Raw genomic sequence first — 72,089 nt, forward strand, 5'->3', positions numbered from 1 at the left:
ACTGCTTTTCAAAGCCGCTTCTCATTGGTGGTTCTGGCCACAGGATTTAAAAGTCAATAATATTAAATACAAAACCAAGAGTAATATTGCCATTTTACATCTTTCGACTAGAACTGCTTAGTAAACATACCCCTATGAGTTCATCTACAGAAGTACAATTAAGCATGTGCTATAAAAAGGATTTTCAGTGGCTTTCCGACTTCTAAAACTTCCAAGGCCTGATTTTGTGCTCCCACATATTAAAACTATTGTTCACATTTTCCATTTGCCAGCAGGCATAATTTGTAGTGTGTGCATTATCGGTGCTCTAAATGGCAGGAATGACACACTGCATGCTATGGTCAGACAGAAAGAGCATGTGAACAACAGAACCTAGGCACTAAGCACCTGGACGTAAGTTTAGATGGATCCAGGAAACGTAATCAAACTGCATTTATATCTTCTGAACTTCGAGAATTAAATCACATCCTTTTTCTAGACCATGATATTACACAAAGTGATTTCAGAATAACAGCAGAAAAGAAACAAGAACAGAGGTTTTTCTTTTATTAATGAGACATAGAAACACTATTTATATTTTTATAAAACTTTCACTTTGTTCAACAGATCCTGAGTAAGTTTGTATAAACATCTAAAACTGTATGAATATTCCAATACACCTGCTCACATAAAACCAGATTTAAAAATAAAGTCTAATTCATTATTACCTTTTTGCTTAAGACTTTGGTAATGAAAGATTATAAAATCAGTCCATTGCACAACACTCCACTTTTGGTAGAAGACAATGCCCCAATTTTCTAATCGATGTCAGTTATAGCATTTACAAGAGAGAAGATAGATTCCATAGGAAAGTTATGCATGTTAGACGTTAGGAATTCCCTCTGTTAGCACAAGGCACTGATCACTATAGTTTTGTACACGCCGAAAGCATGAAACTCGCCTAACCCTGGAAAGGTGACCTGTGAGGAGACACTGTTGGCTGCCTAGTGTGACATCACATAGAATTAAGGCACATTGTAGAATTAGAAATAAGAGTAAAAAAAAAAAAAAAAAAGAATAAAATGTAACAAACTATAAAACATAAGCATGTTAAAATGCTCATTTTAAATTATACATTCATTCAATATGAAAATATGTTCAGCCAATTGAAGCCTACAATACTTCCTTAGATCGATACAGTACTTTGTACATTCAAACACACTTATATACAAAATAAAAACAAAATCAATTATAAAACACTATGGCACTCAAGTTGAGGAGTTCAAGTCCATTTCACCACTTGATGTAATTGGGGAGTCTAACTTCAGCGCTTCCCGCGCCTTGATCCTTACACATTTTGGGCAATCACTATTCTTAAAACATTGCTTGTGATAGCATGCTTTGCAGTCTGGTTTAATATAAGAAAACATAGTATTAGAAATGAAAGGTAATTAAGAATCCAAAATACATAAGAGGTAAAACAAGCAAAGCAAAACCCTTTTTATTTGATAAAATAACGACTTTAGAGAACCATTTTAGTTATTTATATAGCACACACATATTACGTGACACTTTACAGAAAATATTTAGTTATTCACATCAGTCCCCGCCCCAGTGAAGTTTAAACCTAGTCTGTATGTCTGTCCATGTGGTAGGGAATATAGAGCATATTTTTCAATTGCTAGGGGCCAATAAACATACCAGTATACACTGAAGTGCCAAAAGTTATGGGATACATGCTTAGTATCGTGTAGGACACCCTCTAGCCCAGCAAAGTGCAGCAACTTGATGTGGCATTGATTCCACAAGTGGGCGGAAGACATCTGGAGAGATCTTGACCTATGCCATCTGGATAGCTTCCCATAGCTCCTTGATATTTGTAGGTGCAGGATCGTGGCTGCAAATGGACCTCTCCACCATGTCCCATAAATGCTCAATTGGGTTCATATTGGGCAAACGTGGTGGCCACACCATTCATCTGAACTCTCCAGAATGTTCCTCGAACTAATTCTGGACAACTTGGGACAGATGACAGTGCATTATCCTGCTGCAATATTCTTTGTGGGGGTACATGAAGTCCATGAAGAGCTGCAAGTGGTCATCAAGCAATGCAACGTAGTAGTTACCAGTCAATGACATGTTCAAGCGGACCCAACCCATGCCAAGTGAACACACTCCACACCATAATGAAACCAATCACCCCGCACGGTGACATGTTGAAAACTGGGATCCACTTTGGAAAGGGAATGTATTATCCATTGGGCACCCACTATCATGCCCAGTTTGAACTCTGATAATAAATGTTGCCTTGCCATGAGCAGCCTAGCCGTGTGTTCAAACTGATTCACGAAATGTCAGATTATAACTGATGCAGATCTTGTCATTTCCAGGACGACACAGTACAGTGACGCCACCTACCATTAACTTTTCATCCTGCTATCCCATGACTTTTGACACTTCGGTGTATATTTGGATACTACATGCATATAAGGTCCTACATTGAATTGAACTCAAGAACACAATGCTGTGATCACCATGATACCCCTTGTTTTTAGCTCAACTTTTCACATTCCACTAAAATCATTGGCAAGGGCATAGTATCCCGTTACAGAAATCATCTTTGGTCACTTTGCAGCGATTTAGTAGCTGAATGTAAAACTTATTACAGCAACTGTATGTATTTTTCTGAGGAAGTTGTGGGGTCAGTGATGTTTATGGAATAGGTTAAAGTAAACTAACAAAGTTCTGCTCTCAATTGGTGTGTGGTCAATCACACATTTGGTTAGCACTACTATGCTATAAAAAGGTGATGCGATAACCATTCCACTAACCACTGCACTCAGTGAAATGGAAAAAGAAAAAACAAAACAACACTTGTTCTATTTTTAATACATACCTTCACACCTCCTACATATATCTGTCTGGAATGGAAAGATCACGTCGGCACTCTGGCAAAATTCACATATAAAGCCCTTGGCTTGGCATAACTACAAAACAAAATAATAAATGGGCTGACTAATTATTTTGTACTTACTAACTTTAAAATGCCAAAATCCTGCTACCTATATTAGGTAAAAAGGAAGACCAACGTCTGACCACTATACATTTAAAAAATAAAAGTGTAATTTGACTCTACCAAAAACATTATATATCATTTATATATATATTTTAATATATACACATGCATAATATACATATTACACATATATATCTATACACACACACATACACATACAATTTATTACACATACATAGATAAATAAATAAATGCAAGCATTGCAGACATAATACTGAATCTTAGTTTAATGGTATAAAACGTGGAGCAGGTCAAGCAAGTGTCCGCAGGTCTATAAAATGACTACCTCACGCAGACCCATTTGTGCAATCACTATTACCAATAGGCAGCTATTTCAGCCTGGCAAAACCTCAAAACAGATTTGCATGTGGTCTGCAGCCGACCGGAATGTACAATTCCCATTGTAGGCTGGCCAATATCTTTCAACCCGATCTCAACATTCCATACATATTCACCATTAAAAAGTCCATCAGATCTATGATTTGGGGGCCTATGTATTAATAATCTTGGCCCCGCTGCAACTATTACACAGCCCAACAAGAAAAAAAAAAAAAAAAGTGTTAAGTTGCCAAGAATATTTGAATGAATTTAGGGAATTTTGGGGTTGCTGAATTCAAAAATGAAATTTATATTCAAACTGGCTCTAGTTCTTGAGATAATGAGACACGCAAATGTTCTAGGTGTTCACTCTGCGTTCAAGAATATTCCCCCTCCATATATAAGTGATCGGCCAGCCAACCAGTAGTCTGTTGACCATTGTCTACTGTATTGTTCTTGTTTCTTCTCCGTGTATGTCAAAAATTTGAGCCAATCTAGCAAAACTGATGTCATTATCGAATTCAGCGCCACAAAGTTACCCCCAACTCACTCCAATATGATTGGCAATAAAATAAGTGTTGATCAGTGTTATCACTCCGTATCCCAACGGGCATTTTCTTCATCTTGAATGAAAATATCCCCGCTATGCACTATAACTGTAAAGGCACACAACCACTAAAAGACCTCAAAAACGACTGCACGATTAAGACATTTTAATCGTGCAGTCATTTGTCAGTCCGATGTGCCTACACTGAACGAGCAGTCGTTCAGTGAAGGCACATCAATCATCTGCAAACATGTACCTGATGTTATCGTCAGGTTGGACAACATATTTGTACGAAGATAGAGATGTCTAAACGACCAGCGGGAGCGCGCATCGCTGGCCATTTATGACTTTTTTTTTTAAACTATCTGTGAACGATTTTCAAACGATTATTGAACGATAACGATATATAGTTATCGCTCAATTTAATCATCTAGTGGATGTTTGCCTCTACTCGCAGGAACAGCGGCAGTGCTAACTGTCGACCCTGCAAGTTACTTTCCCAGCAAATTTGAGGTGTAAATCCAGGGAAATCAGACACTGCATGTGCACAGTGGGCCTGACTCAGGTCTGGACGGTATTGCACAGCCAGAAGGAAGCGGGTGTGCAGTACTGGCCAGCAAATATAAAAATACTGCAGGGTGCGTCTGAAGGAGGCAGACGCCACCACCGATAACAGGCGGAGCAAGAGCAGCTTTTTCTCCGCAATATGACCCTATAGTTCCATCTGTCCAATTAGCACTATGCTAGAGGTTTACCACAAGATACATCAGGACGTCTGTCTCAGGTCTCCCCACATTGATGGATTCAGTGTAGACTGTCTAAAGAATAAGGGGTTTAGAACGCCGGCAACCCTACTGGCCATGATTTTAGGATATTTGTGGTCTTTGAATCTATGTAGGTGACATTTGGAATGCATGTGGACCGCAATACCGGAAGCCCGAAAGTGGAAGTAGTGAAACGCGAGGCACCAGTGAATTACATCACACACAGCGCTGCCAGCGGCCTCGAGTGTCGTGGACCAGCAGTAGAGGTCCCTCTGCCTGATACCTCAGCACCCCGGATCGCTAGATGTGCACAGTAGACATGATTTCTAAGCGTCCATGAGACATTCTACAAATGTCGGCAGCAGCTTTTCAAATCCTCCCCCTATATGTTAGGGGTAGAGGTGAGGGCAAGATTCACCACACTGGACATCGATTATTCAGTTGGTTGGTAATGTACTGTTTATCAAATCATCTTAAAGTCTTGCTGACTGTCCACCAAATACTAACCTATTCATACTAACTGGCTGCGACTGCCTACTAACAATATCTGCTTACTGACTGACTATAAATTATAACATCTAACACTGTGCTTCGCTATATTTGACTTTTTTGAACTACTGGTGATGTGATAACCGATGTGCTCTGACCCAGAATAATTGAGAAGAAGTTCACTTTCTAATATTTTTATAGAGCCGGATCCGTGCTTGTTCTATTTGATGATAATAATATTTTTAGTAATTATTATCCATCTGTGTACTATAGATTGATTGATCTAGGTTTTAATGTGATTATGTGCAATAAATTCTAAATATTTTTCAAATCAGCAGCCATCGGACAGCGCTCCCATTTTTTTCTTTGGTATGTGCACAGTGGGCCTGACTCAGGTCTGGACGGTGTTGCACAGCCAGAAGGAAGCGGGTGTGCAGTACTGGCCAGCAAATATAAAAATACTGCAGGGTGCGTCTGAAGGAGGCAGACGCCACCACCGATAACAGGCGGAGCAAGAGCAGCTTTTTCTCCGCAATATGGCCCTATAGTTCCATCTGTCCAATTAGCACTATGCTAGGAGGTTTACCACAAGATACATCAGGACGTCTGTCTCAGGTCTCCCCACATTGATGGATTCAGTGTAGACTGTCAAAAGAATAAGGGGTTTAGAACGCCGGCAACCCTACTGGCCATGATTTTAGGATATTTGTGGTCTTTGAGTCTATGTAGTAGGAGTAAGATTTCCAAAATTCTATGAGAAAAAAAAATACCTCACATTCCTCCACATGTGCTACACAGTGGGCCAGAAGCTCACGGAGATCTGGCAAGAGGGTCCTCTGCTTGACATCATAAAGGTCACTTAAGGTGAAGAGATGCAGCTCTTCTGTCAGATGAGGGGGCACTTCTTCAAAGGCCTTTACAACACTTGTGTGAAAGAAAAAAAAAAAAAAAAAAAGGATGATTTTAGGTGCTTTGTACAGGATTACACAATTGTGTCTACAGCACATGGACAGAAACCAATACAGTACAGAAACTCTGTCCTAGGGACTAATCTAGCTTGAGTTCCTTGTTTTTTCCCCCCATTTCAAGACACAGAAAGTAAATAAAGAAGCAAAACACACCACAACCCACTAAATAGAATACAGAGATTTAGATCTAGGCCAAGATCTCTGGAGAGCTATCCAGAACAGAGCAATCCTCACCATACTCTAATGCTTTCCCAAAATTGTTCACCAGCTCTAAACCAGACACATTTATATCTAACAAGTGCCACTCTGTGACAAACCCTACATACATAATCTCTCCAGATGTTTAAACTCAGCAGGATTTTTAGTTTAATTGGCTTCATCACTTCTGATTCTTGCACTTTGTTTTAGCTTTAAACCTCTCTAAGCTGTTCTATTACCTGGGGGGACTGGGGATTTCCTAAGGTGCCCTCTTCCTACCCTAAATGCAGCCATTTTACTCAGGCCTCTGCCAGCTCATTTAGTTACCAGAGAGCAGGAGGAAGCTCTAGATTGCGGCTAGTGATGGGTCTCTCCTGCTCACACCCCTCCGCCTCCAGGACTGGGAGAAATGGAGGCACTTTAGAAAAACTATTATTCTAGGCAGTACCACCACCTTGGTTGACAAAGAGAAATGCTTCTCTGTATTTTAGGTGTTCATAAGGAGAACACATCTTTTTAAGATAGTTGGCCATTAATGTTTATAAATTTGACAATCCCTATTTTCTATGATGAGCACCAAGCAATGATTACTACTGTGCATTAAATGGTTTCTTTAGATTGTATATACAGTTCTACAATAACCAGAATACTTCTCTTCTTTACAAAACGCTATTTGGTAACAACCATTAATCAGGTCTCTAACATTTTTACCCAAATCCATTCATTTCTAAAGAATGAAAAAATATAGGTATAAAATTTGAATTTATTAATCAACTGAACAAACCAAAAATCTATAGAGTAGCTGTTCTCAGCACAGACGTGGACCTTACCTGTCTGCAAAACGGCACAAATTCAGCATCTTCTTTATGTAAATCAGCTGCTGTTGCACCTCCTACACAAGAATAATGCCCACATAGTAAGTATAGTCACACACAGTCTATGTGATTTATTTACATAGGGATTTGATTAAAATTCAATGCATTACAAAAGTACCTATACACCAGGTTAACCTTTAGTATTCTAGATATTGCTCCCCTGCTTTACCAATGTCCCTGCTTGTGAAAGTAAGACTTATCAAGTACAGAAAAACATTTTCCTTGTTTACACATAAAGGGCCCAGAAGCAGTCCAACTGCAGGAACAATAACAGACATGTCCAACTTTATTCTGAAAGCCAGTCTACTGGGGTCATGGACTAACTTGCCACTAAGGGGGTGTCCAAAAATCAGTCCATATCCGGCTGGGTCACATGCAACAAACATTGGGGCTGGAAGAAGACTGCATACACAGATAGAGCTCTCCTCTTCCCACTGCATTTCCCACCAGTCTCAAAAACAATAAGAATTGTTTGAGAATTAGGCATTGGCGTCTGTTTGGAACTATACCAGTGGTCGGGGAACAGGGGTAAAGTACCCCACATGTGGTAAAAATTTAATTCCTGGGGGTAATGGACGGACAGCCGTCTGGGCATACATATGAATCATTCTATAATATAGACTGATACATATGCATGCCCGGCTGTACCGCAGGGAGGCTCCAAGCCGGATGCCTGCTGAGATGTTATTACCAGGGGGTGCCTGGCTCCTTCCCTGCAGCGCCACATTAGCCAGAGGCTGGAGTTCTCTTCTGAACTGCAGCTTCCACCTCTCTCCATGCACACTATGGGAGAAAAGTCATGACGTCTCTCTCATAGTTCCGAGAAGCAGACGGGCAGACAGGACGGCGGCGGATGCAGGAGCGGGGATTAAGGTAAGTGGGTTTTTTTTTTGTACAAGCGGCACCACAGGGGCATTATATGGGGAAACTACTACAGGGGCATTATATGGGGGCACTACTATATGATTTCTTTCAAATCAAGGGGGTAACGTGTAGGAGCAGCTTTATTTTAACAATCTAATGGAAAACGGACTGTTTAAAAAACAAAAAAGAATTAAAAACAAAAATACAAAGCTTACTTGGACTCTGGCCAGGTCTTTCACTTTGTTGTACAGTGCTGGGTTCTCGCTTTGCACATTGAATCTGTGGCTGTCCCATATTTTGTCTACAACACTTTTAGAAAAGTTGCTGACATAATATTTACTGAATTTCCACTCTGAGAGAATGCGGCCTGGAATGAAGCTCTCTGAGTAACTGTGACAGCAATCGCAGAAATACTTCCCCAAGTAATCACAATATCGCAGTCTATTGGTGTACCCTGAAAACATAACAAGTCACATAGCCTCAATCCATAATAGTCACGTTTTCATAAGTAAAACATTTTACAAAACAAAAATAAAAAATTCCCAGTCAACTTAATAATAGTATAGGGCCCGATTCAGTGATGGCTGGAATTGCAGTGCCGCACACAAGCCAGCTTTGCAATTCCGTCCATCTTAATGCAAATGCATAAAGAGAGGTCATATACCTCCTTGCTGCATTTGTGAGCACCAACGTAACCATCATTGCTCCTTTGTTCTGGCTGCTGGAGCTTCCCGCAGTCTGACCAGTTGCTGATCACTTCAGAGGTCAGGAATCTGCATCCGCCAACGCAGACCCTGGCCTCGTACCTCCCGGAAAACTGGGACGATGCCCCTGTTTCCAGGAACGGTAACCATCCATGCCCCAGCATTGTTACTGATGCTGGTTTTTGATTAAAAAAAAAAAAAACTTTCAGATGGGAAAACTTATACAATATACCCAGAAAAAAAATTAAATTTCTGATTCATTGAGCATTTGTAGAGGTGAAAATAAATCAAAACAAAAAACAAACACGTCATATGGCCTTTAGGTATTCTGTACAAAACCTAATTACCCGCATGTTTGCTCTTAATAAACACAAGAACAATATTCAGGCTGATGTCAACACTATTCATTGGTATTCGTTGGATTATTTCCAGCTGTCACCAGACAAAAACATATAAACCACTATTCAAACATGAATATAACTGCTTCGTTCAACTACAGTGGATTGACTAAAGGCAGAGTGTCACGTTTCATAATAATAATATTATATTATTATATTCTAGTTTTAAAGCAGCAATTCCATGAAACAATGAGATTTTTTTGTCATAAAATTAGTGGCAAGCTACAAGTAGCATCTTAGTAAACACCATTTTTCTTGGTTTATTTCAGGCTGCTATTAATGATTAAAGTTCTATGGTTCTGTAATGTGAATACCAAAGCAGCAGTCACGTGACACATGCTATAGTGAGCAGTCGCATTGGAACACTCCTCTGAGCTCTTTATGCCCTGTAAAATACTACCCTCTGACATGACATGCGGAGAGCTGGGTCCTTGAGATTTTGGAAAGGAGATTACTTGCAGGCAGGCCTCTTCTACATAAGAATTGTGTAAGGTCTGTTCAGTATCCTCAATCCAGGCGCGCGTGAAAGTCTAGGAGTGCGCCCCAATGGCTCCCACTACGAGGGAGACGGGGCAGTTTTGGAAGAGGATGACTGGCTGCCAGGAACAAGATAAGTGTGGGAGCCAGGGAGGAAGGGCGGGTGCTACAGGACAGAGTGGCGGGGCAGGACAATGCGGAGACTGAAGTGACTTGGCATATGCCAGGTACAATAACCTAGTAATATATAGTCTAAAAATAAATTTGCGATTGCTGATATAATAGTCAATCCTTTCATACATGAATTATGATAACCTAATGCAGGGATTTAAAAAAAAAAAAATCTGTATTAGTCGTCCTGGCTTATAAAAGTAAACATTTTTTTTTTGTAAACTGTAATACTAAAAGAAGGTATACACATCCACTCGAGTGGACAATAGTCATCTTCAACATAAAAAAAATTGCCTCAATATTGTGGAAGAGTATTTTTTTTTTGCATTAAAAGTTTTTATTGAGATAATCAAAAGCTATAACAAAGGGTGCAAAATGTGGTAGAGTATTTTTACCATGGTTTTTTTTTTTGCAAAAAAGTAAGGTAAAAATAAAAAATTCTGGTATGGTTACAATTTCTTATCATGTTGCTTATTTTAAGTTGAAAACCTACATTTTTTAAGCTTATTTATGGATATATTTGTCCTTAAATAAAAATGCCCTCAGTGTTTAAGAAATAATTGAAAATATTTGTGTGTTAGTTTGCATCATACCAGAAAGCTAGCCTTTTTCACTTTTGTGCACTGAATTCACCGATTTTATTGCACAACGTTCACTGATGTGGACGTATAAAATTAAAGTATGGATCTTTGCATTGCACGATGTCCACTGAAGTGGACGTATGATTTTACATCAACTGTGAAAAAAAAATGTATGGAGTATTTGATCAAAACATCTACCATATAATGTTCTTAAATTGTACTATCCATGAATTGTTTTTTTTTTTTTTTCAAAACCTGCTGTGCTATCTTTGAGTAAAAACATTTTACAGAAATCCCTGAAGTGTACTGGTTTTGTAGGAATTAAGAGCTTCATTACTTCTAGGATCCTGGCAGTTCGTTACTGCAGTCAGAGTATAACCCTGCACACACAGAATAGTAGAATAGTGTTCATCTTCTGATGTTAATTACCAAGATGTACAATAACAATCTTATTGATGTGAATTGGACTTTTTTATTTCTTTAACAGCATATCTGCATTGTGGGGCCACAAACCAATGTATTGGGCCAGGTGCACAATACAGGTTGCAGCATCGCAAGTGGCCCATTTCAAAGGGTCTTTATCATGTTAACAATATATATGGGGTCTTATGTGATGCATGGTTTGCCTCTCTTTTCCAACAATCCCATATTGCTTTCTTGTATACTTCCTCCATGTCACCCAATACAAAAGAGACATAGCTGTGGTCAATACCCATCCCAGTGCAAGAGTCAAATCATGCACCGGGGAAAACAGTGGGGAGACAGTGACAACAGTTCTGCCTGGAATCATGCAAATGGGACTGCAGAGGTTTGTGGTACCCAACAAACAGTGCAGAGTGAACAAAGCAGGTGAATGAGACATATGTATTATGACATTTATATAGAGATTTATTTCTATTTACTTACTTAGCTCAACCTTTGTTCCACAGCCAGCACATAAATAGTTTTGTGACGCTACAACTACATCTCTCCTGAAAAATATAAAGTAAAAAGTTTTTAAAATCCCATGCTTGCCTACACAATATATATGTTTAATAAACAAACAGGTGGATAATACTAATAATATGAAAAGCAAACTTGACCTGATAAGTACTTTTGGTACATCACCCCAAGGGACAAAAAAAAAAAAAAATTATATTTGTGAGAGCCATCGTTCTTGAGGATCTGCAGTCTACACAGACCAGTATGTGGTCTGATGTGCTAGCCTGAACAGCATTCTACAAGGATAGTGTGTCAGGCTTGTTCGTTGTGTGTATTGTAGAGGTCACTGTGCCTAGTAATAATCCTGAGTATCACAGATTACTCTATTATACCTGGCTATGGTGTCACTGTCTGCTGACTATGGGCAGAGGGAGTCCTCACGCATAGACATGGTTTGAGTAATCAATTGAGGCTTGTGAAAGTGCCTTGATCTAGTACCATGGAGCAAAATCAGGGCTCGACAAATCCCGGTTGCCGAAGCAACCAAGATTTTAGTCCTGGCAACTAAGTTTTACAAAAGCCAAGTATAGTACACATAGGTGGTTACATGAGGGGAACTGTGTACCCATGTAGACAGGGGGGGCGGACGGGGGGACTGAGTTTGCTGCAGGGCTATATGGTAGATGTTCTCTGCCAGAGGCTTCAGGACCTGGTGGAGTTCGCCAGCTGCAGGATGGTGCCACGACCCGGCCAATGGGGTTAACTTTGATGGGGAGTCCATGCAGACAGAGTCTAACAGGGAGTAGCAGGAAGAGGACTCCAACTTTGAACGGAAGTGGCTGATACCCCTCCTAGCTCCCACAGCGTGGGGCCTTTCTGGAGGAGGGGTTTACATGGACTATCTACCACCCCCACCTTTGTACTGAGGCCTGCCATCCAGCTAACCCAAAGAGTAATCTCCATATATGTAGAGAAGCCCTGCAATAGTTACTTCATAAAGGAGATGTCTGAAATGTGCTAGACCAAGGATAGGCAGTGTGGCACTCCAGCTGATGTGGAACTACACTTCCCAGCAGCCAAATTGTTGCAAGACATGCTAGTATGTGTAGTTCTAGAAAAACAGCCAGAGGGCCGCACACTGCCTACCCCTGTAGCTAGTCAGTGCTAGATAGATAAACCATTGTTAGTGCTGTTTTAGATGTGGGTGCTTTATTAATTCAGGGAACAGATATGTGTTGTGTGTAGGGTTGTGAAAATGGGCTTCACTGAATTTCAGTTCTACTGTGGCATAATGTACCAATTAATTTGGGTCCTACTGTGGCATAATATTTGGCCCTACTGTGTGGCATTATATTAACTTGGGCCCTACTGTGTCGCATAATATGCATTGGGGCAGATATGGACATGTGGTAGAATTGGATGACCACTGAAAGGGTATGTGTGGTAATCTACACAAGTTTTCATATATTTTGGCCACGGACAATGATTTGGCTCCTACACTTTTAAGATGGCTCCTAGAATTTAGAAACATTCATCGAGCCCTGGAGTAAGACATTAGCTCATGGGGAGGTTTAAATATCTTAACAATATACTACTTTTTAGTAGTTTATAATTGGTGTGAAGGCGTGTGCATATGTATGTAAGAAAATGCAGGTTTTCTTTTTTTTAACTATTAAAACTGAAATATACAAAGATACACTTCATGATTAAATATGTAAATATAGTAGCAATCAATCCTAAATGAATGTTCAGAATTGTACCTTCTTCACCAGTATGTCAGGCACACTGACTAGGCATTTCAACCTCATGACCCACAAACAATTCACATATCTTGCTTTCCTGACAAGACATGACTTCAGCAAAGTCAATATAAGACAGGACAAAAATGTGCCAAATTTGCAGGATGTGTATGTATAGCTACATCACATCATCCTATCTTTTCAACAGTTTAAAAACAATGCCATAAAAATGGTACCATAACACAAATTCAAAGTGCAAAGTGCACCAAACTAAACAGCTGTGTGTGAAAGTTCTTTCCTATGGCTTATCAATGTTTGTACAAAGAATAAATTTAGGAAATCAGAAATATTTTGATAAAAGTTCTTATAATGTGGTTTCTGTGTTCAGCTATGGTGGCCAGTTCTACCCAATATTTACTCATGCTTTAAGCTGGGAACAGAGCTGGAACGACACGGTGTAACTAAACATAACGCATGTATATGTACACACTACATAGTCTGGTGTAAGATGGCGAAATGTATCATTCCGTGTTGCATGTAGCAGCATAGCGTTGTTCATTTCATCGACCCATCTGCTGTGCAGAACAGCACATGGGACAATGCGATGGACCACCAACACAAACATTGGATCAAGTGAACACGCAGCACAATTCAAACGACAGTGTTCCTTCCCGCAATGGAACGCTATATAATACAACTTATTGTATAGTGTTTACCCAGCTTTAGACACAAAGACTGGGCCCCTGGACTTGCTGCTCCCTTGAAGAGCTACTAGCACTTTCAAGGCTCAAAGTTTCAGATCATGTAGTATCCTAATGCACCCTGACTACCATGATAAAACAAGGCTTAAAGGTGCAGCAGCTAAATAAGGGTTCATGGAGAATAGGTATAGCACTATAGACATTGCATTTACAAAAACAACTCAATACACATGCATCTAACTAGTATTTAAATTGATTGCAACAAATTGCATTTATAAAGCAACTTGTTTTGGGCTTGAAGCAATTATCTTGTAAATAAGTCCCATTCCGATCAGTCATTTGGAAGTTGCTTTTTGTAAGTCAGGAAAATCTCTATGATCGGATCAATGACACGTTGAGCACTTACTTGATGTAAGGGTGCACGTCGCTAATAATCTGAAACCGTGGAGGGGTCCAATTTTCTGTCTCCCTCATGCTGAACAGTTTTATCTCTTCTACCAGGCTAACACTGGACTCAAATTCCTCTGGTATGGCATGGTCACTATCCAACTAAAATAAAATACAATACATTACACTTACTATTGAGGTATATATTGCACGTGCGACTTTAGGCAAACATCCACTAGGCGATATTAATGTGCGATTGCACGATTACGACATCGTAATCATGCAATCACTCATTAATCGTGCACTAGAATATCGGAAATGACCAGCGATGCGTTCTCCTGCTGGCCTTTTCTGACATCAATCATCGCCCGAACATGCCGGTCAATCTGCCGATAACGACAGATTGAGCAGGTTTGGGGGATGAGGGAGGATGCCTACACTGACTGAATATTCGTTCAGTGTAAGCACTGCCAGGGATGGGGAACGACGGTACGATTACGATGTTGTAATCCTACTGTCTTTCCCTAGTTGCCTAGTGGATGTGTGCCTTGAGCTCTAAATTATGGCTAGGACATTAGCCTTAACATCCATCAGAAGAAGAGCTATTGATTAGCTGGTCTAATGAAACGTACTGTTGTAATGGTTGATCTTGCTGATGGCCACACTTCTGCTACAACCTCACCCCACTGCTGCTGGAAAGCTCTGTATAAATTCCTGGCTGTTTGTTCAGCAGAGTTGGAGCCTGGTACAGGGATGGGTCTGGAAATATTTAGACATTGTTACCGCCTGTCCCAGCCAACAAGATACAGAAAGTGATAAAAATAATATATTACAACCAATCATACCTTGCAGGCAGGTCACTGGATTGCTGATGCATGTATAGTTCCGTATGGTCTTCTTGTTCTGTAGAAGTGTGCAGAAAATGCCATTCAAATTTCTTCAAGTTAAAACATCTGGAGAAGTCTATGGTCCACAACGTATTAATTATTGTGGTCTACTAAACATTGTGCAACCACATTATTAACCCCATCACGAAGAATCCATGATAGAGCTATGAACAGAAGTAGTGTATTTTAAATTATCTTTATTTTAAATTCTTATATTTAAACATGGGTGATGCCCGGTCAGTTCCAAAGGATTCGGTGTAAACTGGATCTAATAGAGAAGCTTCTATTAGATTGCATAGACCCATTAGTACTTGCAGCCAGGAGACACAAGTTTCTGGCCCCTGTTTCTGACATAGTCTATGCACTCCCGGAAGACTAGTCTCCAGTTTCTGTCTGTCATTTGAAACTAAAGAGGGAAAAGCAGCCGTCATGGTCACTTCAAGTTGTCAGAAGATCGGCAAGCGGTTGCAAGAATGCAGCATACAGATTAACTTCTTGATAGAAGAGTGCATGAAAAACATTCTGCAAGAATTAGGTCAGGCTATGCTGCCTTGCGATTAGCAAAATCACATGCAAGAATAAAATCTATATTTACCGATGATCACAAAATCCTCATACTCATAAACTTTGTAGTCTTTAGAGCATTCAGACTCCTCTTTTTCTTCCTCCTCTTTCTCCTCCTCTTCCTCAAATATGGTTTCTGCAGGAGAATTCTGCAGGGCAGGTAAGCCTGAAATTGTACAAATGAAAAGCAAATAGACATTGAGATCCCCATTTCCTGCACTACCAGCTAAATAAAGATCATATGTCCCTTCGGAATTCTAATTTTCTACTGACAGTCTACAAAACCTCTACTCATACTGCCAGTAAACAGATTTATAATGCATAAAGTGTACCAAATAGATCAGTTACACTAAAAATCACATGAATTATAGGACAATATAATAATAAAAAAAAAAATACCCAATTCAGTGTGCAAATAGAAAGCATAAAAAAGTTTTAGAAACGTAATTAAGCAGATGGACCTGTCCCTTCTCAATACAGTCTATAAAAAGAGCAATTTACTTTGTGTTGGAGGTGCAAAGAAAAACGAGAAAGAAAAAAACTATTTACCGTCATAACCACTGTCAACAGAAGCTGCGGATTCTGAATTGGCTTTTTTCCTATGGTAGAAACAAGGTTCCTCTGGATCCTTCAACCACGGCATCCCTCCCTCTGCTTTCCACTGCTCATACTGCCAATTGCTCTTCATATTCTCAACCATTGATATAAACAGGTCTGACGCCAGGAAATGCCGGTTTTCCTAAAGAGCATCAGAATTATCCCCTAACCAACTCTGAACAAAAGGATAGGATTATGGAGTAACTTTGTTTGCACAGTGCGGCCTACTTATAGATAAATTAAAAGTGCTATGTTTTTAATAATTAAATATTCAGTGCTCATCACATCAACAATAATAGTGTACAAAAATAATTTGGGGAAGGGAAAAAAATAATTAAATTCTAACCATTATGTAGACTGTATCACATACAGTCACACTGCAGCTTAACAGCATTAGCTCTACTGCAAAACAATACCATTAAATAAAGCACTAAAACAAAAAAAAAAAAAATATATATATATATATATATATATATATATATATATATATATATATATATATATATATATATATATATATATATATATATATATATATATATATAATCTTATACATACACACATTTATTACAGTAATAAAACCATTGCGTTATTACACTGGTTTCTGTGCCCTACTTGACATCTTATAGATATAGATGTAAAGTTTTGCTATCACAATAAAATGTCATTGTCACTAAGCACAGTTAAATGTCAGAGCCTTGCTTTCTTCAAGTTCATGGTGCCTGAAAGTAACCACTTTTATTCTTGAACCAAAAGTAAAAAAAAAATCTTTAAATATTAATGGGGAAAAAAAAGTGCATTTAAAAAAATAAAAAAGTTTTCCACAACATATATAAATGTCTGCTAAAGTCTTACTGCAAGCAGAAATCAATGTAGCAAATTAGGTTTCATGGCAACGCACACGTGTCAATGTTTTTATTTGTCTTGTGTGACTCACAAGCTCAGAATAATACATGAAGAGGGTCTTACAAGGTTACAAAGCAAAATGAAGGACAAGACACCATAATTACACACAGTATAAGGACTAGTTGTGAAGATGGAGAAATGCGTTTACCTGGTGCAGCTGAATATCTTCTAAAACGAATATCCATTGCATACACCGTATCTATATTTCATTAGGTCTGGTAAAATGAGGATTTACGCTTTGTGATTGAAGGCTGGGGAGAGACAGGCCCTTTTCCTACTAGAAAACATTTCAGCATACACACTGCTCTGTGCCAACATATTGAACTGAATGCAATTCCCTGACACATGGAAGATATTAAAATCTGAAGACACTGAATGCTGTCAAAGTGCCTGTCTGACACTATCCTTAGGCTCAAAAATAAGGGCACCAAGCACCCAGTCAACACTAGAGAAAGCAAAACAAACACCTTCCCATACGTTGAGTGTGCATACATAGGGACGAAAGTTATTAAGCTTTGAGCAGTGAAAACCCAGTAATAGAGGCTACAAAACCAGCCTCTCTCCGGCATCAGGTTTCTTACCTTCTCCAAGTTCACAGTTGGTTCAAAGATATTTTCCCCAGAGTGATGTATGGTTTCTGTGCTGGAAGCCAGAGTCTGCCCAGCTGCAGTACATAGAGAGGAGAAAAGATCACGAGAAACACTGAACGTATCAGACTGAAGTATAAACAAGCAGTAAGAAGGGAACGGGGTGTATTTAGGGAGCAAGATCCCACTGCTATGAATAACTAATTCTTCATATGACAGAAATGCATATTGAATATAATTTTCTATATAAACTGACATGTATGTGTAAGGTGCTACAGTCCTCCACAGCGCTGGGCAGAGGGGATGAACGCAATTAAAATATAAACCCACGTGATGCAGACATGACAACAAATGGTAGGGAGGGCCCTGCACATGAGAGAATTTACAATACAGTGGAAAAGGGCATAGTAGACAAGAGAAGAGAGAGTGTGGCTCAGAGTGGAAATACAGTCATTAGGTGGCACTTATATGAATCATATAGTGGTCATGAGTATGTGACCTCTTAAGCTGGGTACACATTTGTCAAAACACCCCGGGGATCCAACTCCAAACCAGAGACTGTTGACACAAATCTAATGGAGATCTGGTCGCAGCTACCCAATCTATGCCTACACACCTGTCCAATTTTGCACCTGCTGAAACAATCTGCTTCAAGGAGTGCGTCACCGTACACACTCTTCCAATCTTTGGCAGACCAGGTGCCACTCACAGGGATGAACTGGGAGAAGAATTGAACAAACCAGTCACAGAGGCGTGTGCACTTCTAATGTTGGGTCCACACTAGACAATATTTTTAACTATTTGGCCAATTCCGACGCATTGGAACCACAAATCATGTACTCACTATCACGATCCTGATGCGCGCTCCTGCTGGTCGTCCGTCGCATCCTCGGATCTTTTATACATGCAGAAATATCTGAGGATGTCGCTAGCACGCCATGCTGCATGGCCCCCCGTTACCTCCCTGACGGCATCGGCAACTGTGTATGCACCTGCCAATGCAGGCACCCCAGCCAGTTCCGTCGCTAACGTGGTCGGAACATACTAGATATTGTCTAGTGTGTACCGACATTTAATTGAAGCTGGAGTGGTTACCCAGCTTAAGAGATGTGAAGGCTGGGGAGACTGATCAGGGGAATTCCATAGGTGGGTAGCAGTTGGAAGCTGTGGATAACACTCATGGTGCCTCATGTCAATCTCTTACCCAAACAGTATCTCTCAAGGCTACAGTATATGTAGGAAATCTCTTGATTAGAGAGAAGCAGGTCCACTATCAGCTAATGGTAACTCACGGGTGTGGTATGAAAAGTCGACATCCCGAATGTCGACAGTCAAAATGTTGACATTTAACTTGTGGACACCAGAATGTCAACATGCAGTTTTTGCTCATTTTAGCCTAACCCAAGACCTAAGCCCAGGGGCTCAAAAATCAGACCAGCCCATCAGCCCTTCTGGCATTTGCCAGAAGTGCTGGATGGCCAGTCCTGCCCTGCCTATGTCAAAATTCTGGTGTTAAATGTTGACATTATGGGGGCGATTAAATTCTTTTTGCCACAGCAATTTCTTTTGGGCCGCCTGATGGAGCAATTCAATTGTTGCTCCTTTCAGGCGCAAATGGCTTCAGCTGTAAACATTTCTGCTCACAGCCTCCCGAGGTGGTGAGCAGAAATAAGTCAGCACTTTGGCCATCCAAAGCAGTACTTTACACAGATTTGGCGCAGCTAAACCCGGTGCTTCTAGGCACGCATACGCAACACTCGTCCCCTGAAGACCAATTGAATTGCTCCAATGGGCATCCAAAAAAAAAAATCAAATCTCCCCCTACAAACATGTCAACATTTTAAGCAGGTCAACATTTAGAATGTTGACTGAAAGGTCAGTCGACATTCTGTCGACATTTAGAATCTGCCAACATTCTGACCGAATCCCTTAACTCACAAATCGACAATCATTGTGAACACTGCCTGTTAAAAATCTTTAATCTCAAAGTACATTACAGTAGCGTATTTATGCTTTCCCTATTCACCTGGTTGATGGCTTACTGTACATATCGCAAATTACGATGATTGATGCCTAAATTTAAAACAATAGGGTAAAGTCAATAGGCAGCACTTCTTAAGGCTGCTGTCAGTAGATTGATTTTAAGGGGCAAGTATATGAAATACTCTTGAATTTGCATTAACGTCCCTTCAAATCTATGCTGAAACAGTGATGGCTTTGAGAAGTACTGCTTAATAACTTTACCCAAAAAGATTTATTTAATACTTGATCTATTTGTAAGGGAAGGGTCGTCATCCTCTAATTTGTTTGTCTGTAAAATGGAGCCTGTTTTGTAAACCCATGTGCAATGTAATGCAATGCTCACGTTTGGAAGTAGCTAAGGAATGTAGATTACAGCTTTCTGGAAATTCCAAATCAGTAATCAATTAAGAGGGAAGTTATTATATACCAACATTTACACATATACACAGAGTCATGTATAGAAGATTATTTTACACTGACACATTACTAAAATAGAAAATAAATAAATAAATATATATATATATATATATATATATATATATATATATATATATATATATATATATATATATATATATAAAAAATCACCACCTGTTTGGTATTGTTGGTTAGTCAGAAACCTAACTATAATCCTACAATATCCCTGACTTGTGCAAGTGTACCTAGAAGAAGTGATGCTGTTTTGAAGGCAAAGGGTGGTCACACCAAATGTTGATTTGATTTAGATTTCTCTTCTGTTCATTCACTTTGCATATTGTTAATTGATAGAAGTGTTAAAAATAAACTATTATTTTTGAAAGCATTCTTACTTTGCAGCATTTTTTTCCACACCTGCCTAAAGCGTTTGTACAGTACTGTATATTAACTAGTCTTAGGTATATATTTATTATGGGCAGCACAGACTGTGTAACTGTTAGCATTACTGCCTCACAGCACTGAGGTTGTGGGTTTGATTCCCACTACGGCCCTAACTGTGTGGAGTTTGTATAATCTATCTGTGCTTGCGTGGGTTTCCTACGGGTACTGTGGTTTCCTCCCACAATCCAAAGATATACTGGTAGATTAATTGGCTCCCCAACAAAAAAAATAAAAAATAACCCTAGTGCGTATATGAGTGTGAGCATGTGGTAGGGAATATAGATTGTAAGCTCCACTGGGGCAGGGACTGATGTGACCGGCCAAATATTCTCTGTAAAAGAGCTGCAGAATATGTGCGAGCTACAGTATATAAATAACACATACACAATAATATATACACAATAACTATAACATATACATACACACACCCCCAGTCCAGAACCCACAGATCTCATTAAAAAACTTTTATGTAGTAGCTGAGGTTTCCTTGCTACTAAGAAAGGGAGAAGGGGTGGCATATACTGAATAGACCCAAAGCAAAACAGAAAGAAAGAGAAACCACATACTGAGGGGAGAGAGAGTGAGAGGCGTGAGAAAAAAGTACCAACCAATCAGCTCCTGTCATTTTACAGGCTGTGTTTGAAAAATGACAGCTAGGAGCAGATTGGTTTGGCTTTGAGAAATCTATGAAATGACAGGCCAGATGTAAGAAGGCGGCAGTTTGAAACTAGTGTGGCTGCACAGATTCTCCTAAAACAATACAATAACTGCTTTAGTAAAAAGGTTATTTAGTTACATTCCACACAAAGAGGACTGGACACAGCCATTTTAATAGGGTGACATCAAAGCAGGTGGCTGTAAGGTGACTTCTCTTCCCATACAGAGATGAAACTAAATACAAGGTAAATATCAGCCAAAATAAAGACCTGTTCATAATGACACTCTGTGTTAAGGGGGAACACCACCTTGAATTCCTGCTTTTTAAAGTAAAAAAACAAAACAAAAACAAAACAGCTTATGGGAGTGTATAGAAATGTATTTGCAGTTTTGTGGTCTGTTGTCTGAACTGAGAGTGTGTGATATTGAAGAGCATGTACCAGAGGAAATGGCAGCTGTAAGACCACCACCTTGTCTAGTGGCAGGCCCATTTCTATTTGAAACCTTTGAGCGATTCATTCTCAAACCACCCACTCTACAGGTTATATCCATGAAAGACAAAAATATAAATACAAAATCACAAATTGATTCAGTGGAATCCTGCACCTTTTGATACAATTCTGAAACACGTTATGGATGAAATACTTAGCAACCACTAAAATGCCTACTTGTTATTAAGTAATTATAATTTCACAAATATTTTGGTCTGAGCTGTACACTATCTACTGCCATCGTTCACTATTGCATACTACAAGCCATTATAAAAAGTAAAGAAACAACTGTACTAAGAAACTTAGAAAAAAAAAAAAATTACATTAAAGTAAAATTACCTTCAAGGAGAACTGAAAAGGACTGTGACCTACGATGATGGAAAGTCTTACCATCTTCTACAGTGCGAGGCTCAGGGTCTGCTAGAGTTTCATTTAAGGGAATAGTGAATTGTTCTGAAGGGGTATCAGGTGAGTTTAAATTTAAATTTAAATTAAAGGTGGAGTTTGAAAGACTGGGTGAAGAATATCGTCTATTTTCCTTTTGTGAGCTCAAAGGCAAGTTCAATTGTGAAACTGGGGATCCAGAAAAAGGTAATTCTGTACAGTTGCTGCATTTGAGGCATGGTGAGAATTCCAGGTCAGTTACATGTCGTGTGCTTGTGATGGGAACCCTAGGTGAGGGAGGGAGTAGGTCCGCTGTATGAGATTTAGGAGATTCCGACTGGGTGTTCTCCCATGATGCTTTGTGCCTATTAATACGGATGTCATTTTGTGCACAGGGAATTAATGGAATACAGTCAGGATCGTTGTCAGAACAATCATTAATGCCACCATTGCCGTCATCCTCTACATCACTGTCCTGCAGATCTTCAGTCACAGGCAACGTGGTTTTTATACTACTTGGAATCTTTAAAACAGAAGCCAGAATTTCCTTAATTGCTGTAGCACTATCCACATATGACCCATGGCTGCTTCCTAACCCGATAACTGCAGGCCTTGGTACCTCATCTGCAAGAGAAGACATTATTTCAATAAGGCTGCTCAAAGCAAATGAACACGTAATATAATCAGCTTACATCCAATGCTAAAATCTCTGGAGAAAAAAAAAAAGAAACACACAACATTTACCTATTCAGTGTGTGCTGAATACACAGGTGTTATAGATTATATTAATTCAGAACAACATTCTGCAAACCTGTACAATGGTATATACGATATGATGAAAGGCATAAATACCTGTAGGAAATAATATAGGAATTTTTGGCATAATGGTAAAGGGAGGACCTGGAACATTCAGCATTTTCCTTTCAGCGTATCGTTTACTAATATCATTTGTCACCTGAAACAAAAAATAAATTACAGAATATCTAATGAGAAATTAAATACTCTGTGCACACAGTTTATAGCAATGTATGGTTTAGTTTGAATTTAACATAAATACGGTGGTTAGACTCTGCAAGAGCAACGGTAATTTACAAACTTGGGCAAAATCAAAGTCTAAAAAAGTTTCTGTGTTTAAATACGATAAGGAAGGATAAACCCACACATGCTCACTTACGACTTGATTCATAGGTGTATGCAGTGACTATGTTGGACACAAGCGGCCAATGTTTTCCGTCTGCGCATGCATCTGATTCGCACTACGCATGCATAACAATTATTACTACCGGTATATGTAGTATGATTTTGGACAAAAGAGCTGGGGATCTCAGTGGGCATTCCTGGGAGGTAACATAGGGGTTGCTATCCAGACGTTGGCATGTCGCTGACAGCGACTGCGTCTAAATACTCAGTTGCAGTGTAACACTTCGCCCCGTTCAGACGACAAACTCGCACCTGTCATAGGGCTGCTACAAGCTTCGATGTTGCAGCAGGCGGTGCATTCAAATACGCAATGAGACGGAATAGGGCTGCTGCCAGTGGATGTCTCAGTAGCTTGCAATCAGTCCTCTATTAGCATAAAGACGCAGTCTCCTCTGAATCAGGCCCATACAGAGATCCTCACTTTTTTACACAATGCTAGCAGTGCAAAGACCAAAGGCTTATGTGAATGCATAGCTGGAATATTTTACATACACAAAAGGTTCTATAAAAAGTTACATCCTGCAAGTCTATTTTGGGTAGATCTTTACTCTTTCCTTTAGATCTGTAACAGACCAACTAGAAATCAAACAAAGAAATATCAAGGGTGATAGCAAAACAATACCCAGAACAAAATATAAAAGGAGACACGTACCTGTACCGTACTTTCACAATCCTGAACTCTCTTTTTAGTGTAGCTAGTCAATGTCAAGGCATGTACCGACATGGTTGGCAAGCCATACGAGGTTGTCACCTAGGTAGTCATACAAAAAGAAATATATAAATTAGTGGTTCCCAAACTTTCCTCAATCATAGCGCCCTATAGTATCAACATTTTCTAGTGTACTCCTAGTCCAAAACTTTACTATTGTGAAATTCAGAAAAAATATATTGTAAATTGTGCTCAACATTCATCCTTAGGTTCAGTTATAGTATTCCCGCTAGGCTGTTTCAAAGTGTCACTGCGTCATGCCCGATTTGAAGTCACTGAAATGTGCCCTGCCCTTATGGCACATCACCGCTGAAACAGCTGTCCCCTTCTGTGGACCACATTGTCCTGCAAGGGTGGGGGATTGGGCAGTCCTGATGAAACAATCACCGGCGAGTGGAAAGATGCCACACTGCAGGCAGAGTTTGGGGGCATCCCAGCATCTCCTTGAGTGCTGGGCACGGCCCCTACAGTGATGAAAACTGACCACACATTTTTCAGTCACACATGCCCTTCAATGACAGCCGCCCTGCCCACCCTAGAAGGAACACTACGTTATATGGCGGTGGATAGGGCTGTGCTTTCATTTGTTCACACTTTTTATAATTGGCAGCCACTATCACTGGTTTTGCTTATCACATTGACCATAAATATTTTAAATTTGGCCCTGGACCACCAACACATGGTAACCCTGCAAGTGCCCCACAGCACCCAGTTTGGAAACCACCAATATAAACAAAAGGAATATAAGAAACATTGATCGGGCATAAACCACAGCAGAGCATTCTTGTGTTTAAAAATTTACAAAAGAAAAAAAAAAAAAAAGTTAGGGTTAATATTTTAAAATTCTACATAATGTATATTCCAAAAAAAAATAAAAATTATATATATATATATATATATACACATATATATATATATACATACATACATACACACATATACATACACACACACACAGGAAGTATACTATCCATATACAGCACCTTGCAAAAGTATTCACCACCCTTGGCTTTTTACCTTTTTGTTACATTAAAGAAAAAAAAAATTACAGGTTGTAATCTGAATTTTATGTGATGGATCTGCACAAAAGTGTCTAATTTGGTGAAGTGAAAGGAGAAAAATATATATAAAAAAGAATCTTTATAAATAAAATTGTGAAATTTGGCATGTGCATATGTAATCACCCCCTTTGCTATGAAGCCCCTCAAAAGTTCTAGTGCAACCAATTACCTTCAGAAGTCACATAATTAGTGAAATGAAGTCCACCTGTGTGAAATCTAAGTGTCACATGATCTGTCAGTATAAACACACCTTTTCTGAAAGGGCCCAGAGGCTGCAAGACCACTAAGCAAGAGGCATCACACCATGAAGACCAAGGAGCTCTCCAAACAAGTTAGGGACAAAGTTGTTGAGAAGTACAATTCTGGGTTGGGTTATAAAAAAAAAAAATATCCAAATCCCCCAGAGCACCATCAAATCCATCATCATCAAAATGGAAAGAACATGGTACCACAACAAACCTGCCAAGAGAGGGCTGCCCACCAAAACTCACAGACCGGGCAAGGAGGGCATTAATCAATGAGGCAGCACAGAGACCAAAAAGGTAACCCTGAAGGAGCTGCAGAGTTCCACAGCAGAGACTGGTGACTCTGTGCATGTGACCACAATAAGCCGTACACTCCATAGAGCTGGGCTTTATGGAAGAGTGGCCAGAAAAAAGCCATTACTTGGTGATAAAAATAAGAAGACATGATTTGAGTTTGCCAAAAGGCATGTGGGCGACTCCCCAAATGTATGGAGGAAGGTGTTCTGGTCAGATGAGACTAAAATTTTACTTTTTTCGTCCACCAAGGAAAATGCTCTGTCTGGCGCAAGCCCAACACATCCCATCACCCCAAGAACACCATCCCCACAGTGAAACGTGGTGGCAGCATCATGCTGTGGGGATGTTTTTCAGCAGCAGGGACTGGGAAACAGATTGAGTCGAGGGAAAGATGGATGGTGCTAAAAACAGCTTGAGCAAAACCTGTTTCAGTCTGCCTGTGATTTGAGACTGGGACGGAGGGTCACCTTCCAGCTTGACAATGACCCGAAGCATACTGCTAAAAGCAACACTCAAGTGGTTTAAGGGGAAACATTTAAATGTTTTGGAATGGCCTAGTCAAAGCCCAGATCTCAATCCAACTGAGAATCTGTAGTCAGACTTGAAGATTGCTATTCACAAGCGGAAACAATCCAACATGAAGGAGCTGGAGCAGTTTTGCCTTGAGGAATGGGCAAGATGTGGCAAGCTCATAGAGACTTATCCAAAGCAACTTGCAGCTGTAATTGCTGTAAAAGGTGGCTCGACAAAGTACTGACTTTAGGGGGGTGAATGATTATGCATGCTGAAATATTCGGTTATGTTGTCCTAAATGTTGTTTGATTCACAATATTAAATAATAAAAAAAAACACACAACTTCACAGTTGTAGGCATGTTCTGTGAATGGAATGATGCACACCTTCAAACAATCCATTTTAATTCCAGGTTGTGAGGCAACAAAACATGAAAAAATGCAAAGGGGGTGAATACTTTTGCAAGGCACTGTATATTAGCAACCAGCTAACAATTCATGGGTACACACCCAGTCCATTCAGTAATGACTTATTAATCAGTGCACCATATACCTACAACCTGTAGCTACATACATTAATCCTGTTTTTATAGCCAGATCTCATATGCATATTTAGAAATTAATTCTTGCCAGCAACCAGTGATGCTAGACGACAAGTTACAAGCACATTTACAAAGGAGGGAAGCCTAGATAATCAACTGAATACTGTAAAAGTAGCAAATCTTTAGATTGTAAGCTTGCGAGCAGGGCCTTCCTACCTATATATCGGTCTGTTATTACCCTGTTTTGTTCTATAAATGTATCCAATTGTAAAGCACAACGGAATATGCTGCGCTATATAAGAAACTGTTAATAAATAACAAAAAATCTCACTGCACGTCTCAATTAGGTTTTGAAGTGGGGGTAACAAAGAAAACAAAATGGGCACCAGTTGCATAACAATACATGCCGCTGAATGGCAAAATACTATTGCATGAACTCACAAAACCATGGTGGCGCTGTGTAGTCTGATGCAGATAAAGTCTGCTGAGTACCCAGTTAGAGATCGTGGGTCTGCGATTTCAGTTGTTAGGAGCAGGGTGCAAGCTAATGGCAGAATGCCCCAGGCTCTCGAAGATTAAATATAGGCAGGAGCCGCTTCTGCAGTCACAAGTAGAGCCACCACGCTGTACTCAAGGCTGCTGAAACATCTCAAAGTCGTATCATTAAGAAGGTGCCAAAATATATATGTTAGGGGGGGTATTCACTCCCCCACTGGTCTCAGTGAGACAATAATTAAATGTACTAAGCGCCATGGTGCAATAACGCTAAATTGGAAGTTTAAGAGTGCAGATATTTACACACGCACGGACAGTTGTTGGCTTAATATCCAGGAAAAGTTACCATTTTTTTTTTTTAAAGAATTTGTATGAGAACTGTTCCCATTTTATACAGGGTATTTCACTCGCTGTTGGCCCAAAGTTTTTCTAATAACTTTTAAAGGTAATTGTGTCAAATTTCACTAAAATTACGTCAGACATACCTTGGTCTATGAGAAACATGAGAAAGTCATAGCAAGTGTTGAAAGTTTTTGCCATTAGCATCCAGGCCAGCTGTTCACCTCCCCAGTCAGCAGCACAGTCCAAAATTCAAATAGGGGAGTCACACCAACTGCCAGTGAGGATATAACCAGTGAGGATGGCAGTTGGTGCGATTCCCCTATTTGAATTTTGGACTGCGCTGCAACCCCACCTTCGGAGCCACCACTGCTGGTCAGTAGGTATTCCTGCTTCTAACAGTGGGGTTGTATACGGTGGTGCCTGCGTGTGTGTGTTGAGAGAAAACAGTCAGCGGGAAATTGAGACTGACTCCCCAATATGTTGGTAAAACCTTCTATAACATGGAGTGACTAGTTCAAGCTGGCCTGGATGCTAGTGGCATACACTTTCAAAACTTGCTATGACTTCCTCATGTTTCTCATAGACCAAGGTATGTCTGTGTCAAATTTCACTAAATTACGTCAATTACTTTAAAAGTTCTAAGAAAAACTTTGGGCTAATAGCGAGTAAATCACCCTGTATGTTCACAGATTTTTTTTCTACCTCAGTCCCAATTCTTAAAATTAGAATTATTTTTATCGTGCATAATGACAATGTCTCACTGCATTTATTTCGGAAAGTTATCGTTGTTTAAGTGGAACACTTGAAATGCAACTAATGGGCCCCATCCATCTGCGATGGATTTCTGCGATCCCGCGATGCTGCAACCTGACATCGCAGAAATCCAACATGTTAGATTATGCCGATTGCGATAAAAAAAATTATCGCGATCGTCAAATCGCCGACATTTAACATGACAAATGTCTGCGATACGGCGACGGATCGCAGAACATCGATGGTAGGCGATCAGAAGTTTCCGGTGGGCAATCAGAAATTTCCGATTGCATCGTGACGATCCGTTGCAGATGTATGGCCACCTTAAGTTTAGTAAAATGTCTCTGGTTCCTGTGCTGCAGCCAATATCCATTTTAAGCAGTTTCTTTCATGTCATCTCTGGGGTTACCGTAAAGGAACTGGCTATAGTAAAATCCAGAAAGGCCCTACACACAGTGCCATTAGCTAAAAGGTAACAGAAATAAATTAACTGACAACTCCTTTGCATGAATGAGTCAATGATGTTCCAGAGTGATATAAATGAGTGAACATACCTCTGAGATAGATCTGTAGTGTAGAGAATAATTACAGTTCTGCCAACACTTGTGCCCGGGTGAGGCGGGAGGGGATGTTAGGATATTTTATAAATAATAATAAAAAAAAAAAAAATATTAATCGAACAACACTTTCAGAAGTTGGATGGAGGGGGGGTTCCAGCAAAAATTTGAAATTCAACAGCTTTAACCAAAATGAGATTTAGGATTAAAATTAGAATAGGAGATCAGTTTTAAAGAGCTATATTGTAGATAACTATGAAGCCAGAACTTCATTGTACAAGGTAACTAGGATCAGTTTATCCAACACAAACATAAAAATAAAACCGTAGAACAGGGTGTGTGCAGGTTGGTGACATTTGTATTGCTATATACTGGCAGTGTTTAACGACAGTATGGTCTTCTACGATTTTGAAAAGAAAAACAGGTTTAGTTTGTTTCCAGTGCTGCAAATCCCACAGTTCACAGAGACGGTCATGCTATTACTGTATTGCTGTGGGGATAAAGTAATAAGTGTTTTCTTTCCTTAATTGGGAGCTGACTGTACATTTTTGGGAAACCCCAGGCTTAATCCTTCTGCTTTATTATCAGAGAGAAACACAGATGATGTCAACTCACATGACACAGGGGCAATATCAACTTCATGGTACTTGAAGCACTATTGCTGGAGAGTGCACTCACCCTTACCCAGTGACATTTCACAGCTTACATTTCTAGTTCTAATCATTTCAGTGGTTTGAGAATCAAATCAACTCAGCAGAATAATGTATTCCACCTACATAGCAAAATCTGTTATTTAGTAGCTAAATCATTTAATATATGGAAATGTATATAAATATGCCATTTTCAGACTATTATGTACACTTTTTTATAGTAATCCATTTACGCAGCTAACTAAAAGAGCACAAATATGCCTTTTAATATATTTACCAATTCAAACATTAAACTAAAATGAAACTATTTAAGTCATTAAATTTCATCTAAACATTCGCTTTCCCAAAACAATCAGTTTACGAGACTACATTAATTTGGGGGCGATTCAATTGTTTTATTGGGCGGCTATTTGTTTTGGGTCCCTGACAGAGCAATTCAACTCTTGCTCCGATTGGACGCAATAGCGGTCAGCATTTCTGCAACAAATATGCGCAATAAACCCGTGTGGTTAGGGCGCCCAAACTGTCAAGGACTTTAAACAGGTTAAGCAGCTAAACCCGGTCTAATAGGGCACGATAATTAATGGGCGCCCAGAACAATTGAATTGCAACACTGGGCGCCCATTAACTATCGCGGCAAAACAACTGAATCTCCCCCTTCGAATATTAAAAAAAAAGTCAGTTTACACAAACTATATGGCAGCTTCGCATAGGACTCCTGGAACAGTTATGCAAGCTATGATTAGGTTCGGATAGAGAGATAGATAGATATATATATATATATATATAGATATAGATATCCTCACAGCTCAGTTTTCGTTGGGTACATGATCTTGGCACTGATGATGCTGGCGGTCAGAATCTTGCGAGCAGAATCCAGAAGGTGGACATCCCGACACATGCAGGTAAGTATTCCAACCCTTCCCCTAACACACCCCTCCCACAGCCTAATGGTGCGTACACACTAGACGATATGCTCCCTGAGCAATATCGTCTAGTGTGTCCCCGGCAGGGTGTGCTCAATGTCCTTCATGACATTGAGAACACCCGCTGAACGTTATCATTAACGATATCGTTCAGCGCCGGGCTCTCTCCCCCATTCCATAACATGCAGCAACCTGACCACATCGTCAGGTTGGCCTGCATGTCAACCCGATGAACGATGATGACGAACGACCTGCGGGAACGCGCGTCGCTGTCATTAGTTTTTGTTAAAAATGGACGATAAAGTGGACGACTGAACGATAACGTTGTCGTCCACTTTAATCGCCCAGTGTGTGAGCACCATAAGCCTAAGTAACCCTAACAACTCCCCCTCCCCCTCCCCAAAGCCTACCCTCCCCTCCCACGGCCTAACCCAAACCTCTCCCTAATACTAGTCAGGATCGCAGCAGTCAGTAATCAGTCCCGAGATTCTGACCGCCGGCATTGTGTGCGCTGGGATGCTGATTACATACCTCAGTTACTATGGCAGAGAGCTCAGAAATTGTCATTTATTTTTGTTTATGGATTAAATTAGGTCAAGAACATATTTTTAACACTTGTCGACCACAATTTTAGAAAAAAAAAAAAATATATATATATAAATATATATATATATATATATATATATATATTTTTTTTTTTTTTTTCTTTTTTAAAATACCATATAAATAGCGTTTTTAATGGTATACTGTGCATTAACTTGAAACACTTTAACCATAATCAAAAATGTTTCCATGTTTCCCTCATCTGTATTTAGAAAAAAAAAATTAAATTGATATATATCGGAAAATCGCAGCGTTTACATTACTTCCGACACCTGTGAACCCACTGCTGGTAGTGATCATGTGACCATCAGATAAGTCAAGGAAAACCCAGCCTGACTTGGTCGCATCAGATTTGGTTAAGGAAATATAGGGTCATCCAGGGCCGGCCCGAGCCAAAGTTTTTTGGTAAGCTGGAACAGATTTTGGCGCCCCTCAGTGGACCTTCATCCTAGCACAAAACCTCATCTCCCCCCCCCCTCTTGGAGCCCCTCACAGCCCAGCACCCCTCATCACAACCTCACTCATCACAGTCCCCCTCACTCCCCTCATATCACTTTCATCACAGCCCCTGATATCCCCTGAACATAGCCGCTGTCATTCCCACTCATCACAGTCCCCTCCATCACAGCCCCTCATATCCCCTCTTCACAGACTCTCAAAATAGCCCCTCACTCCCCCTCATCAGTCACCTCCATCAAAATCAAACCCCTCCATCACAGCCCCTTACTCAGACTTACCTGCTGGCTCCAACAGTGGCAGCAGAGGACTGAAGGCGGGGAATAGGTCTGGCTGGCAGTGACGTCGGCTGGCGCTGCGGCGCCCTGCGCAGGCAGCTGTGTCACAGTGACACAGTTTGCCTGTAGTCACATGACCAGTCACCCGGCCGCGCCCCTTTCCTGCAGCCAGCACTACTCGGATCGGATTACCAAAGTGATGATCCGCATCCAGCAGCTGGCCGCGGATCATCACTTTTGGTAATCCAATCGCTCCATCGCTCTATAGATGAGAGGAGGAGGAGAGCGGTCCCTCCTCCCCCTCCACCAGGGGCTCGAGCTTCCGGCCGGGTGACTGCTGCGGCGCCCTCCTCAGTCTGGCCCTCTACGCGGCCGCGTACTCGGAGTATAGGTCATCTCATGGCTGGGTCCTTCTACTGACGTTGCCATCCAAATTAGTAGTTTAAGAACAGACTACAAATTAGCAGTTTTGGGTGTCCCAAAATACCTTCTAGATATGATTAAATACCCATCATAAGCTTTCTGGATTGAACTGAAAGTCCAACGGTAGCATCGAGCCTGCTGTAATTACCAGCCTCACAGGAACACGTGGCAGTTGTGGGACCATCAATTAGGACACTGACATATGCGATTGCCCTGTGTTTAGGATAAAGAAGATTACGGCAAGTTTTTGGATCATTATCTGATCGTCCTGTATGTGCTGGATGATCGTTATCGATCATCCAACACATGCTGCAAGCACCTTACAACTATAACGACCCACGATTAACGACCGCGGGTCCCTATAGTAAACAGGCTAACCTGGTCGATATCAAACAGGTATGCCTCCTTGCAAGGACTACCGACGATGGTCGATAACGACCATACGTGGCCGCGCATCGACCCTCATTTGGAAGGGCCAGAAGCTATCACATTTAAACGATAACTATAGGATCGTTATCGTACAAATCGGACAGCTCATCTGACAGTGTGTACGCACCATAACTTGTTATTCACAACAAAAGACAGATTTTAACATGAAACGTCTTATGAAGCCATTCCATGCTTTCTTCTGTTTTTACCTGAAAAAGGGTTTTTCCCTCAACACCGGAGTTTTAGATGAGAGCAAAGCAAACAAAAAAGCAACCAATACAAGGGGTGTAAATATGTACTTGTATTTTTGTGTATGCAGAGTAAATACTGGCTGCTTTTGCATGTTACCTAGAAATGATGGGCAACTTTATTTTTTTAAAATAAACTGAAAAGAAGTATGCCAGTGCTCGGTTTTACCCATACTGTACATGGAACCAGCTGCGTGGTAGTATCAATGCGATATGTGTATATAAACCAGAAAGATTTGCCATCAGTGCTAACAAAACTATACTGCAAATCTGTGTGAATATAGCAAATAAAAGCATGGGGATTTTGCTCATATTTTGATCAAAACATTTAAGCTTGCAGCCAGTCGCCAAGGGACCCCAAGTTCCGACACTATAATATATGCACATTCATTTGTAGTAAAAGGCACTCACCTCTCAGGTACAGAGGGTAGCATCTAGACAAGGGCTGGCACACAGATTTGCACTATATTATTGTTAGTGCCAATAGCAAAAGTCTTTCAGCTTTGTTACATTGCAAATTATATTTAGTTTGAAGACTCCTCGATCAAATCTAAAGCTCTCTGGACATTTCACATCTGTCCCACCTACAGTGCAACATGGTTTTGAAAAGGTGCACAGCCATCCCTTCCAACAGTCCTAAATTTCAGCAGGACGGCCACGCATTTATAGCACTGTCCCACCTGCGGTTGGGGAGGCATTCTGTCACATGCAATCTGCATAGCGGAGCAGTGGTGAATGGATGACTCGCATACGCGCGCCATCCATACTGTGCTGGGACTGGCTCGGGACAAGGTAAGCCCCCAGCATGACAAAAAACAGGTGCATGACACATGGACATGCCCCGAAAACGTCGTGGCATGGCCTTCAGCACTCCGAGTAATCCCAAATCAGGATTTGAAAAAGTTAGGAGATGCTTGCTCTTTTTTGCTTTGCTCCCAACTCAGAATTAGCCCCTAAGTGTGCGTTGCTTACTTCTTTTCTCAAAAGACCTTTATGGCGACGGAGGCTTATCACAATTTAGTAAGCAACAAAAAACTGTTTTTCATAGCTGTGTAACGCCATCTTAATATAAAACTATTAAAGCTTTTATGGACTAAAGAGGAGGAGGGAAAAAAAAACTGGGCGCTTCAGTGTTAATCTGTTGTGGGGTACAAACCCCTATCAAATACAAGAACAAAGAAAACAGATATTGGGAGCGCTGTGATACCAGTATAAATGTATTTAATGTCTAAAATATAAAATATCAGTGTGAGCACAGAAATAAAAAACAAATGCTATAGGTACAATATAATAGTAAATGTCTGACCCAATGGACCTAGGTGAACATGAGTAGCTGATAGCAACAATGTGGCCACATTGTTGCTATATATATATATATATATATATATATATATATATATATATATATATATATATATATATATATATATATATATATATATATATACACACACACACACACACCACACAGAACTGATGGAGGATCGAGAATATAGCTCCTTTAGTACAACAGCAAAAGTCACGTAATAAAGAGCACAGGTAAAATCCAATTGGAGTAATGATCCTGCAGTGCAGGGATGGATACAGTTTGTAGTATTTATACTAAAAAATGTATTCTAAGTTACGACAGATGAATGCATAGTAAATATCCTGCAAGCAGGAAACAATTAGTGGGTAACAATTAATAATCCATATTGGTGGCTGTGTACCTGTGATCTCCAAGTGTGTCTGTGTCTCAGAAGTCTCTTGTGAGAATAATGCAAAACAATCCTGCTGTGATTGTGCTAAACCAGCACTAAAAGTGGAGAGGCCTCTTCTACGCATACCTCCGATGGGATCCGCGATGTCTGACAAATGCCGTTGGCTGTACACATGAGTGGCAGGATCACTGCTCCACCGTGAAGTATAGACAGTTCAGTGAACAGAAAAGTCAGCTGTAAGACACTAATAGGGGTATTCAATATGGAGCGAAAACTCAGTTTCTTCGATGTTTTTGCTCAGATGACGTCATTTTCGCAGCTTTTACACCGTATTCAATTTGAAAACTTTTCGCCGATGCAAAAAGTATATTGCATTCGACCCTGCGAAAAAGTATCACCAAGGAATGGGTGGCGAAAAAAAGTGCAGAATTGGGGTTTTGGGGGGCAACATTTTGGAAACCACCCTGCAACCTTCAGACAGTCCCCCAAAAGGTAAACTGTCAAAAAAATACCTCAGAAGACCCCCAAAAAAAGCACTTTCATTTTGGGGGTGAAAAAAAAAAATTGGGGGGTACAAAGTTTAAAACTAGCGAACTACAATCTAGGGGGGTCCCCAAGTATGCCCCAGGTTTTTATTTTCATTACAGGGGTTTGCGGCAGGTGGAATTTAACTTTTAAATATGCCCACCCCCATTTTCAAGTACCTAAAATTTGCTGGGACTACTTATTTTCTGCAAAAAAAAAAAAACTTCTAAATACTATTCTTCACCGCCTTCCCAAATCCCCAAAATAGCAGCAATCGAGCCCGTTTCAAGACCCCATAAACCTTCAGCGGGGGTATCCAGAGTGATCCCCCATGTCAGAGCATCTTTTTGGGGGTGTTAGGGTGATTTCCCCAAAAATCAGCGAAGTTTTCGCTGATTTCACTTTCGCTAGGTGCCGTTTGACAATTTCAAATTGAATACAGGTATAAGCAGGGGGGGGGTTGGGCGTACGATACTTTTTCACCGGCAAAAGCTCCAATGTGCGGCGAAAACGAAGTTTACGTTTCAATTTGAACACCCCTATAAGTCTGCGTGGTAACAACAGGTCTGCTGTATAGCTGCTCCATGTGGATCTGAAATGACCACAGTGGTGCTGAGCATAGGAGTCCTAGGTGTATCAAAGTGAAGGAGGGGACGTCCTGACTAGTTACTCAGCCTAATGGAACCGGCTGTTTCCTCAGAGGTGAGACACAGACACACTTGGAGATCACAGGTACACATCCACCAATGTGGATTATTAATTGTGTTACCTACTATTTGTTCCCCGCTTGCAGGATATTTACTATGCATTCATCTGTCATACTAAAAATATATTCCAATTAAGTTACAAGTACTACAAACTGTATCCATCCCTGCACTGCTGGATCATTACTCCAATTGGATTTTACCTGTGCTCTTTATTATGTGACTTTTGCTGTTGTACTACTGTTGGAGCTGTAGTCTCGATCCTCATCGGTTCTGTGGGGACTATTTTTCATATCTAGGGATGTGCAGGCTCGGATAGGTTAGAGTTTGCACGTTGAGTTCGGATTTTTCCCTCCAAAAAAAACGGAACTCAGAAAGAGGCTAAACGTTATCTTACATGGACGAACATCATCATTCCTGGACTTTTGTCCAGGAATGATGATGTTCGTCCATGTAAGATGACGTTTAGCCTCTTTCTGAGTTCCGTTTTTTTGGAGGGAAAAATCCGAACTCAACGTGCAAACTCTAACCTATTCGAGCCTGCACATCCTATTATATACATTTTTAAATTTTTATGGTTATTTTTATGTGGCCACATTGTTGCTTACTTATTTAGTTATTCCAGTGCTATCAGCTACTCATGTTCACCTAGGGTCATTAGGTCAGACATTTACTATTATTATATTGTACCTATAGGAATTGTTTTTCATTTCTATGTTTAAGGCCCACATACATGGTGAGATTCAAAGTTGGTAAGATCAGTTGTACGATTTCTCTTGAAATTCTTCATTAGATATGGTCAAATGGTTTACGATTGATTATTAAGATCATAGAATAAGATGCATAGAAGTGTATCACATCGTACACGATCAGTTGAGACCTCTCTTCAAAACCATCTGATCTGCGATCCAACTAGACGACGGCAGCGACGCGCATCAGGGTCGCAGAAGAAGAAGAAAACTGCCAAAATCGTGGTAAAAATCGTCCAGTGTATGGCCAGCATTGCATTGATATTTTATATTTTGTATTTTAGACATTAAATACATTTATACTGGTACCACAGCGCTCCCAATATCGGTTTTCTTTGTTCTTTTATAGACTAGTAGGTTAAGCCACAAATATAGGGGGTCAAATTAAATAAATTCAGCGGGAGGTATATAGCGCCGGGAAGTTGGTCCCAAAGCTTTGCAATTCAGTGCGCTGTTTAGTCCGACACAAGTTAAGTCAGAGAATGGCAGTTTTTGCGACTTAACCTGGGTGTTTAGCCACGACAACCGGCATTCTCCGACTAAAGTTTCATGCGCGAAGCTGTTAGCGCCACGCTAAGCCAGAAAACAGCCTCCTGGCCCGGCACTTTAGTCAGGTTTCTCCTCGCACCCTCAGGAGTTGCCCTAACAGCACGCAGGATTGAATAACTCCGGGAGCTACCAACTGCGCGCTGAATTGAATTGGCCCCATGGTTTGAGATTTATGAAACTTCAATATTCATGAAGAGAGGGGGGGAGGGAATGTTCCATAAGACTATTAGATAACTAAATCAGGGAATAATGCAATTGCCTAATGAAACATACTTATCTCATATAAACATAGTGGCAAACACTGCAGTTCTTCTTAACACTTCCTCTTATGTAACGACTGTAATCAATTGCTCTTCAAAGAAAGATTTGCTTGGTAGTATTTGTTCAAAGTTACATATCAAACAATTTGAGTTAGCAGTAATTATTAACCCAACTAACCAGCAAGGACCTCTTGACATTAAAATAATGTATTCCAAACAATAAATCACAAATATAAAAAGAAAAAACAAAAAGTGCTTTCACAGCAAAGTATAGCTTTAGAGTTACTCATCTTCCAAAGTCTCTAAAGTCTGTAGTCAACAGTGTCTTTTAGTTTAGAATACATACAAACTTATACATACACAGCTTATTTCCTGGACCCAGGGTTACAAAGGCCACTTCCTTTTTTATGTGCGTTTGCAATGAACAAAGGAACTAGGATGTTTGTAAAACAATTATGTCCCTTTTAAAATTTGTAGACCCCCCTAAACCAAGTAGATTTGCTAGAAGCACAAATAACATTCACACAGACATAATGCAGCTAGTCAGGACCACAAGAAAAAAAAAAAAAAAAAATGTAGATACTCAATATTTGAGTAGTATATACAACCCCATCATTTCAGAAGGCTGTAGGTCCGGCAGTAGTTAGAATACTTGTTGGCCTCCTTTGTTGTATAGCTGTGGCTTCCTACTTGTCACATATCTAAAGCTGGGTACACACCTATACAATCCGATGTAGGGTGATTAGGGCAGACGATTGTATAGGTGTGTATGTAGCACCGTTGCAGGAGCGTCAGCTGATAAATGGCTTATAATGCTCATGCAACGGTCAGGAACGGGAGGTCGCATCTTATGAGCCATTTAATATTTGTCGGCCCAACTTCCCGATCCCATGGAAACCCATACACACTGAGATATGCCTGCACAGTGTGTTCGGGGCTCTGCGGCAGCTGGCAGGGGTCAAGCAGGAGACACAGCACTAGGCTGATCAGCAGAGTGATCGAATACGTGTTAAATCCAGCAAACAGGCATTACAATGGGGGGAAATCGGATCAATGCATATTTTAGCTTTAACAGCCCCTAAAACAGACTACCGATTTAAAAGCAGCTGAAAGGCAGAGGGGCCTGAAATGGAAGGTGCTGTTAACATATGCATCAAGTTTCCTTTAAGGCCTCAGAACAGATATTTCATTCAGATACTACTTGACCTCAACAAACACCTGTCTAGACGCACACTGAAGTGTCTCATTATGTCCAGCACGAGAACATGCAGATCAGGAATTGGTGACACTTTCTTCAGTCTTTAGAATGCCGTCAATTACTTGCTTGTCAGGTTTAAATAAAACAAATGACAAAAAAAAAAAAAAATTTTCCTTTATATGGCAAAACTACAATTTTTATTAGTATACACTATGGGCTCGATTCTATTCTACGCGATGTGAATAGCGCCGGGAGTGAGCTCCCGGAGCTATTCAATACACTGCGCTGCTAAGCCAGACTAAGGATTTCTTCTGGCACCTCTCCGGCGATGCGAGCAGAAATCCGACAAAAGTCCAGGCGCGATGCTGTTTTCGGACCTTAGTGCCGGGAAAACAGCATCTCGCCGAGAAGTTTAGTCAGAGAATGTCCTTCTCACACCTAAACACCCTGTTTAATTCGCGAGAACGAGCCTCCCCCGACCTAACTTCGTGCAGAATTGAGTAGCTCCGGGAGCCGATTCCCGGGACCATTCACATCGCGTAGAATAGAATCGTGCCCTTCGTTTAGTAAAACTAAGGGCCTAATGTAGGAGACTTGCTATAGTCATAGTACTACAAATTAAGAATTCTACCTTATTTATAAGAATGTGGAAACTGGCTGCAGTTTAGCTGGATAGTGTTTCTTTTTTTTACTTTGCAAAGCATCCGATATGGCAACTCTTACAAAAAATAAAAATAAATAACGCACAGAAATGTAGTTCTTCTGCCAAGATAAACACAATCATATTTTTTTTTACTATTTACAAAGTGAAAGAGCCACTTTATCAACACAAACAGGGCAGTTTCTAAGGACGGGGGGCTTCCACTGTGAACAGTGAAAATGCAGACCCCTCAAACATAAGATAGTAAGTTGGCGCGCATGTCCCAGAAAAAGGTGTGGTCTCACAGTCCGGTAGTAATTTAATTTGTTTGCAGTAAATTATAAAGTCGCATTACCCTAATTGTACACAATATAATAAAGCATAAGGTGCCATAGACCCATTGCCCAGTTGTGATGTCAGTGTCGGCAGTCCCTGCAGCCAATGTACGGGTGATTAGCAGGTCACCAGTACCCACAGCCAGACGTACCGATATAGCTCAGCTGTGTCACAGGCCGACCAGATAGGTCTGGGGACGGCGTCATTCAGACATATTGGATGTACACACCCACTGATGTACTCGCGATATATCATTTGCAATATATCAACAAGTGTGTACCCAGCTTTAGTCAGTGATAATTGCCTGCAAATAACTATGTTTGCATTCAAGACAGGATTACAGTGTCACAAGTGAAGTAGTTTTGCTTCTCATCTAGTCATGGAGAGGGAACAGGCTTTGCTTATGTAAATGAAACAGACAGACAGACAACACCCAAACACCACCACTGAGTTAACTGCAGAGCACTAATCCAGATCATCTCCATCTCCAGCAACCACAGCACCTGGGTTGCAACTTGTAGATGAAGGTTTGTTTGTATGTAGTGCACAGTGAGCAAGGCACTAACAAAATAAATGTTATTGGACCCAGTGATTTGCCCACATCAATATTTTATATAAAATTATAGCAGTGTTGGGTCTAATGCGGAGTTGAACACAAGTCAGTTTTATGGACGGATCTTGCGTGTTTTTGTATTGGGCATACTCTGAAGCAGAACTTGCACCTCTATGAGCGATTGTAAGTTATATGCAGCTGGAAAGGGCACAATTGGGTATTAGCAAAGTTTAGTGAGAGCAAAGGCTGATATACTCCTGCAGTCAGACCAGTCCCTTGGGATAGGGCTTATGAAAGTGCGCAGCCATAAGGATGACAGTCATGAAACCAGGTGTATGAACAGGGGTAGCGATGCCGCTCACAGCTCTTCATACAGAGGAATATTCACATTTTTATCAGTACACATAATGCAGGATTTAATTATGGCAGACTTGCGTTCAACTCCAAAAATCATCCCCTTTGTTTTTATATACAAGTGGCAAATTAATAAAAAATACTAAGAGGCCTATTTACTAATATTGCATCCAATGCTCACCATCTGTCATCTTTAAGCCACTATATGCAGCAATAACAGGAAAGCATCAGACTTATACAACAAGAAAGTCTTGTTGGGACACATTCCTGACAAACAGATTCAGTCAGTGTTCCTAACTAAATTTCTGAACGTTGGAATTGTTGAATGAAGTATTGAATGTGATACTTGGGTGATAATAAAAATATGCTCTTAACTATTAAGAAATGTATTGCAATCATAAAATAGGTTCTGTATTCCGTCAGTATTGTAATATTATGTTGACATTATACAAGGGTGGTTTAATAAGGTAACAAGACCCCTCACATGAGTAATGTTCTTTACTTCATTCTAATTTCTTGCCAGACCAGAGCAGGTAGACCATTGCTTCCCCTCACGGCCATTAAACTGCGCCTCATATCAGTCATGCTATCCCAATATCAGGTGTAAGGTGGTAGAGCTGGCGGACACATGGTCAAACATTGAGGTGCGTAGTGTGATCAGATTTCTGTTTCAGATGTGCCCTTTATGTCTAAAGGGCACATCAGCAGCTGAAATTCATCGCCAACTTGTTGAGGTGTACGGTGATAACATCACGTCACTGAAACAGGTTTGGTACATTGCGTTTGAAAACGGCAGGACGGAGGTTCAAGATGAGCAGCGATCCGGGCGGCCAAGCACGTCCACCACAGATTGACTATTCATTTCAGCTGCTAGTTGGTTGCGACAAGCCCAATAATTAATGGGCGCCCAAAACAAATGAGTTCTACATTGGGCACCTATTCATTATTGAAGCACCCAAAACAACTGAATCACCCCCATTGGCTGCAATGCCACAAACGCTGGTTCACACCACATAACACCCTTTTTTTGCCTCACAAGTGCACAACATACAAATGTACTTTAAATGCTTTGTGCATTGACAAAAACAGGCAGGTTTTACTCAAGTTCTCATTCAGTAACATGTGCACAGATATTTACAGAAATTATGAAGATCAAAATGCTAAAATAAGAAGGGAATCCATTAATTCATAATCACCCAAAAAATAAAAACTAACTGGAGAAACATTGTTAAATAAGTTTGGTACAAGCTGGTACTTGCAGATATTGTCAAACCTAATAGAGAGCAGATATATGCATCTACTACAGTAGTCAAAGACCACTTTATAAATAGAAATCCGAAAAACAATCTGCACACCCAGCATATCTAAAAAAATAGTACCAAACACCATTTGATATGGCTATAGCATATCATATATATAGCACTTACTATAGTCTGTATCCGCTTTAAAACTGGTAGTAAATTACCTCCTCAACAATTTCAAATTTATATCATCCTTTCCAAAGGGATCTACAAAACAAGCACTTTATAAGAAGATGAGCAAAGCTAGATATCAAAATAAGCAAGATATTTCATTTCATAAACAGGTTTTTATTTATATAAATGTAGGTTACCAATCGTCAGATAGGTTGACAGGTCGGCAGAGTGTGTACCCAGCTTAAGGATATATATATATATATATACACGTGGCAGCTGAACTACAAAAAAGTAAAGTAGGCGTATTGTGAAAGTGAGGAGGGACAACTCTTATGCCTTGTTAGTAGAAATCCAGTCACATGTTTTCTTCTGTTGTTTCATCATTGGTGATTTATATTGTTTCCCAGTCCTTATAGGAGGTAAATAAAATGGGGGCATGGTGTCTCTGAGATGGAAGAGAAAGTTACACAATGGCATTTTAGCAGCAACAAATTGTAGCAACTGAGATATAAAAGAAAAAACATATATATATATATATATATATATAAAACATTAAGATGGACGCTAGACATCCAAGCAGGAGAAAGCCTGGCCACAAAGGAAGTCAATTTAATTGATAATGATTAATGAAAATTCAATACAAAGCAATATCCTGACACAAGTTCGACAGTTTGGAAGCAGAAGTGTCTTATGCTGAGAACACACTGGCGGATATATCGGCCATTCAACCGCCAATATATCTTGTGTGCGTCGGCTAGTGTGTACAGACGATATGTCTGTGAATGTAGTTCACAGACATATTGCGGTGGCTGTGCTGCACAGCCGATGCTCAATATATCGGAAGATAAATTGGTGCATCGCGCTGTGTGTACGGGCGGTCAACCAGCCGCCCGTACACTTGCTACATAGGCCGCTGGTGATTGACATCACAGCTGAGTGGACACATGTAGAACTTACCACAAGCTTTTAGCTGCTGGGTTTATTGTCCAGAGCTATTCAAATATATCCCACAGTAAGCCATGCGGCTAATGCGTATGTGAGGTGCACTTAATGCGCATTTCTGTTCACACCCTGTGGCTTACCCCAGGCATAGAATGAATATCTCAGAGTTCTTAACCCGGGATCTAAAAGCCAGTCATAAAACCAGTGGCTAACTGAATTCCCCCCCTATGTCTAACCAGCATTGAAGAGCAAGGAAACTAAATAGTAATACAGTGATATATAGAAAAGACTGCCTATTACATGAAAAGACTGGAGTGTTCACATGCAACTAAGCAGTTTATTTAAGAAGCAGTGATGACCATACAAAGGGTTGGGTACGGGATCCTGGAATTCGGGATGCCAGCGGTCAGAAACCCTTCTCCCCCGCAGCCTAATCCTAACCCCCCCCCTGCTGCCTAATCCTAAATCCCCCCACCAAACCAAACTCCCCCCGCCGCAGCCTAGCTCTAACCCTTCCCCTAATACCAATACTTACCGTCTGGATGCCGGTGCTCTAGATTCTGGCGCCGGGATTCCAGCTGCTGTCAGGATTTCAGCGCCGGTATTCTGAGCACCAGCATACCAACTACCGGGATGGTAACGACATCCCCACAGAAAGGGGACATCAATGCTTCTCTCAATTTAAGAATTAAACCACAGATTTCTGATGCGCTCTTTTTGCCTCGCTTATCGCCATCTCCATAGACATGTATGAGGTCATTGATTAAACTTAATTTAACAGTGACCCCCCCCCCAAATCCAGGGAGGCTTTGCTGGATCACTCCTGGCTACACACAACTAGAGCCCAATTGTAAACCACAATGGAAAATGTTAGCATAATGCAAATAACAATATTTTGCTGGCAGCATCCAAGTGGAGCCCAGATTGAAAAATTACTTTTTGACCTATATCACATCAAGAGTGGATATGGTCTTAAAGATGTGGGGGAGCTTCAGCCATCTGAAGTGTGGCAGAGAGATCATATCAATTCTGGGGGTTTAGTTGTCCTTTAAGAGATGGTTCAGTTTAGTGATGCAGCAGAACTAGGAAGGTAGCACTTCCTAAATCTTAGGACAAGTAATACTTTTAGAAAGCCTCCTTTTGCAGAGTATAATAAAAGACTCCATTTATGCTACCAACCTTCAAAAAGCTTTAGGTCAAGACTGCCTCCCAGTTTCACAAGGGATTTGAACGGGATTCAGTCACAACGTCGTCATCCAAAATTATGTCAATGACATTGTCGATAGTTATAATGTCGCTCGTGTTAAGTTGATATTAGGTTTAAGCTGAGAGAGGGGAGGGTTAGCATACTCACCGCAGTTGGATCAGCTGACCGCTAGACCCAGAATACACTGTTGCATCACTGGAGTCACTACCAAGTAAGTGAATTCGCTGCAACACTGGGATGTACATACCCAACCCATTTGAAGGTGCCCCCAATTCAAAACCAGTTTGTGTTTTCTGTAAGCTTGCCTAATCAAACTAACAACTTCATATAATGGCGTCACGCACAACAGACCTTTTTATGGAAACAAGAACACTTATAAATTAAATCATCACTTCAAGCGCTACCAGAGATTGGCAATTAAGATTACAAATTGTAGTAACAACATAAAAAAAGTTACACGACCGACATTCTTTCATATAAAATTTATACACAGACACAATGACAATGTTATTAACTAGAGGAGACAGACTTTTTGGGATGAATTAACTTTGAATAGCCCCTGGAAGGAGGTCCTGGAGCTATTCAATTGACTGAAATGTTAAGCCGACTATGGAGGATTTCAGCTTGCACCCAGTAATCCGACTAAAGTGCCAGCCACAATGCTATTTTACAGCTTAGCACAGCGCCGACAGTATCTCGGCCAGCATTTAAGTCGGAAAATGTCTGTTCTCGTGACTAAACACCCTGCCTTACTTGCACTTACCCAGCATTCTCCAACTTAAATGCTTCTAGTCTGACTTAACAGCGTGCTGTTAAGACGGACTAGAAGCACTTACTTTTCCGAATTGAATACCTCCTGGGTTTCTCTCTACATAGCTACATGAAAAGCGAGGAGAAATCACAGGTTTTACCCCCTTTTAATTTTTCCTGCCACATTCTTGCATCGACCATTAGATAAACTGGGGGCTGCACAGGAATGCTATTTTTGACAAAAAGAACTCCATCTCTAGATGGCATTATGCGTCTTCTAACTTGTAGGAATGGAGAAAAGCAGGGATTAGGTGTTCTCTTGCTTTTCTCTGCCCCCCAGGTCGGCTCAGTCATCCACATTGTGCCGCCAGTTCTAGTCTCCTCTGTGCCCCCGCCCCCCTCCCCCATACGGCTTTACAAATGCAAAAGATATTCGCAATCTCCTTGCCGGGAAAACCCTTTACCGCAAGGGCTGTCCTGGCCAGTAAAGGGCTGTCCTGGCACTTCAAAAATATAAATGCAGCAAATATCAAAGAGAAGAGCGGTGAAGAAAAAAAGGGTTTTTTGTGCCACTTTTGTTTTCCTTTTAAATAGACAACTAATACTATTATGGATAGAGAAGTGATTGAACATATATCTACTATATAAAAGTGAACATTTGTACTTCTGTCTGTCTTTCTATACAAATCCACAGTTTACTAGCCAAGATCGTGAAATTTTACATACGAGCATATTAAAACACGGTGGAGGCAACTAAAAAAAAAAAAAAAAAAAAAAATTGGAAAATCGAAATTACTGTTAATTTTGTAATTACTTAAAGACCACAATTTTTGCATAGCATTCGCCCTCTACAGGTCAGGTACGGAATTAGAAAAGGATTTAGCCCACAGTTTACAAGCCAAGATCCCTCATGGTTCTACACCTAAAACACCAAAGAAGAATAAAAGCATTGTCCGGTTTGGTTTTTGTTAGATGTAGATTTGGACACCATTCTTCTTGGGCCATCTGCAAGGTCAATAATAAAAATAATACAATTTTATTTTTGTTTAATTTCATAATTTAATTTTATTACATGCATTCTGCTACATACTAATGCTGGGCATGCACTCTACAATTATCTGTCAGATATCTGTCTGGTGGGAAGGAAAATCTGGTCCATTTTCTAGTGTTTGGGAGCAAATTTCTATTGTTATTTGCTCCCATACATTACCAGATTTTCATTCCCACCAGCCAGATTGGACAGATAATTGCATAGTGTATGCCCAGCATAAGGAATTATGGAATTTTATTCTGTAGCATATAATTTAAGTCTCTGAACATCATTTACTATGGCTCTCACGTGGAGTTTACAGTACCTTTTAAATGCTGTATGAATTTATTAGGGATGAGTGGGTTCGGTTCTCAGAGAACCGAACCCACCCGAATTTCGGGGATCCGGGGCGATCCGAGCCAAGCTCGGATCTCCCTGCCTGCCCCGGATCCCTCACCCGAGGCAAAACCTTGCGATGCTGCTGTCAGGTCGCGAGGTTTTGTATTGAGCGGGCTTAAAGCGGATTGCCTGAGAGAGCTGTCTGTCATGGTTCTCAGCCAATCAGTGTTAAGCCCATTTAAAAAGAAGATGGTGCCCGCAATCCCTTGCTGCCTGACACCGCCGGCACCCCCACTGGCAGCATCCCCCGCTGTCCACACTCCCAGCACCCCTGCAATGCTGCCCCATGTACTATGGACACAGTTAGCGACCCCACACTGCCGTCACTCCCACACTGAGGACGCCACCAGCACCCCTGCACTGCCGACACTGTCAGCACACATGCACTGAGGACACCGCTGGCACCCCCGCTCTGCCGACGCCCTGCATTGAGAGCACCCTTGCACTGCCGACAGAGTCAGCAAACCTACACTGAGGACACCGCTGGCAACCCCGCACTGCCGACATCGCCAGTACCCTTCACTGCCATTCCATGTTCTGAGTCCACAGTCAGCAACCCTGCTCTGCAGACACTGCTGTCACAGTAACACACTGTATCTGTGTTGGAGGAAGCTCTGTGTGTGGTAGTGGCTTGCTGGTGCACTGTGGGGCTTGGTGCACCGCGTTGCTGGCGTTCTGTTCCAGCTGCCTGATGGGTGTCTGCTGGTGTGGATCAAGGAGGTAAGAAGAAGGCAGAGCCCCTGCCGAAACGCGTTTGAGACCCCCTACATTCTGACACCACAGCCAGCTTACACCAGAGCTCTTCATTCCTGCGGAGAACTCGGTCGAGCCTTGCTGCTTCCAGAACACTCTCTACCCACCACCCGCAGGGCCCGGCTGGGCATCACACCTAGCAAAGCCCTTCGCACCCCTCTTGATCACCACTCCACCTGCTAGACCCAGGCGACCACGCACCGCCCCCTGGGAGCAACCAACACCAGCTCCACTCACAGCTGTTCGTCCAGCAGCAATCCCTAAGCGATCCACACCAGCAGGCACCCATCAGGCAGCGGGAACAGAACGCCAGCAACGCGGTGCACCAAGCCCCACAGTGCACCAGCAAGCCACTACCACATACAGAGCTTCCTCCAATTGCTGACACCGCAGCAGCCAGCCAACACCGCATCTGCAAAAGGAAACTAACACCAGCTACCAGCAGCCCAAGCCTTTTTCACCAACAAATCCTACCGGTAGGTAAGTGACTCCGAGACTTATACCCCTGCGCAGGACGCCGCCAGGGTGTACATCCACAACCGCCAGACCCGCTGCCAACCCACCACTCCCCTCCCCCCGAGACATCCTAAGACTGTTGACCAAAGGTTCAGCAGGGGTAACGTGCCGGTCTATTGAACTGCACGGAAAGGAGCCCCCTAAAAGGGTCCACTCACCTCCCCAGTCTCCACCCACACACACCCCCAAGTAGATCGCTCACCCCACCAGGGTGCCTGGGACCGAACAGGATTAGTACTGTTTTTTTCCAATAAACCCTTTGGCCCCCATTTCTGCCTCTGTCTTCATTTCCTCACCCACCACCTCCAGTCCATTAGACCCCCTTCCCTCCCTACACCCCATCACTCCACACACAACATCGAACACAAAAGACCACAACACACTATTACTCCAGCATTACACCCATAGTGCGAGCGCACCCTCCGCACCCTCTACCCCATTATATCGTTACACAGGACCTGGTACTCCCGCTTTTAGGAAGGTGCAGCACCCCGACACAAACAATACATCTCACATCCCATCTGCCCATGCAGCAGAGCGCAGTTCTAACCCATCATTTGCACAACTAGATGGTGTCAACCAAACTTTTTTGTCTACCTCCTTGGTTGCTTGACCGCACTATGGAACGCACAGATGCTACTTCCGGTTCATTCCTTTGTCAGCCCCTGAAGGGTAAAACCAATTGGATGAATCTTATACACCGTGGAGACCCTGAATGCCGGAAACAGCTGCACAAGGAACTGGAAGTAGTTGCTGTGCATTTCATAGTGCGATCCAGCAACCAGGAAGTACACAGTCATCCTGGTATCAGAGCAACAGAAGCTCATGGCCGTGTTTACACTGTACATCCGACAAATTTTGAATGCTTCTATCTCCGAAGTTTGCTTTACACAGTTACAGGTTCTACTTCCTTCGAAGACCTTAGAACTGTGGATGGGGAAGTTTGTCACACTTTTCGTGAGGCCTGCCTAAGGAGAGGTTTGCTGGAGGATGATGTGTACACAAACATTCTTAAAATCCCAGGCAACACCGGGTACTCCAGCTAGTATTCAATAAATCCTAGTTGCATAATAGACATCGACTAGCATAAGTGAGCAGCCACAAATGGATGATACAGAGTTGAACACAAGACCATTTGCAGAGCATATCTTGTGTTTTGCATTGCATGTGCTCCAGAACAGAGTACTTTGCATTGAATCTTCACTTGCGACTGAATGGGCGCAGCTTTCCTCACATAAGCAATGTTCACTGAGGGAGTGCCAACTGAATTGCGGGCTATGCGGAACATAAATATAAAGGGCTGGTGCCAGTGCACACGGATAAGGAAGATAGCTACATAACCAAGTGTACAAATAGGGGCAGACTGCTCATAGAGATATCCTGAACTCTGCACATTGATGAATATGCACATTTAGCTCCGTGCACTCAATGCAAATCTGCACTGCCCCATGGTCCTTGTCAGTTCCATAGGTTGCACACCTCCACTGCAGCTGGTACCACAACTGATAACATACTAGACACTCACTCTGGCAATTACATGGTTAAAGCCCACTCCCTTGCCTGCAGTCCCAGGGGATGACCCAAACATGATTAGCATTTCAATGCATCCCTCCAGAGGACAAGGAAGAATGCAAGCTCTACCTCCAACACAGCAACACATGGCCTAGCAGCTGTCTACATAACCTGTCCCCCGTCTGTCCACCCAAACCTACATTATAATAACAAATCAATAAACAGGAATCAATGGAGGATGGTCATGGACCTTACAGAGATCACATAACTGGTCAATGTTTTACAGCTGTACCCGCTTTTTATGTAGCAATCGGTTTGTTACTTCTCCAGTAGTTCTATCCTGCTGCACTGTAATAATTACTCCATGCCTGGTCATCTACAGTCAGTGCACTGTACATACTCCATGCCTGGTCACCTACAGTCACTCCACTATACATACTACATGCCTGGTCACCTTCCATTGCATATTCTACATACCTGGTCACCTACAGTCACTGCACTGTACTGTACATACTCCATGCCTGGTCACCTACAGTCACTCCACTATACATACTACATGCCTGGTCACCTTCCATTGCATATTCTACATACCTGGTCACCTACAGTCACTGCACTGTACATACTCCATGCCTGGTCACTTTCCGCTGCATAGTGTACATGCCTGGTCACCTACTGCACTGTACATACTACATGTCTGTGGTCACCTGTTAGTGTCTGTGTTAAGGACCCCCCCCCCCCCCCCATACATCAGCAATTGATTGCAGCAACCGTGCAATCGATTGAAAAAGGGAAGAGATTTTTATACACAATCGATTGCAAATTGCACGATTGCTGCAATCAATTCCTCATGTATAGGGTGGGGGGGTTCTTTACTCCCAGTGCATACTACATGCCTCGTCGCCTATCTACAGTCACTGCATTGTTTACACCCGGCAGAAACATGTATAGTCGGGACACCATATAGTGCTTAGTGTCTGTGTTACTCCCCAGTGCTTAGTTACACGAAACCTTTTCAGCGACACATAAATACAAATGTAACACTAAAGTCACAAACAATTGCCGAGGACGGCTAATGTAGTCCCCAGCGCTTACCTCACTCACAGGCGCCTCCAGCTACAGTGTTCCGACAGTATACCGACTTTCTCCCAACAACAGTCACTGCGTCTCTTCTCAGCTGGTCAGCAGAACGAGAACCCGGCCGGCAACTCTCTGTGTACAGGGTCAGGACTGGAGCCTCCCCCATATAGCACAGCACGAGTGAGATATGCCCAGCTCCTCCCACAGTTAGCGTGCAGGGCCAGGGTGCCGGCTTATCCCGCCCAGCAGCTCCTAATTCATGGGTCACCGCAGTGCAAGGGTTGGGGGAGGGAAGCCTGGAAAACGGATGCTATATGTATGTATGTATGTATGTATGTATGTAGCTCTATAATATAAGGCAAGGTCAGCTGCTGCTATAATACAGTCAGCAGCTGTTATTACTAGGTGAACTAAAGGGGGGGAAAAAATCACTGTAGCTAAATGGTTAATATGGTATAACAGATCACATGATAGATACGTTTGCAGTATTAAGACTTGAAACTTTTATTTGTAAACAGATTTCGTAGAAGAAAGGCTGCAGGATTGGCGTAGTGTTTATCAATATGTTATCAGTGTTCAATTTCCATCAAGGTCCTATCATGTGGAGTTTGCATGTTCCCCCCATAGTTGCATGGGTTTTCACTGTGTACTTAGGTTTTCTCCCACAATCCATGGGGCGTATCTATAATGGGTGCAGGGTGTGCGGGCAACACGGGCCCCTGGGTCCAGTGGGGCCCCGCACCGTGCACCCATAATATTACCTCTCCGAAGTCCCACTTCGGCGCGGGGGTCCAGCGCTGTAAAACGACTGGAAAATGGCAGCGGCGGCCATTTTCCCGTCGTTTGCGCATGTGCAGTACAGGGAAAATGGCCGCCGCAGCCATTTTCCCGGTGACCTGTGCATACACTATAGACTCTGGGCACACTCTAGTGCCCAGAGTCTATAACTCCGGCGCCGCCGCACACAGCTCAGTGCGCTGCCGGGTGGAGAGGAGGGGACCCGTGTTGGAGACTGCACACGGGCCCCCTCCTCTCTAGAAACGCCCCTGCAACAATCAGAAAACAATACTTAATTCTAATGAAACCTCCTGAAGACCCATAAATTTATGGTGAGTCACAGCAGAGTGGGTGGTCCTCCCTCATTCCACCCACCTAAACCCCTTTTACAACCGTGCTAAAAAACGGGTTATTGCAGGGTTAACCAAGGTAGCTCCTTGGTGTAAAAGGGGACAGGGTTGGATTCCCGGGTCGAGTGACCCGGCAATCCAACCCAGTAACTTGCAGGGTTTAACACAGGAATGACCCGGGAAACCCTGTGTAAACGGCGCGATTCGGGTCACAATGACCTGGAGCACGCCACATGGCCGGCTTCAGTGGCACTTAAAGATGACGTAATCTCCAAGCGTACACTTCCACGCCAGAAGAGCCAGGTCACTGCAGATCCGGCTCCGGTGTGAACAGTGTCGACTTGGGAATATAATGAGTCAGCGCTGGCTAAATTCCGGGTCCGATCCGGTTTGGAACCCTGTTCCAACCTCCGGGTCAGACCCGGAATTTAGGTATAAAAGCAGTATAACTAGTGAAGTAGTCAAGATCAGGAGAATAATCCACGGTAGGGATGGCCATCGGCCATTGATAGTTAGAAACTACCGATGATCATCCATCAATGGTAATTGGTTTTACCATCGATGGCAGTGGTCCAGATAGTTTCCCGCCATCAATGGTGGCCGTGGGCTACATGGTTTCATTTTCATGCTTGCACTGAAGCGCAAAGCATCTGTGCTGTCAGCCAGTAGCCCTATGCTGCGGCTCGTGTCCGGCGGTTTACAATCTAATAACACACACAGTCAGTCACTGTGTGTGACGTGTCGGGATGGGCTGGCCGCCTCACTGACTTGACACTGACTGAGCTCAACTGTCAGCAGTCCAGCTCCTGCTCATAGCCTCCTGCTGCGCATGCACAGAAGAAATTGCCCCACTCATTCTGTGTCTTCTGACTTCAGCGCAGGCTGAATCTCTTTTGCACATATGCAAATCTTCCATGGTAAAAACATGCATTGCATAGTTTAATACCATCAATGGTGCATTCCACTTTTACTATCGATGGAGGACACGATGGCCATCCCTAATCCATGTGAAGGGGACAGGACCAATATGACGTGAATCTATGATCATTTGTTCATTTGGCCCTACCTGCTCTTCTTAGACGATTCCCATTTTTTGGTACGTGAGTGAGATGGGGATTAATGTCACAAATAGCCCAGCTTCTCCCAGAGAGAAGGTTTTTAAAGTCAGCAAGTATGACAAAAATATAGTGGTAGGTTACTTGGATTCTAACTAGTAAACAGTGGCATCACTCACCCTGGTGACACCCGGTGCGGGCACATCAGGGGAGATAGTAGAGCGCGCGGTGAAGCCTGTAAAAAAGGGGGCGTGGCCTGAACCCCCGTTTTAGTCACACCGGGCATCCGGTGATGTGGACTGCCCCCGGGAACCATCGTTTGTGAAGTGCCAGCTCCCTTACTGTGTCAGGAGCCGAGTGCTGCACGTTATGGCACAGTGCACCACCCGGTTCCTGTCACTGAGGAGGAGGCAACACTTTGGTGTCACCCCTGGGCAGGTGACACCCCCTTGTGACTCCACTGGTAGTGAATATAGGGCTTGATTCAGATTTGTATGCAAACCCGATGATTTACAAGTACAAGTACAAATCCGATGGTGGGGCGCTTGCGCATGTGCAGATTTCCTTCCGTGAGCATGCTGGCAGTGCCCAGATGCCGCAGCCTGTAAATCCGTGTGGGGGTGGCGTCAGGCTGTGTGCCAGAAACCGTTTTCTGGGTGTGCTGAAGCCAGTGACGGCGTCCTTGTACACATCTTCACTGGCTTCAGCTGCGTGAAAGAACTGGCCATCTTGAGGCTGAAGGCTACTCCGATGGCTGATGATCACGAAAAGTATTCTGATGCTGTGTCCTTGGACGCAGCTGTGGATCACAGAATCCGGCAAGAGGCGTCTATTGAAACAAAATGTGCTGCTGCGGCAATCACATGTTGTTGCATAGTACCTGCATCCAAGGACGCAGCTACTGTGCAATAGCATACAACTCTGAATCAGTGACTTTTTTAGAAAAACAATAAGGAAAACCCCTGACAGCTACTGATCTGTGCTGACATCCAGACTGCTCTTCTCCTATGTCACAACTTTCTTTCTTCATGAGTTGAGGAAGTAAATGAAGTAAGCTGCTTGGGTGAGAGCATAGAGCACGGTCAGTTAATTTGCATAGAACATGCACTGTTTTCTATGTCCTTGCCTATGTAAAAGTAGCAAAACTCGTTCCTTTTTTTTCTATTGTCTGGTGTCTTACATATACATAGTCCCAGGCAATAAAAAAATATATTTTATTAAAAACTGATCTGTTCTCTTTAAGGCATACTTGTTGGCATTCTGGATGCCTCCTCCAGGAGGGGACAGCCAGGTTGGCACAATGGGGTAGGCGGCCAGCAAACTTGCCCACTTTCCCTGGCGGCTGGGAGTGCCACCAAATTTAGGGAGCCTCCCGGCTATTCTGGGAGAGTTGGCAAGTATGCTTTAAGGTCTGTTTTATCTATTATTACATTGGGATCTGTATTGTACAAATAAATCATAGGATTGAAGCCTGTACTGTACACTAATTGTCATTTTGGGTGTTGTGTTGTACACTAGCCATCAGATTGTGGTCTTATTTGCATACTGCCCATCGGATTGAAGCCTGTATTGAATACTAGGACTAGGAGCAACAAGTATTTATTAGGGGTGTGCACCGGCCACTTTTCGTGTTTTGGTTTTGGATCTGGATCTTTCTTCGTGTTTTGGATCTGGATTGGTTTTGCCAAAACCACCCTTCCGTGTTTTGGGTTCTGGGTTTTGTGTTTTGGATCTGTATTTTTTTTTTAAAAAGCATAAAAACAGCTAAAATCACAGAATTTGTTGGTTTCTCTGCTCCTATGCTATTATTAACCTCAATAACCTTAATTTCCACTCATTTCCAGTCTATTCTGAACACCTCACACCTCACAATAGTGTTTTCATGTCCAAAAGGTTGCACCGAGGTAGCTGGATGACTATGCTAAGCGACACGAGTGGGCGGCACAAACACGTGACCCATCTAGGAGTGACACTGCAGTGGCAGACAGGATGGCAGTTAGAAAAACTAGGCCCCAAACTGTACATAATGCAAAGAAAAAAAAGAAGTGCAAGATGGAATTGTCCTTGGGCCCTCCCACCCACCCTTATGTTGTATAAACAGGACATGCACACTTTAACAAATCAATCATTTCAGCGCCAGGGTCTGCCACACAACTGTGGCTGAAATGATTGGTTCGTTTGGGCCCCCACAAAACAAGCTGGCAATTAATGTGTCCCTGCACAAACTGGCTCTACGGAGGCAAGATGTCATCCTCATCCTCCTCATCCACCGATTCCTCACCCTCTTCAGTGTGTACATCCTCATCCTCACAAAGTATTAACTCGTCCCCACTTGAATCCACCACCACAGGTCCCTCTGTACCTTCTGGAGGCTGGTCTCCCTGGAAGAGCTGATAATTCATTTTGATGAACATCATCTTCTCCACATTCTGTGGAAGCAACCTCCTACGCCTTTCGCTGACAAGGTTCCCGGCTGCACTAAACACTCTTTCGGAGTACACACTGGAGGGGGGGCAACTCAGGTAAAATAGAGCCAGCTTGTACAGGGGCCTCCAAATTGCCTCTTTTTCCTGCCAGTACAGGTATGGACTGTCTGACATGCCTACTTGGATGCTGTCACCGATGTAATCCTCCACCATTCTGTCAATGGTGACAGTATCATATGCAGTGACAGTAGACATGTCAGAAATTGTTGCCAGGTCCTTCAGTCCGGACCAGATGTCCAAACTTGGTCCTGCCTGCCCTGCATCACCGCCAGCGGGTTACTTAGGATACCTAAGTTTTTTCCTGGCAGCCCCAGTTGCGGGAGAAAATGAAGAAGGAGCCGTTGACGTGTCACGTTCCGCTTCAGCTGACAGTGTGTTCACCAGCAGGTCTTTGCACCTCTGCAGGCTTGTGTCGGCCGGAAAGAGAGACACCACATAGGCTTTAAACCTAGGATCAAGCACGGTGGCCAAAATGTAGTGGTCTGATTTCAACAGATTGACCACCCTGGAATCCTGGCAAAGCGAATGAAGGGCTTCATCCACAAGTCCCACATGCCGAGCGGAATCGCTCCGTCTTAGCTCCTCCTTCACTTTCTCCAGCTGCTTCTGCAAAAGCCTGATGAGGGGAATGACCTGACTCAAGCTGGCTGTGTCTGAACTGACTTCACGTGTGGCAAGTTCGAAGGGCTGGAGAACCTTGCACAACACGGAAATCATTCTCCACTGTGCTTGAGTCAGGTGCATACCCCCTCGTTTGCCTATGTCATAGGTGGATGTATAGGCTTGTATGGCCTTTTGCTGCTCCTCCATCCTCTGAAGCATATAGAGGGTTGAGTTCCACCGCGTCACAACCTCTTGCTTCAGGTGATGGCGGGGCAGGTTCAAGAGTGTTTGCTGGCGCTCCAGTCTTCGGCACGCAGTCGCTGAATGGCGAAAGTGGCCAGAAATTTTTCGGGCCACCCAAAGCGTCTCCTGCACGCCCCTGTCGCTTTTCAGAAAATTCTGCACCACCAAGTTTATTGTGTGAGCAAAACATGGGACGTGCTGGAATTTGCCCAGATGTAATGCCCGCACAATATTGGTGGCGTTGTCAGATATCACAAATCCCCAGGAGAGTCTAAATGGGGTAAGCCACTGGGCGATGATTTCCCTCAGTTTCTCTAAGAGGTTGTCGGCGGTGTGCCTCTTACTGAAACCGGTGATACACAGCGTAGCCTGCCTTGTAACGAGCTGGCGTTTCTGAGATGCTGCTACTGGTGACGCTGCTGCTGTTGCTGCGTAAGGTGATACATCTACCCAGTGGGCTGTCACAGTCATATAGTCCTTAGTCTGCCCTGTTCCACTTGTCCACATGTCCGTGGTTAAGTGGACATTGTGTACAACGGCATTTTTCAGGACACTGAGGACACTTTTTCTGACGTTTCTGTACAGTCTCGGTATCGCCTGCCTAGTGAAGTGGAATCTAGACGGGATTTGGAACCGGGGACACACTACCTCCATCAATTGTCTAAATCCCACTGCACTAATGGCGGATACCGGACGCACGTCTAACACCAACATAGCAGTCAAGGCCTCAGTTATACGTTTTGCTTCAGGATGACTGCTGTCGTACTTCATCCTCCTCGCTAAGGACTGTTGGAGGGTCAATTGTTTAGTAAAAGTAGTGGTGTTCCTACTTCCTCTCTGGGATGATGAACGACTCCCAGCAGCAGCAACAGCAGCAGCGGCAGCAGTAGGCGTAGCAATGCAGGATCCTCCAGAGGAATCCCGGATAGGAGAGTCAGTCATGCCAGTGACATGGCCTGCAGGACTACTTCCGATCCTGACTAAGGAGGAAATTGACGAGGAGGGAGTTGACGGTGTGGTTTGCAGGCGCTTGGATACAACAGGACAACGGGATTTAGGTGTCCCTGGACTGCTTACGGTCTTAGCCAAAGTTTCTGAACTTGACAGTAACTTTTTATGAACGCGCTGCAGGTGCCGTATAAGGGAGGATGTTCCTAGGTGGTTGACGTCCCTACCCCTACTTATTTCACCTTTACATATGGTACATATGGCAAGACAGTTGTTGTCCGGATTTGGATAGAAATATTGCCAGACCAAAGAGGTGGAATGTTTGGTCTTCTGCCCAGGCATGACCGTGATGGGCTTTTTCATCCCACGGACAACAACTGTCTCCCCCGGAGCCTGATTTAAACAAACCACATCACCATCAGAATCCTCCTCGCCAACTTCCTCCTCAGCGCCAGCTACACCAGTATCCTCATCCTGTTGTACTTCAACAGTGACATCTTCAATTTGCATATCAGCAAGTGGACTGTGGGTGCTCCTTTCAGCACTTGCAGGGGGCGTGCAAATGGTGGAAAGAGCCACCTCTTCCCGTCCAGTGCTGGGAAGGTCAGGCATCGCAACCACCACCACACTTGGACTCTCCTTGGGGCTTTGTGATATCTTCTTAGAAAGCACAGTTCTTCGCTGTGCTTTTGCCAGCTTAACTCTTTTGATTTTTTTAGTGGGAGGAGGGCTTCCATCGTCATGTGAAGCTGAACCACTAGTCATGAACATACTAGGGATCGACCTTAGCCGTTCCTTGCCACTCCGTGTCGTAAATGGCATATTGGCAAGTTTACGTTTCTCTTCAGCTGATTTAAATGTCTTTTTCAAGGTCATTTTCCTGAACTTTGCCATTTGGGATTGTATGTGCCCTCTACTATGACATTGGGCATCGGCCTTGGCAGACGACGTTGATGGCATGTTATCGTCTATGTCATGACTAGTGGCAGCAGCTTCAGCACTAGGAGGAAGTGGTTCTTGATCTTTCTCTATTTTATTTTTATCGGAGAAAGTTTGGTCCTCCATTTATGTTATATCGATTTGATATATACGTGCGGCTAAACACAGAAAATATTTTTTTTTTTGGTTTGGACTGGAGTGTACTTTGGGGGTTACAGCACCCTTTAACGGTCAAGCCAGCCGGCCCTTTACTTATGACACAGGCGCACGCTTGGCACTACTTTGTTGATGCACGTGCGGCTACTGCGCACACAATTCACAAACACAGAAAATAATTATTTTTTTGGTTTGGACTGGAGTGTACTTTCGGGGGTTACAGCACCCTTAACGGTCAAGCCAGCCGGCCCTTTACTTATGACACAGGCGCACGCTTGGCACTACTTTGTTGATGCACGTGCGGCTACTGCGCACACAATTCACAAACACAGAAAATAATTTTTTTTTGGTTTGGACTGGAGTGTACTCTCGGGGGTTACAGCACCCTTAACGGTCAAGCCAGCCGGCCCTTTACTTATGACACAGGCGCACGCTTGGCACTACTTTGTTGATGCACGTGCGGCTACTGCGCACACAATTCACAAACACAGAAAATAATTTTTTTTTGGTTTGGACTGGAGTGTACTTTCGGGGGTTACAGCACCCTTTAACGGTCAAGCCAGCCGGCCCTTTACTTATGACACAGGCGCACGCTTGGCACTACTTTGTTGATGCACGTGCGGCTACTGCGCACACAATTCACAAACACAGAAAATAAATTTTTTTTTGGTTTGGACTGGAGTGTACTTTGGGGGTTACAGCACCCTTTAACGGTCAAGCCAGCCGGCCCTTTACTTATGACACAGGCGCACGCTTGGCACTACTTTGTTGATGCACGTGCGGCTACTGTGCACACAATTCACAAACATAGAAAATAATTTTTTTTTTGGTTTAGACTGGAGTGTACTTTCGGGGGTTACAGCACCCTTAACGGTCAAGCCAGCCGGCCCTTTACTTATGACACAGGCGCACGCTTGGCACTACTTTGTTGATGCACGTGCGGCTACTGCGCACACAATTCACAAACACAGAAAATAATTTTTTTTTGGTTTGGACTGGAGTGTACTTTCGGGGGTTACAGCACCCTTTAACGGTCAAGCCAGCCGGCCCTTTACTTATGACACAGGCGCACGCTTGGCACTACTTTGTTGATGCATGTGCGGCTACTGCGCACACAATTCACAAACACAGAAAATATATTATTTTTTTAGCACTTGGGGGGAGCACCCCTGATGGACAGAGCACCCCCTGGACAACACTACAGCACTCCTTTAGGACTGGGACACTGCACAGGACTTTGGAGTGGACACAGCCCCTATGGAGAACTGACTGCACAACACCGTCCAGCCAGCCCCTATTGACTTTGAAGTAGTGGACACAGCCCCTATTAACAACAGCAGCACAGCACAACACAGCCAGCCCCTATGGACTTTGAAGTAGTGGACAACAGCAGCACTACACTACACTACACAGCCCTAACTCCCACCCTCCCTCTTCACTGTCCACAGCCGAGTGAGAAAATGGCGCCGACGCGGGTACCTTATATAGGATCCAAAACCCGCGAGACTCGGAAGGCGGGATGATGACGTTTTGCCTCGATTTCAGATCCGAGTCAGGCGGGAAAAGTCGAGCCTGACTCGGATCAGACTCGGATCGGGGGGGTTCGGATTTCAGAAATCCGAACCCGCTCACCCCTAGTATTTATACTTTTCAGTTTTGGGTGTAAGGATTCTGCCTTTGAACCTCTATATACCCCTGCCTATACCTTCTAATATCCTGCCTATAAACCTCTAAGGATGACGCTAATTTGCGTACGCAGTCATACAGTAAATAAAGACTCCAGACCTAGAACCTGTGGTTCCAAAGCACAAAGTATTATTCAAGTAAAAGTACAGCAGGTTACACGCTATGATCATCATATAATCTTAGCGCAAAGAGATTATACAGACCCAAGTACAATTATACATACGCAGCGCTCTCTGGTCCCGATGTTAGGCATCATCAAGAAACCCCTCGTCAATCAGCATTCAGCATGAAGACTAGGAACCCAGGGTCAGAGCACACATATTTATACCCCCCAGAAATAAACAACACAATAGAGAAGTTTGTTGCTAATACCATTGGTCCTAAAGGAAAGGGCATATGTTACAAGGCATTTAACAGGTTGGTTCAAATAGACACGATGCAGCCTCTAACAACTGGTGGTCTCTGGTTTCCCGCCCCATGCAAATCCTAACAGTTGTTCATATAATGCACATTTTGTTGCTTGAAGTCTCTGCGTTCCATAAGTTGAGAATGCATGTTGCGATCTCTCCATCAATATTACCGGAATACTGTTGAGAGAGCATCAGTATAATACCAAACATGGCTTACTTATCACGTATAAAACCTTAGTTACGAAATAATCTTTATTTCCTAACAATTATAGTAAATGTGCATACTTGAATCTTATACCTTAAAGCTTATGGAACCTTGTATGTGAATATGTAATGTGTGAGTATGTGGGGTTTGATGTAAAGACGCTAGTTAACTTGGGGCAGATGCGTGTGCATGAAGCTAATATTCAGCGTTTTCATACAGGGTCTTATGCATTCGCTAATATGCGACTAGTTAACAGCGCAATTGTGCGTATTAATATGTGTATGAGAACACCTAGCAGTGTGGAATGCTGAGCATTATAGTTCCATGACTTGCTCATGCCCCAGCAGCCCCCACCCTTTTCAGGCTCCAAAATATTGGTCTTTGTTCTCCCAGGGCCTGTGTGGATGCAAATTAGCACAGCTACAAGACCCAAACCTCAGATAACACTCTTGGCTTTGAAGGTATTTTATTGTAGGAAGCCTGCTAATGTAAGGTGCTACAAACGACCCTCTTGCTGTATTCGAGCAGGGCCACCTGGAGTGAGAGCAGACGTTATGTACATGAAGCTTGTCTTCACAGGCTAGTTGTCACGTGGCCATTTGCTCTGTTTAGCTATTGCAATCCAATTTTTTTGACATACTGTACAGCCATTTCTGAAATATATCCTTTAGGGGAATTATAATAATACACACACTTTATCCAGAGCACCCAAACTACATAAAGTCATGAAATGGGCTTTTGATGAATCGCCGTAACTTATGGCGATGGTCACAGATGCAATTGCATGATGCTAATAGTAATATCGCCACATGTACTAAAGTATGAGTTTATCTAAAATGTCGCTTAGGCGGCCATTCGCAAAATGGCGTCTTGCGATCTCATTTCCAAGATGGCGTCTTGCGGCCAGTCGCAAGATGGTGTCACTGCGATCCAATTTTAAACTGATCTTGTCTCAGTCAATAATCCAGCTTCGACAGTCCACCCTTTGATAGCGAACAACATGCTATCACAATCTGATTTTAAAATATAATTTAGGCTTACATTTATATACTATTTAGTGTTATTATGGGATTGCACAAGGTGGTTCTTAATCCATCAATAATGTGTCTCTGAGTGGGGACATAAAACTACTATTATACGTACACCGTGGATCTTGGAAGATCATGTGAAAGGTGTGGGGATACACCAGTCCTATAAAGGCAGTCTTGAAGGGGAAATTTGAGACTCTACATTATCTGAGGTGTTTTAAAATAACATTTCAATACTACATTCTATGCATGTCTCAATATAATACATTAAATGATGGTATTTCCTAGTTCAGGGTTGTAATGCAGTTCTGTATTTACCTCAGTAGTCATACTGACCACCATCATAATTTCGTTCTTTCATTTTACTCTATTTTTACATTTTCCACACTTCAACACAATAATAACATACCGGACACATATGCCAATTATTAAGATGACAATCAGTATAAGGATTAAGAATTTGCCGATGCTGGCGATCACTTCCTGGACCCATTCCCCTAGACCTGAGAACCATTTCACTGGGTTCAGCCATGAAACCCATCCTTCTATCTTCTTCCCTACTTCAGCCACTGAAGCATTATGGTTCTTACGAAATTCCCATTTTAGCTGCAGAATTTCATCCATCTTCCGGTCTATCACTTCCTTAGGGTCGCTTGTATCATTGGTGACATAGGTGCAACATTTCACTCCAAATTGGGTGGCCAACGTTACGCAATACCCTCCAGTAACAGCAGTTAAATAATTTAACACTAGCCTGTGTTGCACCAGTTCTTTCTTGTATGCTTGCAATTCTCTCCCTGTATACCTGAATGTGTCATCATACATCTCGGTGATATTATCTATCAATTTAGCAAGTTCCTGAATATATCTAAAGTTTAATGTACCCCGAGCTATCCTGGTGGAATCCAATGCGACTAAAACTTGAAAGCCAGTTGTCCCACTAATTAACTGAGTGGCTTTGTGCACGTCACCAGGTATCATATTTCGTTTGCCTCTGTGTTCATGTTGTGTGTGAAGATATGGTGATGGTGTGTTTTTATGTATACCAAGCATTTCAACATGTGTGAGGGTCATAACTTCTGAGACTACTCTTCCCAGGTAACACAAACCTTCGGAACTCGGGGAGAGCCACTTATATGCTTTTCTTCCACATATAAAATATACATTATCAGGGAGAACATAAGGAATGGTATGCATCATTATCATTAAGCACATTTCCCTTCCAAACAATCCTATTTCTGGGTCTTCCATCTGGTACATGCAAGTTTCTGGCTGTATTATTTTAGCACAATAACCATCTGGCACCTTACCAATAATTTCTTTGGTGGAACTCAATGCATACCGGTACTTAAAATGTCTCCCACTAGATTTAATTGAGTGTGACAGATCATGGTTTATGGCAGGGGTCTTCAAACTTGGCCCTCCAGCTGCTGTGGAACTACACATCCCAGCATGCACTGCCACCTTTTTGATATAACAGCATGCTAAAACTATGTGCAGTGCATGCTGGGATGTGTAGTTCCACAGCATCTGGAGGGCCACGTTTGAAGACCCCTGGTTTATGGACTCATTATCAGCTCTTTGTGAGAAGGTCATCGTCTGGCTATTCCCTGTCACTTCCCAACTCCCGGGTTTATTGGGGTTGGGTATGCCTAAACACAAAAGTGATCTATCTACTTGGCATTGACAGAGCTTGAAATGAGGTGGTCTGGACGAGAAGAATTTTCCATCCAAGGTTTTCCCTTTCTGTAATTCTAAAATTTCTGTGATATTCAGCGGAAATGGCACCAACCCTACATTATGCTGTCCCTGTGGCACATGTGAACACACCCAGCAATCAGTTTGATTTAACACTTTGCCTACCATGCTATGATAATCCTCTAAAGGATACCCACCCCAGTACGGGTTATATTTAGGCTGGCACCGCTGGATACAGTTCTCATCAACTAGGGACCCACAAAGCTCACAAATACAGGAATCTTCAGACGATAAACCTCCACACCGTCCCCGAGTATCCGGAATAACAGCTCTCTTAACAATTACAGTACTAAGATTGGTCAGACACTCCCCTGATTGGCATTGCACTCCTTCTGACTCCACTCCATCAGCGCTGCCATCAGCTCCCATCTCCTCTCTCGGTCCTCCATCACAGAAACTGGGTATACCCAAACAAATCATCACGACAAAAACTCTGGAAGAAAGAACTAGGATGACCACAGCAGACCACTCCATTGCTGGGAGCACTGATCTACACATTTCTTTAGCTCAGGTATCTCACCGTCACCTTTTTAATCCTTCCGGCACAAGCTCGCGATTGACAGGTCCACGTTATCGGCCTCGTCTCCGCTTTGTACCCCCACCGGTTGGTTAACCTCCTTATAGTGAGTGGAATGGACCCACGTATCTTCCCCGGCCACCCTTTGAGGATGTGGTACTTTGTCAACAATCATCAGATACGGACCTTTCCACCAATCAGTCAAACGACCTGAGCTAAAAAAATTCGGATCATAACAAATTCCCCAGGTTTGACATCATGACAGTTTGCATTAGACATGTTAGTTAATAACACTTTCAATTTCTGTTATTCTTATTCATCTTCGTATCTCAAAGGGGGGACAGATAAAAGAAATGACAGTCTGGAACGATCTTGGTTTTATTACCCATCACCTTACACATGTTCTGGGAAACGTCACCTGTAAAATGAGTCCCCCTATCACTTTGAATAATTCTAGGGATATAGTATCTGCATACAGGTTCCTGCAATTAAATCTTGTTATTAATAGCTACTGCTCTAAATAATGCCTGGGCCCCTGGGTTGGATAGTATTCCGAGTATTTGACTTTAGCCTGGCATGGCTGCCGTTTATCCTTAGCAACCTTGGGTCCTGTGTGTGAGAGATAAAGCACAACAGTTAAATATCATTTAAACATGACCTAAATACAACAATAAATCGTCCACATTTTACATTAGAACAGATCCATTGGCAGGTTGAAAAGATTGTAAACAGTCATATAAGGCCTGGGAGAAGATAGTGAGGTTGCCTATGAGCCTATGAAACTCGTGTTCCTGTGTGGTGTTCTTCACTTTGCAGTACTTATGTGTCCCACTTGGTGACAGTTAAAACATCTTTTTGAATGGGGTGGATGAAAGAATTGTTGTGGGAGTTGAGCAAGAGGGAAAGATGGTGGGTATGGGTAGGAATATGGAGGATAAGGGTATGGTGGGAGGTATGAATTTGTGGGTAGCATGGGACCTGTGGTTGTGTATGATATGTGGGGTAAGGATGTGTTTGCTGTGGTGTGGGATTGGTGAGGACGTGTAACTGTTCAGGAGCAAGTGTGTGTATAGTGCAGGTGTGTCTACTGGCTGTGATGTTACAGTCATTCCTTCCAGAGCTTGGATACTGACAGCCATTAGTTTTTCGCTCTGGGTCTCTCTCTTCTTTGAGATGTTTTTATCATGTTCTATGGCAGATTCTATGAGGGTATCTATTGTGACTCCCCTCCAGCCAGGCTGTGAGGTCTGAACCCGGGTAATATTATCTTGGTTTACTTGGTCTGTTAAGGAAACGTCACCATCCAATACACAATCCGTGACAAATTTTGTCACATCAGTACTGCGTGGTAGACAGGCCCTTAACACCACACGCCAATCTTTATTAGTTGGCTCATGAGAACTACCCAGATTCCTCAAAAATCTCTTACATTTGGCTAGTTCCTTTTTGGGATCAGGGAAATCATTTATGATGGAATTTAGTTCTGCTCTTGTCCCAGGACAATGCATTACCTCTTCCCTCGTGGGCACTACACCGTTCGCATCTGCATTTCCATTCGGAACAGTTATTGTCCGAATGGGATGCAGACCGGTAGCGCTGCTACCTTTGACCTTGTTACCTGGCTGGGGGTTTAATCTGTTGCTGCTTCCCTTACTGTTACTGATGGAGATGACGGCACCACTCGTGATTGTTGTGATGCAGCATCTATCATCTGTACAGCATGGGAAATGGCAGACATTACAATAGGCTCATCATCCACATCATGAACATTTTCTTCATAGTTGCTTAAGAGAGGGTACAAATTGCTTGTTACATTTTTATGGGTATTTTTGATAACTGTACTTGCACCTCCATCCACATAAGGTGGGGGTGGTGCGCATGAACTGCTGACAATACCTTCCACAATGCTACCTTGCTGCACGTGCGCGCCATTTTGCGTCTCGCCCGCATTGCAATTCAGCGTCGCAGATGTATTCTCTGGCAATGCGCTCGCAACGCTAGTTTGCGTTGCTTGCGCATTTTTAAGCCAACCATCCCCTTCATGCTGCCACAACTTTAAACATTCATAATATTTGACCTTTTTCTCGCATCAGACTGATGTGATCCCGGACATTATCTAATACATCTTTATCAAAACTACCAATTCTGGGAAACGGTCTAACACTCTTCATCGTCATTTTAAACCATACATCACAATACCTTATTGCATAAGTACCGTACTTAGTATGCATAATACGACGGGCCGATCCAAACGGCGCTTCCATTAGCAGCACATCATTGTCTAACATCTCTATTGTTTGCATGGCCCCCATTCTGAGACAACTCCTATGTTTTTCAATAAAGATTTAAACTGGTGAAAGACAGTCAAGATACTTTCACTTACCTGTGGACAATTTAACGGCAGCGCCCACACACCTGTGAAGATTTGAAGAAGGCTACTCCGCCCACCCGGATAAGATTTAAGAAGGCAACTTCCACACCTATGGAAGTTTAAGTCGGCTACTTCCACGCACCTCTCTACAACAAAGACAACATGTACACCTGCTACTGTGTATAGAACGGTAAGCTGCTTACCGAGCGGCTAGCACTTAGCCCTTAAAGGTCATACGGTACCTCTAACTTTAGGGAACAAGTTACCCCTACAAACAAATACTCACTGTTACACACTTTTTTTCCGGCGCAGAAAAATACACGTTAACCCAGATATTGACAACAATTGAAAAGAATGTAAACCTCAACGGCTTTGTTTAAACACGTGGCAGCACGACCGGAAGTACGTATACGCTATTGTGCGACCAGTCGCATACACAATAATGCGACTACCACACAACCGTATGACAACCTTTAGCTGCGTACACAAAAGTGCGTCTTTACTGTGCGCAAAACTGCGACTCAGCCGCGTGTTCAATACTGCGGCACCCCTTTAAATGTTAGGTTCTATCAACAAAGGAAAACAAACTTTTTCCTCTCTTGTCCTTGGATTCTAGTCAGCGTCCCTGGCTCACACGAAAACGGATAGCGATCTCTCAGCACCGAGCGGTTGCAGGTAAACCCTGCATGTGGCCACTCCACCCTTTGGTGAGAAATCGATAACCGTAAGTGCCGTGTGAGTGGGTGACTTCACTATGAGCCCCCAACTAAGGATTCTGCCTTTGAACCACTATATACTCCTGCCTATACCTTCTAATATCCTGCCTATAAACCTCTAAGGATGACGCTAATTTGTGTACGCAGTCATACAGTAAATAAAGACTCCAGACCTAGAACCTGTGGTTCCAAAGCACAAAGTATTATTCAAGTAAAAGTACAGCAGTTACACACTATGATCCTCATATAATCTTAGCGCAAAGAGATTATACAGACCCAAGTACAATTTTACATATGCAGCGCTCTCTGGTCCAGATGTTAGGCATCAGCAAGAAACCCATCGTCAATCAGCATTCAGCACGAAGACTAGGAACCCAGGGTCAGAGCACACATATTTATACCCCCCAGAAATAAACAACACAATAGAGAAGTTTGTTGCTAATACCATTGGTCCTAAAGGAAAGGGCATATGTTACAAGGCATTTAACAGGTTGGTTCAAATAGACACAATCCAGCCTCTAACAACTGGTGGTCTCTGGTTTCCCGCCCCATGCAAATCCTAACAGTTGTTCATATAATGTACATTTTGTTGCTTGAAGTCTCTGCGTTCCATAAGTTGAGAATGCATGTTGTTATCTCTCCATCGATATTACCGGAATACTGTTGAGAGAGTACGCATCAGTATAATACCAAACATGGCTTACTTATCACATATAAAACCTTAGTTACGAAATAACAATTATAGTAAATGTGCATACTTGAATCTTATACCTTAAAGCTTATGGAACCTTGTATGTGAATATGTAATGTGTGAGTATGTGGGGTTTGATGTAAAGACGCTAGTTAACTTGGGGCAGTTGCGTGTGCGTGAAGCTAATATTCAGCGTTTTCATACAGGGTCTTATGCATTCGCTAATATGCGACTAGTTAACAGCGCAATTGTGCGTATTAATGTGTGTATGAGAACACCTAGCAGTGTGGATTGCTGAGCATTATAGTTCCATGACTTGCTCATGCCCCAGCAGCCCCCACCCTTTTCAGGCTCCAAAATACTGGTCTTTGTTCTCCCAGGGCCTGTGTGGATGCAAATTAGCACAGCTACAAGACCCAAACCTCAGATAACACTCTTGGCTTTGAAGGTATTTTATTGTAGGAAGCCTGCTAATGTAAGATGCTACAAACGACCCTCTTGCTGTATTCGAGCAGGGCCACCTGGAGTGAGAGCAGATGTTATGTCCATGAAGCTTGTCTTCACAGGCTAGTTGTCACGTGGCCATTTGCTCTATTTAGCTAATGCAATCCAATTTTGACATACTGTACAGCCATTTCTGAAATATATCCTTTAGGGGAATTATAATAATACACACACTTTATCCAGAGCACCCAAACTACGTAAAGTCATGAAATGGGCTTTTGATGAATCGCCGTAACTTTTGGTGATGGTCACAGATGCAATCGCATGATGCTAATAGTAATATCGCCACATGTACTAAAGTGTGAGTTTATCTAAAATGGCGCTTAGGCGGCCATTCGCAAAATGGCGTCTTGCGATCTCATTTCCAAGATGGCGTCTTGCGGCCAGTCGCAAGATGGCGTCGCTGCGATCCAATTTTAAACTGATCTTGGCTCAGTCAATAATCCAGCTTCGAGAGGTGTAAATTCAAATATCATATTACTCTATTTGTACACATTACTCAACATACTATATGGAATTATTAATGCTAGTGTGATACCCTGTTATAACAGTGCAGGGTATAATTAACTGGCTGCCGCACACACCAGACAAACCACATGTCCCACATTACAGAGAGAAGTGTGGCAAAGAGAGCAGTGGCGCAAATCTGAGGTGGCATGACAGGGCAAGCCAGAATAGAGGACTGTTGAGCTACGAGTGTGACACGGAGAGCTGGTCTGAGCTGAGGGGTGAATGGCGAGTCAGGGTAGAGGGTAAGTGTGGGAAGGTATGCTGGGACTTGTAGTTTCACAACAGCTGGAGAGCCCCAAGTTGGTCAGGCCTGCTCTAGAACAATAAATGTATTTGTCAAATAAATGACTAATGTCCTTAAAAGTGCATACACACAGAACGATCTGTACCACCAACGAATTGAAAGATATCTTTCAAAAGATATTTTTCAAAGATATCTTTTATAGATATCATTCATAGATCGTTCATAGATCTTTCAAAGATATCTTTCAGCGAGTCATCCTGCCACATCTCTGAACAGGCAAAGTTGACGATCTCGTCCAGATTGGCCTGAAAGTACAGACGATCATAGATATCGTTATCGTTCATGCGGGAATGCGCATCTTTGGTCATTCACTGAATATTAAATTAACGATATGAACGATATATCGTTGAAAGATATCGTTATCGTTCATATCGTAACTATATATCGGTCCATGTGTACGCACCTTAAGACAATAATATGATGTCCCAATAGCTTTATGGACCTATTGTTTGTAACCTGGGTTACAGAGGGTGCTGCAACAGGACCGCCCCTCTGCTGGGTTTTGGACTACCCCATGCCCCCCTCGCTCTGGGGCATCGCCAACTTACCTGGCCACCCAGGTGAGTCATCTATGTCCTATGGCAGACTTGCCTTATAGACTTTAGAATGTAAGTTCTTACGAGTAGGGCCCTCTACCCTCTTGTGCTTCTCCTTACTTTACTTTAATCATGGCCAAATGTTTTGAGAATAACACAAGTATTGTTTTCACAAAGTTTGCTGCTTCAGTGTTTTTAAACCTTTTTGTCAGATGTTACTATGGTGTACTGAAGTAAAATTACAAGCATTTCATAAGTTTCAAAGGCTATTATTAGCAATTACATTAAGTTTATGCAAAGAGTCAATATTTGCAGGGTTGACCCTTCTTTTTCAAGACCTCTGCAATTCGCCCTGCAATTCTGTCAATCAACTTCTGGGCCACATACTGACTGATGGCCGCCCATTCTTGTCTAATCAATGCTTGGAGTTTGTCAGAATTTGTGGGTTTTTGTTTGTCCACCCACCTCTAGAGGATTGACCACAAGTTCTCAATGGGATTAAGGTCTGGGGAGTTTCCTGGCCATGCACACAAAATTTTGATGGTTTGTACCCCGAGCCACTTAGTTATCACTTTTGCCTTATGGCAAGGTGCGCCATCATGCTGGAAAAGGCATTGTTTGTCACCAAACTGTTCTTGGATGTTGGGAGAAGTTGCTCTTAGAGGATGTTTTGGTACTATTCTTTATTCATGGCTGTGTTCTTAGGCAAAATTGTGAGTGAGCCTACTCCCTTGGCTGAGAAGCAACCCCACACATGAATGGTCTCAGGATGCTTTACTGTTGGCATGAGACAGGACTGATGGTAGCGCTCAGATTTTCTTCTCCGGACAAGCATTTTTCCAGATGCCCCATACAATCTGAAAGGGAATTCATCAGAGAAATTAACTTTACTACAGGCCTCAGCAGTCCAATCTCTGTATCTTTTGCAGAATATCAGTCTGTCCCTGATGTTTTTCCTGGAGAGAAGTGGCTTCTTTGCTGCCCTTCTTGACACCAGACCATGCTCCAAAAGTCTTCACCTCACTGTGCGTGAAGATGCACTCACACCTGCCTGCTGCCATTCCTGAGCAAGCTCTGCACTGGTGGTGCCCCGATCCAGCAGCTGAATCAACTTCAGGAGATGGTCCTGGCGCTTGCTGGACGTTCTTGGGTGCCCTGAAGCCTTCTTCACAACTATTGAACCTCTCTCCTTGAAGTTCTTGATGATCCGATAAATGGTTGATTTAGGTGCAATCTTACTAGCAGCAATATCCTTGCCTTTGAAGTCCTTTTTGTGCAAAGCAATGATGACTGACCGTGTTTCCTTGCAGGTAACCATGGTTAACAGAGGAAGAATAATGATTTCAAGCTCCACCCTCCTTTTAAAGCTTCCAGTCTGTTATTCTAACTCAATCAGTATGACAGAGTGATCTCCAGCCTTGTCCTCATCAATACTTTCACCTGTGTTAACGAGAGAATTAATGACATGATATCAGCTGGTCCTTTTGTGGCAGGGCTGAAATGTAGTGGGAATGTTGTTTTTGGGATTAAGTTCATTGTCATGGCAAAGAGGGACTTTGCAATTAATTGCAATTCATCTGATCACTCTTCATGACATTCTGGAGTATATGCAAATTGCCATCATATAAACTGAAGCAGCAGACTTTGTGAAAATCATTCTCAAAACTTTTGGCCATGGCTGTACTTCTTACTCCCCACTAGGGCACCTAACACTTGGTTGATTATGCTCTGTTGCTTATCAGGGTGTTATGATCGCTAATGTATTGTATTTTACTGTAAGTCATAATTCAACCTATTTGTTTTTGCACTTTGTAAGGTGCTGCGGAACACTTGTGGCACCATATAAATAAATGATAATAATAATATGTGAGTGTGGATTACTTGATGCATTGATGTCACATCAAGTATAGATAAATTAGCTTGCGCTCACCTATGGAAATATTACAGCTGGGTGGTGCAACAGTAATGACAATAATAGGTTGGATTAAAATTAAATGATTTTTATTTAGCCCATGTACGTATAAAATCATCTGAATGGGACAGACATACTAACATAAAATTGTAGGGAGAGACAAGGGGGATGGTAATTGAGAAAAAGGTAAATTGCAAAAATAAAAATAAAAGGTCACTATGAGGGGGAATTGCACCCTAAATAATAAAATTAATAAAAAAAATGTAGAATGGGGGTATTAAAAACAGTCCAATTACATAAAAACTAAAAATTCACCAGCACTCAATGGTTCCTAGTAAAAATTGTGAAACACAAGTTTCAAACAGTAGGCAATGTATCCATGTTGGAGCTTAATTCCCAGCAAGAGTTCTTGTTTAGGTGTGTACTTGAAGTACAGCTGGTGCTGTTTATGTTTAAGGGTGATAGTATATGTTGCCATATCTTCAATTCCTCAAGAATGATGTCTTGTCCAATGTGTTTCAGCCAGCTACGGGGGCCTTTTTTAAGGATGCTCATATGTGTCCATTTATCCATTTAAATAGCCGACCAATGTCCCGGTTCCTGCTTTCAATTGGTTTATTTCCTGGAGTCTGATAAGTTAACCTTCTTGTCAATCTAGGTGAAGTCATATTAGCTTATGCAGATGTTCATATGGACAGGGGAGGGGGGAAACCTAATTGGCAATATAGATTATTGCATGACGGTGAGGGAAACAACATATAAGGGAGACATACATATATTTATGAAAAAGGTGTTTTGGTGGCACAATTATGCCGCCCATTGAATATATGTGTGCGGCATAGTATATAAATCTATGTTTACTCAAATTAATTCAAGTTGTTTCTCATTAAACGATTGAATCATATTGAATATAATGCATGTGGCATTATAGGCAGAAACATGTTGTGTGTTCAAGTTGAGGTGGGTGATTAATTACCACTATGCCGTTGAATCACAAATATCTAGAGTGGTATACAGTATTTCAGAGTTAAGTCACTAATTGATCTAATCTTGTATTTATAGCTATGTCTGTGTTCTAAGTGTAGTTTATGTTGCAAGATGCTGATATTTATCCTTCTATACTAGAAGGAATTAGCATGAAAGAAGTATGTGTTTAGTACATTTCAGGAGACTGGATAAACCCCTATTGAGCCAGGTATGTGTTTGTAACAAAAGGGGGGGGGGGAGTTAGAACCCATACATCTTGCTAATTATCATAAGTATACAGATCTTGATCTGAATACAAAATACTTAAATACCAAATAATATGTGGGGAGATCTGATTGTTTAAGATCTACGTGTTTCTCTTTGTGTCATAAAAGATGCAACTGACAGAGTCC

General features: G+C 42.3%; 1 protein-coding gene across 2 annotated transcripts; it reads right to left on the minus strand.

The window, feature by feature from the left end:
• Positions 1–544: 544 nt before the first annotated feature.
• Positions 545–50,163, minus strand: RUBCNL (rubicon like autophagy enhancer). 2 transcript variants are annotated; one of them, XM_088443519.1, is made up of 16 exons: positions 50,030–50,163; positions 23,963–24,061; positions 22,963–23,065; positions 22,066–22,734; positions 17,693–17,775; positions 16,158–16,347; positions 15,640–15,774; positions 15,003–15,060; positions 14,790–14,916; positions 14,177–14,319; positions 11,316–11,380; positions 8,294–8,532; positions 7,170–7,231; positions 5,944–6,097; positions 2,876–2,966; positions 545–1,387 (listed from the first exon to the last, which is right to left on the minus strand). In XM_088443519.1, exons 2-16 carry the CDS (start codon positions 24,032–24,034, stop codon positions 1,248–1,250), a joined length of 2,331 nt encoding a protein of 776 aa, XP_088299645.1. In that variant the 5' UTR covers positions 24,035–24,061; positions 50,030–50,163; the 3' UTR covers positions 545–1,247. The 2 variants fall into 2 exon arrangements, with proteins under 2 accessions (XP_088299645.1, XP_088299597.1); XM_088443471.1 differs by having other exon boundaries at positions 50,021–50,163.
• Between the last annotated feature and the right edge of the window lie 21,926 nt (positions 50,164–72,089).

The sequence above is a fragment of the Taudactylus pleione genome, unplaced genomic scaffold (genome assembly GCF_031769625.1).
Source record: "Taudactylus pleione unplaced genomic scaffold, aTauple2 ptg000005l, whole genome shotgun sequence".
Taxonomy (NCBI): domain Eukaryota; kingdom Metazoa; phylum Chordata; class Amphibia; order Anura; family Myobatrachidae; genus Taudactylus; species Taudactylus pleione.

Excerpts from the sequence above, each read along its gene's own strand:
- RUBCNL (XM_088443519.1), bottom strand. The coding sequence starts at position 24,034 with ATGTCGGTACATGCCTTGACATTGACTAGCTACACTAAAAAGAGAGTT. Across the intron at positions 14,320-14,789 it reads CAAGATCAACCATTACAACA|TTGGATAGTGACCATGCCAT; the intron begins GTACGTTTCATT and ends ATTTTATTTTAG. Across the intron at positions 2,967-5,943 it reads CACATGTGGAGGAATGTGAG|TTATGCCAAGCCAAGGGCTT; the intron begins GTATTTTTTTTT and ends TTTGTTTTGTAG.